This window comes from Humulus lupulus, chromosome 2 (genome assembly GCF_963169125.1).
Source record: "Humulus lupulus chromosome 2, drHumLupu1.1, whole genome shotgun sequence".
Classification (NCBI taxonomy): Eukaryota; Viridiplantae; Streptophyta; class Magnoliopsida; order Rosales; family Cannabaceae; genus Humulus; species Humulus lupulus.
Genome location: NC_084794.1, coordinates 290,005,046 through 290,077,134, shown reverse-complemented (window position 1 = coordinate 290,077,134; position 72,089 = coordinate 290,005,046). Strand labels below are relative to the sequence as shown.

Below are 72,089 nucleotides of genomic sequence, written 5' to 3'. Positions count from 1 at the left end.
TTGGAACGGAGCCAACCCTACGAAATCCGTGAAGTCCTTGAAAAAAGACTCCAAGGGCAACAGTGCTCCCGCCCTCATGTGCTCCTGGCTCCATGCCGTGTATTTCACCTTGGCGTCGCAGCCCCCAGGGGCGAAGCAGCTTCGTTCGTGGTCGGACGGAGCCCGACACTTTAAAGAACCTGACAAGCTGAGGCCATGGAGGGACAAGATGTCAGTTATCTGACTAGTCGAGGTAACCAAGCTCCAGTAGTGCTCGGCCTCGAACATTTCTTTCCTCGGCTGTGAGGAAGAAGGTTCCCCCATTAGTGAAAATTGGAGCTCCCCTGGATGGTATGCGATAGTGACCTTTAGTGCAGGGTCGAGGGGAATCGGCCTAGGTCCTGAATTGGATTCTGGATAAAGGGCCTCCCGAAGAATTTTCCTCTTCTTCTCAATAACCTCGTCTATCTGGCGGTGATAATGAGCTCGAATATCCTCCTGCTCGTGCGCAAGCTCGTACTCCCTTATCCGACGTTGATTCCGGGCGAACAACGATTCTGGGGTCGGGGTTTTTGGCTCGTAAGGGATTTCCAGCAATGACCCCCACTGTCTTTCCAGATTCTGTGACATCTAGCGAGAAAGAAAAAATGGTGAGGGCCATGCATGCAAGAGTTGCGAGCTCGAAAAGACGAGCTCGGGGTTTAGGAACAAAACAAGCTATATATTAAGACCCTTATTAAAGAGTCAGGACGTGCGTTCCACGAGAAAAGAAGGAGAGTGGATAATTTTTTGAATATCCCGAAAATCAAGGGAAAAAAGAGTGGCGGTTAACCGGGAAAGGCAGCCTTAGGTTTCGTGCATTAGCCAAGGCCAAAGTTTTTTACCCGAAATCTTGGTGTACAAGAAACGTCTCTTAAAATTTTAAAACCCAGGAAACAGGAATCTTACTCAAACATCAAAACTGGGTATGAACCAGTGATGTAAATTCTGTGTTGGAAATCTAAAAGTCATAAGAGCCTATCGGATAGAAATCTCCTATCGTATTATGCTAAGAATGTAAGCTAGTACATACGAAGACACAACAAGAATAGCATGAACAAAAACTGACAAAATGGAAAACAAAGATTGCATACTTACACAATAATGGCGATTTCAGAGAGATCGTTGAACGAAGGAGAGGTTGCAAATAAGAACTCACGGACTCGAACAAACCAGGATTTCTTTGTTTCTTTGGCTGAGAAAACATGCACAGGATAGAAGCTTTATAGGAAGGTCTCTGGCTTCATTTTTTCTTCTTTTCTTGCTTCTGGTGAACGAAAATAAAAAGAAGATGATGAGTGGGGTGTCGTATATATAGATTGAAAAAGGAGGATTAATCTGGGGCGTTGAATGAAATCCTTGCTAGATCCAACGGATGGGGATCAATTAAGAGATGGCGCCGAAAAGGTGGCAGACGAATGATCGTGGGCATGTTCCCAAGGTACTCAAGTGCCAAAAATGAGCAATACCCAGCTGACGCGTGTTCATTTTCAAAACTGTATGACGGTACGGTTCCCGAAGAAAGTAGTTCAAAAGTTTCCTTCTCTTAGGATTCGAACAAATACTTTTGAGGGGGCAAGATGTTATACCCAGATTTCGAGCCATGATAAATGTAACCTCGAAAGCTGGATTCGCAGTGAATGAACTCGTACAGTTTGAAGTATGCTCCAAGATTAAATATCGAGCCTGCAAAACTGAGAATACCTCGATTGTGGTGACCTCGAAATATTTACGATCTCGTAAGGTAGCTTCCGAGACGTATCTATCTTCAGGAATGACCTCGGATCAGGGGTTCCGAGCCTGACACGCATACGATCTCGAAAGACATGTGATCTCGGGAGATGTCATTAGCTCGAACGATGGTGTGAGATCTGGGAGAATAAAGCCTCGGAGATATACGATAATAACTTTGAATATCTACAAGTGTTATCCACAAGAGACGCAGTCTACATTTATCACTGTAAATCCCGTAGAATCGTGGGATATTATTTGATTAGTTATACGCCCCTGGTCTTCAGGGGACGTTTCCTTTTATATCTGATTATAGGCATTTAAAGCCATTTATTTTATTTACACAAAAAGAGTAACTGCCCAAAATATGTGGGACAGTATTCTGCAAACCTTCTCTATAAATAGAGAGGTCATGCACCATTGTAAAGGACCGAAAGGCTGAACCTTGAGAGAAAACTCTGAAGAACTCATGCTTAAGAATTTTGAGAGATAATCTTGAGTTTAATAACAGAGACTCGTGGACTAGGCAGATTTAACTGCTGAACCACGTAAAAATCGTGTGTTTGTGTTGTCATATTTTAATTGGCCATTATCAGTTACTGTTTACGTGCTCTCCTTTCACTGTTGATGAAAAACAGCGTCAACACTTGTGTGCCTGGCCCTCACCATTTTCTTTCTTGCTAGATGTCACAGAATTTTGAAAAATGGTGGGGGTCAGTGCTCGCAACTCCTTATTCTCTGATGACTCCAAGCCTTGAATTTCCCTCTACTCAGAACCAGTGGCTAATTCGTGAGCATAAAGTAAGCTGTAAGAAACAAGACATTCGACCTCACTTCCGACATCAAATCGACCAAGTTGAGGAAAGGAAAAGCAAAAAACTTCGGGTCACAATCTATCCAGACCCAAACCCCAAACTTCGACCGGTCCCTCTCGACCCCAAGCTCAAAGTAACTATTGCCTTCAAGCAGGGTGATCTCATTTTCTCACTGATGGAGACATCAAATCGCCCGTCCACCTCGCAACAAGTTGCCATTCCTACTTCGAGGGAGGAATGTTTCGAGGCCGAGCATTATTGGAGCTTAGTGTCTTCATTAGGACGAATCTCCGACATCCTGACTCGTCATGGCCTAGGATTATCAGGCTCGTTGAGGTGCCGAGCTCCTACCTCCAACAAGCAAAGTTGCTTCGCTGCGGGCGATGGCCGCCCTAACAATAAACTTAAACTCATGGCCTGGAGTCAGGAGCATATGAAGGCAGGGGCTTTATTTCCCTTGAAGTCCTTTTTCAAGGACTTTCTGGATTTTTTTGGGCTCGCGCCCTTCCAACTCCAGACCAATTCATACAGGGACTTGTCAGCCCTGAGGCCGCTGTACCACGAACTGAAGTGGGAAGGACCTTCGCCAAGGGAGATCCTATATCTCTTCTTCCTGAAAAGCAACCCCTCCCGAGCTCGGGGAGGAGATGGCTTCTGTTACTTGTCGAGCTATCCCAAGGAGAAGAAGATCTTTGAGGACATACCCAACCATCCCCCCAACTTCAAACTGGCCTTCTTTTTGACATACGGACTGGCTCCCTCAAGGTTTTTTTTCATTAAGACAAATCCGTCAGTATATGACCCCTTTTCCTTTCATGCTCGTCTCAACGTTTAGGCACGACCTAATTATAGTGTATTTGACTCTTCAGCCAATTATCATTGCCCTACCCCAACAGATGCAATGAAGGAGCACAAGGAAGTTCTGCTCCAGCTGCCATGTGGTAGGCACTCCCTGTCTTATCTTCTTCATGAAGATAAGCTTCGAGCCTGTGGTCTTCTGGAGCAGGGCCAGTCAATGGACGACACCGCTTACCGGAAGTACACCATGTGGGAGCATGTACCACTCCCTACTGACAAGCTTCCTCCGAGGCAGAGGTCAACAAGCTTGAAAGCACGATCCCCAGCTCATCTTCACCAGAGTCCGTGTTCGGGGAATGATGCCACCGACGAGGCTTCGAGCTCGAGTAACAGAGGTAAAGTCATACTTAGCTCGGCCTTGTGGTCGCCTTCCCTTCTAAAATATAGACCTGACACCCTAATTCTATTCCTGGATTATAGGGTTAACTTCCATGTATGGTCTTAGGTAGATGATAGGGTCCATAGGTTCGATAGGTGGCTGAGGAAATACCAAACAATGTGTTGTCTGAATGAAGTTTGGGATGGGATAGTCGTCCAATACGGAACAAACGATTATAGGGACCTTTCTAGGTTAACTTCCACATATAGGGATGGGACTCCCCCAACCTCTTTTGAAGCTAGGGGGATTACCTGGTCACCGAGCACGTCAGAGGAGATTTCAAGTTAGTGTTCTTGTCATTTGTCTATTTGTTTCCATCAACTATTTGCTTCACATTTACTTTAGCATTTTAAGCTCGTTTTCTAATGTGATTTGATTATGTATGCACTATGGACTCTGACCTCAAAACCATGCTCAACAACTGCTCAATGGCCAAGCAAAGCAAGCGCCTGAGGGCGGCACATAAAGCTGGTCGACCTGCTAAGGTCCCCAAAAGGACCGCGGTGACTCCTCCTCCTTCGGACCTCCAAGGTCCAAGTCAAGTTGCGACCTCCGACTCCCAGGTCGGGTTGATCTGATAATGGCATAATGTTTTTGGAGATTTGAGAAAGTATATGATTAAAAACAACATCATGTTAACAATTTCAATATCACACACACCACATAAACATCCGATAACATAAAAAACATGATAGAAAAATAAGACGAAGATGTTAGAATATAAAGATCAATTAATTTAAAATAAAAAATTTAAAGATTAATATATATTAATAATTGAATAAAAACATGAGAGAATTGTGTTATCATTAACACGTAAATCAATCAAATTTGGAGATATGAATTGGAATTCATTGAAAATTGAAATTGAAACAGTTTAGAGAGAAGAAGAGAGAAAAAAAAAAAGAAATTATTGTAGAGGAAAATATGAGATTAATAGAGAATGTTTAGAATATATATGAGATTCACAAAGAGACATTTATATATATTTAAATAATAATATCTTATAAATATCTCATTTAAATTAAAAAAATTACATTTATTATTATTATAACGTGTATGATAATTTATTAGTGTAACTACATTTTAAAAAAATAATAATTAATATGGTAAATAGGAAATAGGAGAAAACGCACCAACAAAACTTGTGAAGAGTATTTAATTTTCAATATTTATAGATATTTAAATAGTTTTTTCATTTTTAATATCATTAACTAATAATTTTATAGATATTTGGATAGTGTAGATATTTTCATTTTTTAATTATTAACTAATAATCATAATTTTGAAAAAGAAGAATTAAAAAATGTGAAAATTTTAGAAAATAGAAAGAGTAATTTGTTTTTTTTTTAAAAAATTAATTAATATGGTAAATAGAAAATAGGAGAAAGTGTACCTAAACAAACGTGTGAAGAATTTTTAATTTTATATATTTATAGATATTTAGATAGTAACTACTAATATTTCAATAGTATGATTTTTTTATATATAAATTTAAAAAATAATTATATATATATATATTAGTCCTTGTGATTTACCAATAAATAATTACATAAATTTCTGTTAGATATTTAATAAATGATTCTAATCAATTTGATAATAATAGTTTAATATTTATAACAATTTGATATTTGAAATTAATTATAATAAATATATTTTTAGAAATAAGATTATCATTCATAATTATATTAAAAATTCTTGTATACATATATAATTTATACTAATATCTAACTAAATTTAAACTAATATTTAAAATTATTAATAATAATAAATATTTATTTAGAAATAAAACTATCATACGTAATTATATTAAAAACTCTTGTATACATATATAATTTATACTAATGTGTAACTAAATTTAAACTAATGTGTAACTAATTTTTAAAAAGTAAACATGTTAATGTAGATTGTGTCATGTTTATTTATTTTTTTAAAAATAACAAAAATAAATTATATGAGATATTTATATATAATATTATTAATTTAAATAAATAATTTATAAATATTTTATTGAAATTTAAACTAATATGCAAATAAAATGAATAAAAAAATTAAATTAAAGGAGAAAATAGAAAGAGTATTTCGAAGAGATTTTAGAGTGTCACATCATCTCCTTGAAGCTCTCTTTTATATATATATTTATATCTCTTCTATATAATAAGTGTGTAGATAATAGAAATTATTGGTTTTAACGGTTTTTTTATTTTTTTTAATGTTAACTTTAACAGAATATTATAATATTTAACAGAATATTCTTGTATTTAACGGGAGTTTGTAAACACTTAAACTTAAATAAAATAAAATTAAAAATTAAAAAAGGATATTTTTCATATATTTTACAATGATAATTATTTTAAAATAATAAATAATTAAACAAATTAAAATATGATATTTTTGAGATATTTTACAATGATAATTATTTAAAAATAATAAAATCATACGTTTTATAACTTAAATAAAATTTAATTAAACTTAAACTCACTTATTAGAATAATATCATATTAAACATATAATATAATTTATTGTGAATTAGCAAAAATTGTTTTTTTTAAAAACTAGCAATAAACTTAAATTTAGAATACACATATAATATTTAATATTAAATTAAATATATGATATATAATCTCTTGTTATCACTCCAAAATTCAAAAACTATAACAAACATAAACTTAAACAAAAATAAATAAATTATTTAATTAAAATATAATATTTATTTCAAAATTTATATGACATTAATAAAAATAATTAATAAATTCTATAAATAAAACTAAGCAAACGTGCATATTACCTGTTGCTTGTATCTAGTATAGATAGATATCCCCACATAACTTATACTATTAAATAAAATAAAATTGCATTGGTAAAATAATAATAAAAATAGTATCAATAACTTTCCCATAAATATTGCTTGATAAAATAAAATTACTTATAATAAATAATAAAAAAAATAACTGTAAATAATTATCTCTTAAAATTTAGATAATTATATCATAAATAACTAATTTAAATAATTATAAAAATAAACGTAAAAACCGAAAAAGTACCTAATCATAAATATATAGTTTTCATATACTTAACATACATACTATATATAAATTAAAAATTTGTTGCAACTGTGGAGAAAAAACCACCCCAGTTATTCCATATCCTAATTGTCAATACATTTACAAAGACTGAGCCAATAATCATTTTGTGATTATCTTCTTATCATTTTAAAACCACCTCATCACGTCATAATACCAAAATATTGTGTATATATATGTACAGAAAAGAGCTGACAAATAATATATTCTTGCGTACATTTCAAAATATTGATTACTGCCAAATACAGGAAAGATGGAGCTGTTTGAGAAAAAAGCTATGTCATTGATTTCCCTACTACTACTGATTATGATTTCATCATCAGCAATTGAAGCACAAGCGAGAGCGAATCTTCCATCTACAAAAAATGAAAACAATGAGAATTTTAGCGGTGATGAAAAAATTGGAGGCGTATTCGTATATAAAACGACGGTTCAAATCTTCAACAATTTGGACAATCAAAACCAACTTACAGTTCATTGTAAGTCCGCTGATGATGATTTAGGTGTTCATGTTGTGGCCAACAATCAAGATTACGAGTTTAAATTCCGAATCAATTTTGCGGGTACTACTTTGTATTTTTGTGGTCTTACCTGGGTTGGTGGAACAGGATCGTATGACATTTTTAGAGCAAGCAGAGATTCATTCAGATGCGCCTCAAAGTGTGTTTGGAGGGCTCAAAATGATGGAATTTATGGCTTCAAAGAGGGTTCAAATCAAACGACTGCTGATATTATTTACAAATGGTCTTAACAACTCCACCTTATGTGATTGATTCTTGCATCACCAATTCTACACAATATATAAATATTTATGCCTTCAATAAAATAAATGCATTTATTCCACTAAAGTATATTTCATTGTCTCTTCTTATGTAAAATTTTCTAGTGGAGTATATTTCAATAAATATGTTTCTTTCACTATGAAAATCGATTTTCAACCTTTTAGATTTATTCTAACTATATATATAACTTTTATTATCCATATAAATACTACTATATATATCAATCTCCGAAAACATTAAAGAAAACTTTTCATATATTGTGGTGCAATATATATATATATATACTAGTGAATGATTCGTGCCTAAGGCACGAGCAACCCGTTAACATTGTTACTCTTTCTCTAGCGTTTTGCTTCTTGCCCAAAAACTAAAAGTGATTTAAAAATAAATAGGTGAAGAAATATATTTTTGTTTTGAATTCTTGTAGGTGAAGAAATTAAATAATAATATAAACAAATAGTTCATAATTAATATTTTTTTTCTTTTGGCTTGGAAATTGAATTGATTGTGTTATTATTATTATTATTATTATCTATTTTGCCACTCCTTAGATTCTATAACAATTTTTCTTTGTTTAATAAATTGATATTTTGTGAGAAGATAACTTAGTTGTAAACTAATATTTTTCTAAATATTTAATTAAACTATTTACAACATCACAAACTATAGCGACCCAACTATTCTAGACATTGGACCATTAATAACTACTATACTAATCTTAAGAAAACGTACATATGAAATAACCATAATTTTATTAAAAAACTGTAAAGTAAAGGTTAAATACATAAAATTAAAATTCATTTAGGATATGAGATCCCATTGTTTTGAAAATAAAACAAAACATAACTTAAATAAATTGGTTATAAAATTTAGTGCAGAAAAATAATACATAGAAATCATAACTAAAAGACTAAAAAAAAAACTTCATCCTCTAATCGAACGCTCAGTCCATCGATTCCATCCTGCCTCAATACACATCCCCAAGCTGCCAAGAATCTTTCCGCCGCCATAACTATTTTCCTACACATATAAAACATAAAGGAATGAGCCTAATGCCCAGCAAGGAAAATCTACTACAAGCATGAAACATAATCATCCACATAACTATAAGCTATAAACATATAACATATATCTATAAAGACGTACATCATATAAGACTATACTATTAATGGCCATTAAAACATGTGATAAACCATTTATGTCCCCTTTCTAATATCTGAGGTAGGTTAGATCACATGGTAGGTTTATGATAACCCATCTACGTCCCCTGTCTAATATCTGAGGTAGGGTAAATCATAACCATGAAACATAAGAAAACATAACATAACATAACATACTATAGCATAACTTATCATAACATATCAACATAACATATAAGCATATAAAACTATCCTATTTTCCTTACCAATATACTGGGATGATGAGAACAAAGTCGGAATTTTGGAACACTCCTAAAATCCATTAATATAGAGGTGAGTATTCTAAAAGAAAGAGATGAATGAACTAAAAACCACCGAGAATATTCTTACCGATAAGAAACCTCAAGTTCGAAGAACTTAGATGTCTAACCAAGGATAGAGAAGACTGAGTTAGGACTATAAAACTAATGAAACAATATTGAAAGGAACTAAGAATAGGAATAGCTTGAATGTTTCTATGACCGAACTATACCTCGAAACCGAAATACACTATAACCTTACTTCCCAAGTGTTTATTAAGCTTATGACCCCAACCCAAATGTTTATGACTCTATAGTCTCACTAGCACCTGGAAGGCTCTGATTAATTCTTGAAGAATGAATGAAAAGGCTTGGTGCTAGGTCCTATTTATAGAGTTCTAGGAATAAAAATCTTCTTTTTGGCTTTGAATAAAAATAATGAATTTAATTGAAAATATTTGAATATCCTTCAGCCAAAGGCTTAGGACTTGGTCAAATTGTTAGGAGAGATTTAAGGAGTCAAAGCTTGATTTTTAAAACAAAAATAATAAAAACAAATAGAATCCTAACTTCTAACCCCCTAAATCTCGTAACTCTAAACTTACCTACAGTAAAATCAACATATCTCGAGCTGTAGGAATCTGATTTAAAATCTCTTTATACTATTAGAAATATAATTCAATTATCTACAACTTTCTAGAAATACTATTTTTCAAAATTCATAACATAACTGGGTCAAAAATAGGTCAGAAGTTACAGTACCCTAAAGTTACGAAAAATCTATTTAATTATCTAAATAACAACCTAATCCACAAATAAATAAAATTGTGATAAATGTCATGCTCCTAACAGATTCTGGTGAAGACTAAGTCTTATATTTCCCTTATTTTATCATTAAAATTATAATTCCTTAATAATCATGCATATGACAATTATCATATTCTTATAGGCTCTATCTAAACCTTAGGAATAACCATACTCATGACAAGTGTCATATTCTTATTAGCTCTATCTAAACTTTAGGTTATAATAATTATCATATTAATAACCAGCAATATTAATCAAACCTTATGTTATAATTAATATTCTTAAACTATAGGTTAAACTTATAAAATCCATAACTATTGCTAGGAGTTTCCAACTAAGTCTTGGCTTGAACCAAAATCCACAGTAATGAACATACTATAACTAATACTAGCTATTACTACTACTACTAAAACTACTATCTAACTAGCTAAGTAAAATAGTCCTATCATTACAGATAGTACGAGGCGTACCAATCAAAATCGAGGACGTAGAACTAAAAGATGACCTAATAGAGCTGGAAATCAAAGACTTCGACATGATATTAGACATGGATGGGCTAGCAAAGCATGGCATAACCATTGATAGCAGACGTAAGCAAGTGATGTTTGAGACTCCTAGCTAGTATTAGTTATAGTATGTTCATTACTGTGGATTTTGGTTCAAGCCGGGACTTAGTTGGAAACTCCTAGCAATAGTTATGGATTTTATAAGTTTAACCTATAGTTTAAGAATATTAATTATAACATAAGGTTTGATTAATATTGCTGGTTATTAATATGATAATTATTATAACCTAAAGTTTAGATAGAGCTAATAAGAATATGACACTTGTCATGAGCATGCTTATTCCTAAGGTTTAGATAAAGCCTATAGGAATATGACAATTGTCATATGCATGATTATTAAGGAATTATTATTTTAATGATAAAATAAGGGAAATATAAGACTTAGTCTTCACCAGAATCTGTTAGGAGCATGACATTTATCACAATTTTATTTATTTGTGGATTAGGTTGTTATTTAGATAATTAAATAGATTTTTCGTAACTTTAGGGTACTGTAACTTCCGACCTATTTTTGACCCAGTTATGTTATGAATTTTGAAAAAAAAGTATTTCTAGAAAGTTGTAGATAATTGAATTAGATTTCTAACGGTATAAAGAGAGTTTAAATCGGAGTCATACAGCTCGAGATATATTGATTTTACTGTATGTAAGTTTAGAGTAACGAGATTTAGGGGGTTAGAAGTTAGGATTCTATTTGTTTTTATTATTTTTGTTTTAAAAATCAAGCTTTGACTCCTTAAATCTCTCGTAACAATTTGACCAAGTCCTAAGCCTTTGGCTGAAGGATATTCAAATATTTTCAATTAAATTCATTATTTTTATTCAAAGCCAAAAAGAAGATTTTTATTCCTAGAACTCTATAAATAGGACCTAGCACCAAGCCTTTTCATTTATTCTTCAAGCATTAATCAGAACCTTCCAGGTGCTAGTGAGACAATAGAGTGATAAACATTTGGGTTGGGGTTATAAGCTTAATAAACACTTAGGAAGTAAGGTTATAGTGTATTTCAGTTTCGAGGTATAGTTCGGTCATAGAAGCATTCAAGGTATTCCTATTCTTAGTTCCTTTCAGTATTGTTTCATTAGTTTTATAGTCCTAACTCAGTCTTCTCTATCCTTTGTTAGGCATCTAAGTTCTTCAAACTTGAGGTTTCTTGTCGGTAAGAATATTCTCGGTGGTTTTTAGTTCTGTTACACCCATATTTCGAGCCTTGAGAATTGTGATCTCGAAAGCTGGATTCGTCAGGTGTGAGCTCGCAATATCTAGAATACATGTTCGCAACCTAGGCGCCGAATCTTCATAGTTGGTGGCAACCTCGAAGTCATTATAAGCTCGAAAGACAAACATCGGAAGGCGTCCATTTTCGGGTGACCTTGGATCAAGAGGTCCGAGCCTGACATGAGTGTGAGCTCAAAACATGGTGGTCTTGGTGATATTTTCCTAACTTCGAGCTGGTCTTGGAGAAAATAATATAACTCATAAGTTACTAAGAGACCTAGACTGGCATGATGCTGATTGTTGATCTCGAACAGCTTAATAGGTCACTTGATGAGACGCAGTCTACATTTATATGCCCCCTGGTCTTCAGTGGACGTTTCCTGGTATATAGGAGTTACTGGCTTTAAAGCCATTAAATTTATTAATATACAGAATAACTTCCTGAAACGTGTGGGATAGTATTATGAGATTTCCTCTATAAATAGAGAGGTCATGTACCATTGTAAGGGATCAAAATTTTGTGATCATGAGAGAACCTCTGGAGAATTCATTCTTGAAGAATTTCTAGAGATTTCTTAAGTCTTAATAAAAAGGACTCGTGGACTAGGCAGAGTTAACTGCTGAACCACGTAAAAACTCTCTTTGTTTTATTGTGTTATTCTTGCCATAATTATTTACTATTTACGTGCTCTGCATTTTAAGTTGACGAAAAGCGGCGTCAACAGTTTGGTGCTTTCATTGAGAGCCTTGAGCAGTACGATTCCTGAACAGTTATGGCCACAAATGATCAAAACGTTCCTGAAGAAAACTATCCAATACGCCCTGGGAAGCAACCAATGGTAAATCCAGAGACTGAAGAGAGAAGCGAGTCCTCTGATTCTAAGGGACCTTTAGCCCCAAGGGATGAGGACATGTACTATAATCCTGAACGGTATGTCCCCATTGTGGAACTTGAAAACCGACAGATGAAAAAACAGTTGGCCGAAGCCAACAAGCGAAATGAGGAGTTGGCTAGGTTAGTCGCAGAAGCTCAGGCGGCTCAGCCCCCACCTCCACGTGAGAACCAAGCACCACCTCTGAGGGACGTGCATGTTCCTCCCCGCAGGCCTCGTGGGAGACCCCGAAAAAATGCTGCCACAAGGAGACCAAAACAGCCTCCGACACCAGCAGAGCAATCCGCTCCCTCGAGACCCTGAAGAAGTACTCAGGCTAGGGCTCTGGTTAATTCAACTGCGGAGGTACCAGCGGGAACTGAGAATAACCGAGCCCCTACAGAGGCTTGGACTCAAATCCCCGGTAATACGCAGAATGTTACCGACCCAACACGGGCGAACTCAGGACCGTCTAGCCCTCAAAATGGGTGGCAGCCACCGTCACCCGTATGATTCCCTCCATCGCCTATAAGATACCCTTCACCGCCTCGCAGAAATGCTTAACCAGTTTGAGATGATGAGGAAAGACATGCGGGAAAAAGGCAAGGTAGTAGAGAAGCCTTCAGAGAATGGAGATGTGCCCAGCATACAAGAAGTCAAATGTCCCGGTCTCGCACTGTAGAGATGAGGCAGCATGAAAGAAACCCTTCTCGGAATAATCATGCAATGAGCCTTACCAATGAAGACTCACGGAATACTAAGTGAGTCAGTATGCATGACCAAGGTCGAAAGAATACTGGGAACCACAGAAACCGCTCCGACTTGTGGGAACACTTGAATCAGAATTGAGGTAATGCTAACCCATCGAACCCGGACTTAAGAGATAGCCTAACTGGGCGTAAAGATTCCATGCGAAGGCGGGAGCTTGAAATTGTGATCAAAGATAGCCAATTTCAGGCAAGAGCCCTTGTGGACCCGGTTCAAGAAAGAATAGATCAATTGGAAAAGGCCTTTAGGCTTTTAAAAAATGAGTGAGGTCGGAGTCGAGATGAGGATTCTAACGAGGAGCTCGAACCGTTCACTCCTCATATTTCCAACACTCTGTTTCCTCAAGGGTTTCAGATGCCTCATGTTCCACCTTTTGAGGGAAAGTCTGACCCACACAGCCATCTAAGTACATTCAATACCATAATGAGTGCAAGTAATGTGGGTTACGAGCTCAGATGCATGTTATTTCTAGCATCACTAACGAGACCAGCAAAAAGATGGTTCGAGAAATATAAAATACATTTGATCACTTCTTGGGATCAGCTGTCAAAGGATTTCAAGAAGCAGTTCAGAACCATGATCGGGGTGACACCCGAGGCATCAACTCTGACCAACGTTCGACAACAACCAGGTGAGACGTTGAAAAGTTACCTTACGAGGTTTAATTTGGAAGTTTCCCGAGCACAAAATGTGGACGACAGTGGTCATTTAATGGCTGTACAAGCTGGAGTAATGCCAGGAGGTCCACTCTGGGACGATATGCAGAGAAAACCACTGAGGTCCTTAACCAAGCTTAATAAGCGAGCTCAGAGGTTCGTCAATGTAAAGGAGGTGAGGTCGACACTAAATATGTCTTCTCAGCCCATGACTACAACGATAAACGTAAACTCTACCTTAACCTCCGTGGACCCACCAGTTTCAAAGCCTACGGCGAAAAACCCTTCCAAAATAAAAAAGAACGAAAGAAGTAACCCCGAGGCCGAAGGGGGAAAGAAGAAGAAGGGGGAGAGGTATTTCTCCGTGTACAAAGTGTACACCGAGCTCAACGAGTCTCGAGAGACTATATACTTAGCTAATGAGAACCAGGTCCCTTTCAGGCGTCCAGATCCCATGAGAAATCAGAAGTCCAAGAGGGGCTCCAGCAAGTACTGTCGTTTTCACCGAGACACTGGACACACTACTGATGAGTGCAGGCAATTGAAGGACGAGATTGAAGGACTGATCTCGAGAGGTTATTTCCAATAGTATGTCAAAAACCAACATAATCAGGCTTCTACTAGCCAGAGGGCAGCTGCGCCACAGCCTACCCAAAACAATAATTCCCGAGCAAGAGAAGAAGATAAGACCCCTCCGATTGAAGGAGAAGATGTAATAACCGTCTTGGGCAGGCCTCATCTCACAGGAACGGGCAGGAATGCCCAAAAGCGATATGTGAACGAGCTAAAAACTGGGGATGGGTCTCCTTATGAACCCAAACCTAGAGCTCCAAAAGCCAAAAGATGATTTCTCAACCAATAACCTTTACCAAGGATGACGCGTCCCATGTTCAGTTTCCTCACCATGACCCACTGGTCATCACTCTCCAGCTAGCGAATAAGAGAGTTCACCGAGTTCTCATAGACAATGGGAGCTCAGTGAACATTCTCTATAAGGCCACCTTGGAGAAAATGGGACTCACTCTTCGCGACCTGAAAGCATGTGCAACAACGCTGTATGGTTTTTCAGGAGAAGGGACTGCCTGCATGGGGTCCATCGAACTCCCCGTGACCTTGGGAGACTACCCAGTCTCAACAACCAGCTTGATGGAGTTTGTATTAGTAGACCTGCCTTCGGCCTACAACATGCTGCTCGGGAGACCTGCCCTGGTAGGGCTGGGGGCAGTCTCGTCTATAAGGCATCTGGCCATTAAGTTTCTGACTCCTAGTGGCATCGAGACGTTGAAGGGAGATTAGTTAGCTGGAAGGGAATGCTACAGCATTTCCTTGAGAGGAAAGAAAAAGACGAGCGCACATGCACTCATCATTATTCAAAATAAAGATGGGACGATCTTGGAGATAGATGAAGAAATCGACCCAAGGGTGGAGGAGAAAGTTGATCTCGAACCATTAGAAGGGCTCGAAGAGTCCGATCCCTCAAAAATGGTAAAGGTTGGGAAATATCTCCAGGAAGAAACCAAATAGGAACTAATTTTCTTTTTGAAGAGAAACCAGGATGTCTTCGCGTGGTCACATTCGAACACGGTAGGAATAAATCTGAACATAGTGAGCCACGCACTAAATATCAATAAAAGCTTCCCACCGAAGCAACAAAAGCGAAGACAACTGGAAGATGATAGAAAAAAGGCACTGAAAGAGGAAGTCGACAGGTTAAAAGAAAACTGATTCATAAGGGATGATTTTTACCCAGACTGGGTAGCCAATCCGGTACTGGTCCCAAAGCCTAATGGGACGTGGTGAACCTGCATTGACTATTCAGACCTCAACAAGGCTTGTCCAAAGGACTGCTTTCCCTTACAAAGGATTGACCAGCTTGTGGATGCCACGGCAGGGCATGGACTGATGTCATTCATGATGCCTATTCTAGATATAACCAGATTGCTATGCATGCCCCTGACCAGGAACATACGAGTTTTATAACGGACAAAGGACTATATTGTTATAATGTCATGCCATTCGGGCTCAAAAATGCTGGGGCCATATACCAGCGGCTAGTGAACATGATGTTTTCGGAGAAAATAGGAAACAACATGGAAGTTTATGTTGATGACATGTTAGTCAAGTCTCAACTTAACGATAACCATGTTGATGAACTCGAAGAGTGCTTTGCCGTGCTCCGGAAATATAACATGAAGCTAAACCCTCAGAAATGCTCCTTTGAGGTATCGTCAGGAAAATTCCTGGGTTTCATTGTAAACGCTTGAGGAATATAAGCTAACCTAGACCAGATCCAGGCCCTGATCGATATGCCCTCACCTCGAAAACACAAAGATGTCCAGAGTTTGACCGACAGAATGGCGGCGCTAAGTAGGTTTATCTCGAAATCTACAAACTACTGTCTCCCGTTTTTCAACTTGTTGAGGGGAGGCAAGAAATTCGAATGGACGGAAGAATGCGAGTTGGCCTTCCAGGAGCTTAAAAAACACCTTGTAAAACCCCCTGTCTTATCAAAACCTATTACGGGAGAAGTGTTATATTTATACCTTGCCACTACCGAGCACGCCATCAGTGCGGTGCTCGTACGAGAGGAAGAAAAGGTGCAAAGGCCCATATATTACGTCAGTAAAAGGTTACTGGGGGCAGAGTCGAGATATCCCTTGATGGAAAAACTAGCTCTCAGCTTAATTCACTCATCTCAGAAACTTCAACCTTACTTTCAAGCGCACCCCATCCATGTACTAACTGATCAACCACTAAGACAAGTCTTGTCTAAGCCAGAAGCTTCAGGCCGACTTCTTAAATGGGCAGTTGAACTCGGACAATTTGAGATCACCTACCATCCAAGGATGACCATTAGGGCACAAGCCTTGGCAGACTTTATAGTGGAATGTACTGGCATGATTAATGATGAAGTTATAACCCCAGCCCACGAGCTGTGGAAACTTTACGTTGATGGGTCATCTAATGAAAATGGATCGGGCGCAGGACTAATTTTGATCACTCCTGCAGGAAGTAGATTTCATTCTGCCTTGAGATTTGACTTCAACGCATCTAATAACGAGGCCAAATATGAGGCTTTACTGGCGAGGCTTCGCATAGCCAAGGAGCTCAAAGCTAAGGCAATACATTGTTACAGCGACTTCCAGCTGGTGGTTAACCAAATTTTGGGTGAATACCAAGCTCGTGGCAAAAAAATGACAGTTTACTTAGAAAAATCAAGGTCAGCATTGGAACACTTCGAGTTTTACACAATCGAGCAGGTCCCGCGAGAGCAAAACTCGAATGCAGACGCCCTGGCCAGGCTCGCTACCTCTACCGAGAGCGATGAGCTGAACATCGTACCGATTGAACATCTCTTGGTACCTAGTATTAACGAGGCCGAGCAGGTTGATGTGTGTATGATCGATTCCGAGCCTACCTAGATGACTCCAATAGTTGAATATCTCGAGAACGGCGTCCTTCCGAAAAATCGGAACCAGGCTCGAAAGTTGATGTATCAAATCCCTCGTTACACCATTATGGATGGAGGGGTGTATAGAAGGGGATATTCCATGCCATTACTTCGGTGTGTGACTCCACCCGAAGCAAAGAAAATCATTGAAGAAATTCACGAAGGGTTCTGCGAAGACCATACTGGGGGGCATAGCCTGTCCAAGAAAATCATGCGCCAAGGTTATTTCTGGCCTACCATCAAGCCAAATTCTTTTGAGTACGTAAAGAAGTGTGATAAGTGCCAACAATTTGCCATGATTCCTCGAGCTCCACCGTCCGAGCTGACTATGATGACCTCCCCATGGCCATTTGCGGTATGGGGGATCGACCTCATAGGCTCTCTCCCAACTGGAAAGGGCGGAGTGAAGTACGAAGTGGCTGCCGTAGACTACTTCACGAAGTGGACAGAAGCAGAACTGTTAGCAACTATAACCTCCAAGAAAGTCCTTGACTTCATAGTGAAGAACATCGTATGTCGATATAGGATGCCAAGGAAAATTGTATCCGACAATGGAACTCAGTTCGACAGCGATTTGTTCACCAACTTTTGCGGAAAATAAACGGAATAATATAGATTTTTTCATTAGTAGCCCATCCCCAGGAGAATGGCCAGGTCGAAGCTGTAAACAAAACTATAAAGAGTTCGTTGAAGAAAAAGTTGGAAGAAGCAAAAGGACGATGGCCCGAAGAATTGCCCCAAGTCCTATGGGGATATAGGACTATGGTCCGAACATCGACAGGACATACCCCGTTCTCTCTGGCATATGGTTGCAAGCCTATGATGCCAGTTGAGCTCAAAATTCCCACAATTCGAGCACTTGCTTACGATCAAGCCTCGAACCATACCCATCTCGAAGAAACTCTTCACCTGATCGAAGAGCGAAGGAATGAAGCTCAGCTAAAAATTGCTGCATACCAGCAGCGAGCTACCAGGTATTTCAACAAGAGGGTTCGGGATCGAAAATTTGGTGTGGGAGACTTAGTGTTGAGGCGTGGATTCTTGGCAATGTGAGATCCAGCAGCTGGTATGCTCGGGCCAAACTGGGAAGGACCTTACCAAATAGAGTCAGTCATCCGACCCAGTGTTTACAAGTTGGCGAGACTGGATGGGAGTCTAATACCGCGAGCATGGAATGGTGAACACCTACGGCCTTACTATCAATAGTATAGGAAGGATGTTGCCTGTAACCAAGCTCGTTTATTTGTACTATTTTGTCTACTTTTGGATTTTATCAAATAAAGACCTATTTCTTTCAATATGTTATGTTTTTTTTTTTTTTTTTGCAATCTCTCTTAATTTAATAACCTATGGTCACACTCATAGGATATTAAGGGGGCATCATTGGTATATATACCATCAGCTTGAAAAATAAAATAACATATACGAAATACATGCAAGTGTCTGGAGATAACCAAATGCGCGAGTTAGGATAGTTTGGATATAACCAAATTATCAAAAACATACAAGTATTTGGACATAACCAAATACGCGAGCTGAGAAAGTTCAGACATCACCAAATTATCAAAAGATAAAAATGTTTGGATGTAACCAAATATGCAAACTGCATTAAAAAATTAAGTGTATGGATTACTAACCTGACACGACCCTAACAGGTTTGGAACAAACCAGCTAAAATTAATTGGCAGTAAGTTGGAGCATAACCCACTTCGGATAAGGCGAGATCAAGGCTGGAGTATCTTACAAAACAATAGTTTCGACCTCATAACTTTGGAGAGATAACCGAGGACGAGAAAAAGTAACTAAAAAGTAAGATATAACTAAACCGTTTACATTACACACCATATAAGCACTTACAGGTGCATGGTTAAAGTAATATCCGACCTTGACAAATAACAAGATCGGAAGCGGATAATTCGAGCAAACTGTGCATGAATGCATTGAATTTCGAACCTAAATCCAAATTATGTTTGTGCGAATAAACAAGCATATACGACTCTTTAATATAAAATGTGAAAGATATTTCAAACCAAGAAATGTAAAGCATATATATTTAAATGAAAGTCAAATAGTAGGAAAAAATGTATCAGCCCTGCGGGCATAAATTAAAACAATTATAAAAATAAAGGGACGCAGCCCCGAAGTAAGATCTATGAAGGAGCAGCCCCCTTAGCCCTCTCAGCATCAGTAGTGCTAGACTCTCTAGGACGAATAGCATGACTATCCTCCTGAGCTCCCTGAGCAGCCTCACGAGCAGCCTCCTTCGCCTCAAGCCGAGCATGCCATTTGGCCACGAATCCCTCCTCGAAAGAGCCAAGGAAACTGGTGTCGAGATCGGCGTTGCTAGCCTAGATCCTATACATGGCTAGGTCAACCGCCTTGTCCTTTTTCTCTTTAAACTCGGCGAGGAGACGAGCCTTTTCATTCTCTATGATCTCGAAAGTGGCAGCCTTCTCTTCCTCAAGCTTGGCATTGGCCTTCTCCAGCTCTGCAAGCCGAGTATTCGTCTTTTCAAGCTTGGTGGTCATAGCCTCGACCTCAGCCTTCGTACCCTTGAGATCATCAGCCATATTAAGCTGAAGATTCTTTGCCTCTTGAGCTAAAGACATGCTCAAGTGCACCTCATTGGTCAGCTTGTAATTAAGCTGAGCTAAGACAACAAGAGCCTGGCACACAAGAAAATTGAATTAGAATTTAAGAAAAGGCACATAAACAATTAAAAGTAAGTTGTAAAAAGTTACCGAAAGATCAATACTATTCTCATAAAGAGTATTGCAGTCCCGAGCTTTATTCACAAAATCCCAATGCTCAGCGTCAAAACCGCCAAGGCTCTGACCCACCCGAGATAGGATGTCCGAGCCAAGTACAACACCGTGGGTGCCAGCCGCGTTGTCAATCACGAACTCATCAACATGAGGTCGGATCGACAACATATGTAGCTTGGAAGTTGAAGGCTTCTTCGGAGGTGGGTCGAGTACTGGATGGGTTGTGGCCAGAGGAAGGGCGGAAAAGGTGGCTGAGATGGATGCACCGACCCTGGACAGTCGAGTCTTCGGCTGTGCTTACCATAGTCGCGGCTTGTGGGGTCTTCTCAGTACGTTTAAGGATTTTGGAGGGTCGGTCTGACTTTCGCGAGCCTCGCGGGCGCTTACTCCTTTGAGCCCCCTCGCCACTGGCAAGCATGACGTCAAGGTCAGAATCCATGTCACCTGCATGATAACAATTAAAATTTAGCATGGGACTAACAGACAAAGAATAAAAAGACAAGTGAAGAAAACCTAACTGGAACTCTCCTCGAGCTTGAGCTCGGCGACCAAGAAATTCCCCCATCTTTAGAAGAGGCGGGGGGAGTACCTTCCCTATAGGTGGACGTCAACCTCGAAAGGTCCTTATAGTCATTGGTCCCATATTGGACGGCTATTCCGTTCCATACCTCGTTCAGGCTATACATTGTGTCGTATTTCCCGAGCCAGCTATCGAACCTATGGACCCGTTCATCTACCCAAGACCACACATAAAAATGGTTTTGGTCGTCCTCACACAATACTAACCTATCAGGCTTATGCTTTAATAGAGAGGGGGACCACATTTTCGAGCTTAGGATGACTGTACCTTGTTCATCCGAGCCCGAGCTCGAGGCCTCGTCGTTGGCCTCGTTCCTTGATTGTGGACTCCTTCGGCAAACCGGAGGTGGAGGGCTCACCTCTCTCCTTGGGGGGAGGACACCCGTAGGCAAGGGTACAAGCTCCCAGCGGTCATATTTTTTATTGGACCAATCCGAGGTGGACTGATCCTTTACCAAAAGTCCACAAGCTTGGAGCTTGTCTTCATGCTAAAGGTATGAGAGGGATCTCCTGTCGTAATGGAGCTGGAGCAGAGTTTTTCTATGCTCCCTCATCTTGTCAGTGGGAGCAGGGCGATGGTAGTTGGCTAGAAAATTAAACGAATTTTGACTAAGTATAGGCCTATAAACAAAAGTCTAAGCACATAATAGAAGGAGGTTGAAATACTTACGAATCCGTCTGAATGAGTAGTATCATGATGGAGCTAGGCCATCTGTCCATAAGGAGGCCTTTCTGAAGTCAGGAGGATGATTGGGAAGATCCTCAAACATCTTTTTCTCCTTGGGGTAGCTCGAAAGGTAATAGAAGCCATCTCCTCCCCGAGCTCGGGAGGGATTGCTTCTTAGACAGAAGAGGTACAGGATCACCTCCGGTGACAGTCCTTTCCACTTCAGCTCGTGGTATAGCGACCTCAGGGCAGACAGAACCCTGTAAGAATTGGTGTTGAGTTGGAAAGGGGCCAACCCAACAAAGTCTGTGAAGTCTTTGAAGAAAGACTTCAAAGGCAGTAGCGCTCCTGCCTTCATATGCTCTTGGCTCCAAGCCGCATATCTTAGCTTGTTGTCAGTATTTCCATCTCCTGGAGCGTGACAGCTTCGCTCGTGGGAGGTCGAGGCTCAATACCTTAACGAGCCTGATAGTTCTATGCCATGAAAGGCCAGGATATCTGTTATCTGGCCTAACGACGTGATCGAGCTCCAATAATGCTCAGCCTCGAAAAATTCCCTCCTCGGCTGGGAGGTAGAAGGCTCCCCCATCAGTGAAAATTGCAGGTCACCTGGGTTGAGGGCAACTGTCACTCTAAGTTTGGGGTCGAGAGGAATCGGTTTGGGCTCGGTGTCAGGGTCTGGATGAAGGGCGACCCTTAGTTTCTTTCTTTTTCCTTCCTCGATCTCTTCTATCTAACGTCGGAAGTGATCTCGAGTGTCCTCTTGCTCACACCTCAGCTCGTGTTCGAGGATCACACGCTGGTTCCGGGCAAACAACGACTCTGGACTCGGAGGTTTTGGCGAGTACGGGACGGCAAGCAACAACCCCCACCGTCTTTCCAGATTCTGTGACATCTAGCAATAAAGAAAAAATGGTGAGGGCCATGCAAGCAAGGAATTAAGAATAACGAGCTTGGTGAATCAAGCTCGAAAGTGCTTGGGTACGAGATGAGTTTGATCCTGAGGACCTAATTAGTGTCATGATGTGTATTTCATGAAAAAGGGAAGGAAGTGGATTTGATTTTTGAAAATCCCGAAATATCAAGGAAAAAAGGTGGCGGTTACTCAAAAATGGTATTTTTGAGTATCGTGCATTTTTTAAAACCAAGATTTTGTACTCAATATCTTGGTGTGCAAGATACGTCTTCCAAAATTTGAAAATCCAGAAAAAAAATAGACGATGTTTGGGTCTTTCTACATATAAAATGGATTTAGAACCAGTAATGGGAGAACCTGAACCTAATATCTATCGATCAAAGCGTCCTAGTACATCAAAGTAAAAAATGAACCAGTGCATTCCCAGAAACTAAAGAACAGCAAAGCCAGAAACTGATGTAAAAAAAAAAAAAGAGAAGTACAAAGATAAGATCAGATACTTACGCAATGAAGATGGATATTGCAGAGAAATAGTTTATTGAAGAAGAGGCTGCAGGTATAGTCTCATGGTCTCGAACAGGCTAATGGTCCTTTGCTTCTTTGGCTATGAAAACATGCAAAAGCCAAAGCTTTCTGGGCTGACCTCTGGTTTTTCTCTCCTCTTTTTTCCCTGATAAATGTAAAAGTAAGAAGAAGAAGATGACTGGAGCCTTATATATAGACTATCAGAAGTGGTAAAAAGGGATTAATCCGAGCCATTGGCCAGGATCCTTATCAAATCCGACAGCCAGGGATAAATGACAAGATGGTGCCGAAAAGGTGGCAGGTGAATGATCGTGGGTAGATTTCCAAGGTACTCGAGTACCTTGAATGAGCAATACCCAACTGACGCGTGTCCATACTCGAGTATGTGTGACAGTGCAGTTCCCGAAGAAAGTAGTTCAAAAGTTTCCTTCTCATAGGATTCGAACAAATACTTTTAAGGGGGCAAAATGTTACACCCAGATTTCGAGCCTTAAGAATTGTGATCACGAAAGCTGGATTCGTTAGGTGTGAGCTCGCAATATCTAGAATACATGTTCGCAACCTAGGTTTCGAATCTTCATAGTTGGTGGCAACCTCGAAGATGGGTAACCTTGAAGTCGTTATAAGCTCGAACAATAGACATCGGAAGGCGTCCATTTTCAGGTGACCTCGGATCAAGAGGTCCGAGCCTGACATGAGTGTGAGCTCGAAACAAGGTGGTCTAGGTGATATTTTCCTAACTTCGAGCTGGTCTTGGAGAAAATAATATAACTCGTAAGTTACTCAGAGATCTAGACTGGCATGATGCTGATGATGCTGATTGCTGATCTCGAACAACTTAATAGATCACTTGAAGAGACGCAGTCTATATTTATTGTTGTAACTTCCCTACAATAAAAGGATATTTATTAGTCAGTTATACGCCCCCTGGTCTTCAGGGGACGTTTCTTGGTATATAGGAGTTACTGGTTTTAAAGTCATTAAATTTATTAATATACAAAATAACTTCCTGAAACGTGTGGGATAGTATTATGAGATTTCCTCTATAAATAGAGAGGTCATGTACCATTGTAAGGGATCGAAATTTTGTGATCTTGAGAGAACCTTTGGAGAATTCATTCTTGAAGAATTTCCAGAGATTTCCTAAGTCTTAATAAAAAGGACTCGTGGACTAGGCAGAGTTAACTGCTGAACAACGTAAAAACTCTCTTTGTTTTATTGTGTTATTCTTGCCATAATTATTTACTGTTTACGTGCTCTACATTTTAAGTTGACGAAAAGCGACGTCAACAAGTTCATTCATCTATTTCTTTTAAAATACTCACCTCTATATTAATGGTTTTTAGGAGTGTTCCAAAATTCCGACTTTGTTCTCATCATCCCAGTATATTGGTAAGGAAAATAGGATAGTTTTATATGCTTATATGTTATGTTGATATGTTATGATAAGTTATGCTATAGTATGTTATGTTATGTTTTCTTATGTTTCATGGTTATGATTTACCCTACCTCAGATATTAGACAGGGGACGTAGATGGGTTATCATAAACCTACCATGTGATCTAACCTACCTCAGATATTAGAAAGGGGACGTAGATGGTTTATCACATTTTTTAATGGACATTAATAGTATAGTCTTATATGATGTACGTCTTTATAGATATATGTTATATGTTTATAGCTTATAGTTATGTGTATGATTATATTTCATGCTTGTAGTAGATTTTCCTTGCTAGGCATTAGGCTCATTCCTTTATGTTTTATATGTGCAGGAAATAGTTATGGCGGCGGAAAGATTCTTGGCAGCTTGGGGATGTGTATTAAGGCAGGATGGAATCGATGGATTGAGCGTTCAATTAGAGGATAAAGTTTTTTTAGTCTTTTAGTTATGATTTCTATGTATTATTTTTCCGCACTAAATTTTGTAACCAATTTATTTAAGTTATGTTTTGTTTTATTTTCAAAACAATGGGATCCCATATCCTAAATGAATGTTTATGTATTTAACCTTTACTTTACAGTTTTTTAATAAAGTTATGGTTATTTCATTTGTACGTTTTCTTAAGATTAGTATAGTAGTTATTAATGGTCCAAGGTCTAGAATAGTTGGGTCGTTACACAAACAGTTTATTAATTTGGAAGAAATAAAAACGCCATTCTCCCATTAAAAAAAAAATTAATGACTACCTTGCAAATCAATAAATTATAGATATAATTATTCTTAAAAACTCCAATAAGGTGTAAGGGAAAAATTAAATGAGAATATTCAATAGAAAAGAAAACTAACACACTTATTACATTAACTAGTTTTTTTTTAATGAAAAACTAACTATATACATTGGAAAAACTTCATAATAATATATTGGAAAGGAAACACCAAGTAAAATATCAAAAGAAAACTAACACACTTATCACACCGATCTAGTATGTAAATAACATATTTCAAATTAATTTAGATATATGTCACATAACAGTGTATAAACATACAATGACTCTTTAGCTAAAATCTTAATTAGTGAAAATATTATTTTTTAATGTTTTTGTAAAAAATATATTTTATTTGATAATTTTACAAAGTTAATAATACACATACAACAACATACATATCCAACAAAAGTTAATACACATACATAGTTTTAATAATGTAACAACAATTAAATTAAAAAAAAAAAAACAATAACAGATAAATAAAATGAATGATCACATTTGTCTTAAAAAATAATCATAAAATACTATTTCTTCTTTATTATTTTAAAAATTATACAATAAAGTTGTAATATATTTGTTTATAATTAATATGAAACTAATATATTTTTTTTTTGTACAAATAGTATAATTTTATTTACAATAATCTTAAACAAAATAATGTTTGGTGGATATCTTTTTATAATTTTGTTGTAATGTGATACTTTTAAAAATATAAAATATGATAGTAAAAAATTAAATAACATATATCATTTCATAATGTTAATATGTTTTTTTTTTTAAATATGACATAAAGAGTACATATTTTATTTATTAAATTTAAAAAGAAAATATTATAAAAAAAATAATACGATATTTTGAAAAATATATAATATGATATTAAATAATTAAGTAATATATATCATATTATAATGTTAATATTTATTTAAATGATGAAAAGACAACACATTTTAATTACTTAATTCTAAAAAATACTATTAAAATATAAACCTCAATACAAAATAAAAGAAAAAAGGGAATAAAAATAATAATGAAAAATATAAATAGTCAAGTAAATTTTACTGAGTAATTAATTTAAGAAAAAACAAAAGTATACAATGATAGTATAAAAAAACTACATGGTGGATGATGGTTCTCCAGAAGAAAAAAAAAACTTGGCAAAACAAAAAAAAGGTAACAAAAAATATAACAAGTAAATAACATTAATAATAAAAGATAAGTGTCAAATATTTATTTATTTAGTAAAAAGACAAAATAATGTAATACATAGTGTGTAGACATGTGATGAATTTTAGGATTAAAGAAATATAAAAAAAATTGAAAGGAAAAAATAAAATAAGAATAAAACAAAAAAGAAGGATGACCAAGGTGATTCGTGCATATATATATATATATATATAGTAGAGATGTAGTAGTCTCTCATGCAATAAATTTTTATCAATAATTAATATTGACACAAATATTTTTCATTTTATAAAAATTTCGTCCTTGCTTCATTCCCTCGTTCAACAAACAAGTTCTAGAAATTAGCATAAATAGTAACTTTAACCCGTGTCATTATTTATTTATTTAGCCTTATTGTTATTATGATGAGTATAATAATAATAATAATAATAATAATAATAATAATATGGTATGAGTTTTATTTTTATGAGTTATTATTATATTATTATTATTATTTAAGTAGATTAAATAATAGTAATTATAAGCAATTATGAAATGACTATAATGTCCCTATTTTTAGGATTTGTTGATGGATATTTTGAGGACATTTTATGATAAATAATATCCCAAATATCTGATTAAAATTCCTGATATAAACATATATTACTTATTTTAATCGTTTATTTTTTTTAAATAAAAGAAAATCCCTAATTTTGTGGGAATTGGAGGAAGAAGCGTTCAAATATCAACCAATTCATATTTTACTCATTTATTTATAGCTATAGCACGACCAAGAGGGTTTCTGAGTGAGAGAAATTGTGGGAAGCAAGCAAAGAGAGAGAAAGGATAATTTTGGGTTTGGGAAGCTTAGGAAAAATCTGGGTTGTTTTGATCATTTTAGATGCATTTTTTATGATCTAAGGAAGGTTTTTGATGTGACAAAAGGACCTAGAAGTGTTGTTTTCGAAACCCATCATTTTCACCATTAAAGTTAAGGTTCTTGGAGGATTTCAGATTTGAGAGTGTTTAGACAAATTCTGGGTGCATGGAGGCATGTGTACAAGCTTAAGGGACTCCAAGGATTAATTTGGACGTAAAGAATCGGGGCTTAAAATTTCTCCATTTTTGGCGATACACAAGACTTGGATAAGAAGACTTTGGAACAAGGGGTTACAGACATCTTCTTGGGCTAGGGTTTATTGTTTTGAAGTTCTTGACACAAGGGGATCATTTTCCAAGCAAGAGAAGGGTTGGAATGCAGCAAAACTCAACCCTAGAGTCGCCGGCGCTGGAGAGGAAGACTGTTGGGGTTTTATGCCCTAATTAAAACCCAAATTCTTTGTAATCTCATTTTATTATCAATAAAAGAATAGAAATCATTTTTTGACTTGGTTAATCACTTTGCTCACATGTTTTAGTTTCATGATTATTTGTTTAATATAAACTTCTATTAAATCCCCAGCATATAGCCAATCTTATTTATAGTGACGTAATCACAGCGGAATATAAATATGATTATATGTTCAAAATAAGTTAGTCCTAAGATTAGTCAGTGACAGATCCCTTCACTATACGAGGTTGTTAGGGTAAAATGGGGGATTTGCTCTCTTGTTATGTGAGTGAGTTAATAAATCAATAATAAAAAAAATCCTGTTGCTATCTTGAGGGCCTCAAACATAATTTGTTTTGAAGTTCTTTTTGGTAGTTCTAAGTCACATTGATTTCACCTTTACCTTAAGATGATATATCCATTAGCATCTAAATGAATTACTCATGTGTTAGTGTGAATAATAAAAGGACATATTTCCATACAAATACAATTATACTGAAAATGTTTGCTGCGCAAAGCGATCTTATGATAGTTTGATGACATTGGGTCTCAGGGCATATATATCAAATGCAACGAACAGATAAATACAAATAAAACAAATCCTATCAAATTAAATTTGAATTTCGTCAACAAAGGCCTGTGGTTGAAAAACTTTTGAGTGAATAAGTTATCAGAAATAAAATTTTTTACTACAATATTCTTGTTCCTTCAGGTTTACTTGTCCATCTTGTATTTGCGAATACCAGCAAGTTTCAGAATAATACTTTGGGGGAAGTTGTGGAACATCACAATATTGCTAATGATCTCAAATTTCCACAATTTATTGTGTATAAACCTCATAATGTAGGAGTTATTGAGATTGGTTATATTGTGCTTTTTCAGCTGTCTTGTAATGACCCACTAATCTAGACTATTTGGACCATTAACGAAACTATACATAAAACTTACATTTTTACGAAAATACCATAATTTTATTGAGTAACTTGTAAAATAAGAGTTACTTACAAATAAATAGAATACTAAGAAGGATATGGGATCCCATTGTCTTTAAAAACAAAACATGATTTAAAATAAAAGACATTACATAAATGGTGCGGAAAATACAAGTAAAAAGACATAAAACAGAAACTACATCCTCGAATCGAATAACGCTCGGCCCCTTGACTCCATTCACCATCGATACACATCCTCTAAGCGTCACGAATCTTACCGCCTCTAAAGCTTATTTTCCTGCACATAAAACAAAAAGGAATGAGCCTAATGCCCAGCAAGGAAAAATCTAACACATAGTCATACACATAAATTTCATAAGAAACATAAAGACTTAACATAATACATATAACATACACTTATTATAATGGCCATTATTACTTGGGGTCCCATAGACTAAACAAGCATATGCCTATGGGATTAGTGGGGTCCTACTAGCTAAGCAGGTCATATGCCCATAACCCATTTGGGGTCTTGTTAGTCATATGTGTCATATGCCCAAGCCTACAAACATACATGCATACATATCATAACACATTTAACAATATAAAACATAAGATAACATAAGCATATAACATATTGATTCTAGCCTATTTTCCTTACCAAAGTTACCGAGATGTGTGGACTGAGTTGGGACTATTTGGAACACTCCTAAAACCATAAGAAAGAGTGAGTCTAAAGAAGAAAGAAGATGAAATGAAAGGGATGGAAAGACTAAACCATTTGAGAAACATGCTTACCGAAACTTATGTGCTCAAGAACTTAAATTCCCTAACCAAAATGAAGATTAAGGTTAGAGATTGAGTAGAAGACTATGAGAAAGAAAATAACATAATACAGAAATGAACTAAGAGATTTGGTTACCTCAAAGACTTGAAAGACCAATCTACTCCTCAACCGAAATACTATAGAACCTCACTTCCCAAAGTGTTTGATAAGCTTATGATGTTTAAGCTTATGATTTTCCCAAACCAGGTGTTTACACTCTCACACTCACTTAACACTAGCAGCTTCTGAACTTAGAGCAAAAGGTGAATAATGGCTGGGTACTAGGTCCTATTTATAGAGTTTGGGAATGAAAGTATCTTGATTTTACTTGAATAAAAATAATGGCTTTTTAGGTGAAAATCATTTGAATAATTGTTCAGCAGAGGCTGAAGACTCGTTCAAAAGATGCTGGACTTTTGAAGAAGTTTGAATGGCTGAAAGGAAAAGAATTCAAAAGAGTTTGAATTCATGTTGGAGGAGGCGATATATCGCCCCCTGTAGGCGATATATCGCCTGGGCCAGTATGCCCGAGGCGACCGTGCATCGTCTCGTGTTTTCCGTATATACGTGCTGCGATATATCGCCCCCTATAGCTGCGATATATCGGCATACGCTGAATATTTAAACACGAAATTACACATTTTTAGCTAAGTTTGAATGGAGTAAACAGCCTTGACTAAGCCTTCAACGTATTCAAAGCTGCTGACTGACCCTATAACATTCAAACTTTACTCCTTATTAAATTTAATCCTCAAAAATACTTAATCCTTAATCACCATTCATAACATGTGCTTAAAATCCTATTGGTTGATATCTAAACCTTATAGTATAATAAATATAATCCTTAATTATCAGTCATATAATCAAACCTTAGGTTATACTTAATATTCTTAAACTATAGGTTAAACTTAGAAAATCTATAAGTACTACTATGAGTGTCCAAATAATTCCCGGTCTGAACCAAAAATCCACAGTAACAAAGATAATACTAAACATACTATAATACTACTGAACAATTAGCTAAGTAAAGTTCTTGGACTCTACATGTCTTCATCGTGTTTCAATGATTTCTAGGATGCTATTAGTTCATAATTTCAGTTGGTACTTGTAGCTCTTTGGTTTAACTTGAACTTCTTTCTCTCATTATTCAGGGTCAAATTATAACTACTATTGGGTTTTGATGGACCCAAAACGGATATGTTTTAAATATTTATAACTCGCAAGCGCACGAATCGTATATGGAATATAGTGTTCGTGTAAGCATGAGATTGAACCCAAAGGAGTTGTCTAAAATTGAAAAGAAAACTATTTTAAACCAAAATTAATAAATTTTAACCTAGCCCCAAAGATTGATGAGAATTTGTAACAATAAAAATAAAATAAAAGATAATAATAAGGCAATATATAAACATAAATTAATAATTGTAAACAAGATGGTAAAATAAGATTATTAAGGATTAGAATCTACAAAATATAAGTTTAATAATATTTATAAGTACATTGATTCCCAAGTTTTAGTGATTGTTAAAATAAATCAAACTATCATTTTCTAAATAGATTTATAATTTTAAGCACAAATTATTTCTAAAAAGATAAGATTTTTCTTCACTTTTCAAAATTATAATTTCAAAGCATTTAGTGTAAATCAATCTAATGAAATAACAAATAAATCAATGAACATTATTTATAAGGCAAAACATAATATTTTTGTTCTAAGCATGGATGTGTACAATTTAATGACACATCTTACACAAAGAATATTATGTTTTTGCACTAATGAAGAAAAAAGTGTAAATATGTTCTAACAATCCAAAATACATGATATTTAAGATGAAAGAAGATATTTGAAGAAGAAAATTCCATAAACTTTGTTGCACAAAATGGGAAATCAACATACAAAATAAATACTATCTAGTTACATATTATTTCATCATCACCTTAATAATCTTAAAAAGATTAGAAACGCATAACTAGAATAGCAAATACAAACTAAAAATTACAAACATAAATAGGAAAATTTGGAGGATGAACCCCCAAATTTTTCCCCTAAAAATACATAGAAAATAACCAAAAAAAAAGAAGAAGATGAAGAGAATGAAGAGGTTTTGAAATGTGTAGAATTTTGTGAAGTGTAACCTCCCCCCAAAAATGGACACAAACTCCTTTATTTATAGCAAAAAAAAAGTGTTTAAAATAATCAATTTAAATTAAATAAATTGATTAAATCAAATTTGAAATGATGAATAATATGACATATAGGGGTAAATTTGTAGGAGTGATGATGAGTTTGGGTAAAAATGTATAGAAAGTGGGGTAAAAATGTGGTATTTTTGGCAAAGGGAACAATGGTACAAAAGTAGGCCTTTGTTGGGCTCAAGGAAAAAAATGGCGTGCATGGGGTGGCTGCTTTATGGCAGGGAAGCAAGCTGAGGCGTGATGCTGAGGAAGGGAACCATGGGTGGAGTGTGTGCTGAGCAGTTGGGCCTGATGAGGCTGGGCTTGATGTTGGCGGGCTAGACTTTGGGTGCAGCTGTGTGAAGAGGGACCAGGTGGGCTAGGTGTGAGGAGGCAAGAGCTAAATGGCTGGGTGAAGGTGGCAGTTGAGACAACTTTGCTCATGCAGCTAGGAGACAAGGATGCACGTGGAGATGGCTGAATCCTTGAGCTGGGTGCTTCAGTGAGACCTGCTTGGGGGAGTCATGCTATTGGGCCTAGGCTAGGAGATGGGCCCAGGTGGCTAAAAGTGGGCCGGCTGGGTAGAGGATGGCAAGAGGAAAAATGCCACAATTCATGTTATTTTCTTTCAATTTTGCCACTTTTTTTCCCTTCTTTTCTTTACTTTTCAAAGCCAAAAAAAATACAACTTACTCCTTACAAAATAAACATAAATTAAATCAAATTCAAATATTTTCAATTATAAAATAAATTATATTAGTTCATTGAAAAAATTAAAACTTAACTTAATTTAAACATTTAAGCTCAAAATTGCATCTTTTTACTCCCAACTTAACAATATTAATTTTAAATAATTAAACTATAACATTTTATAATAATAGAACTATAAAAACACACAAAAGTATATAAAATCATGATAAGACTAATAAATTCAAAATTACTTACAAACTCAAGAATTAAGCAACAATTAGCACATAAAAAGTGGTAAAATAACTCTATTTTGTAGAGTTATCACACCTCCAAACTTAATATTTTTCTAGTCATCGAGCAAAAGAAAAATTAAAAAAACACACATTTTTTTAATTGGTGATATCAAATGTTTTCGTCAAAAATTATATAATGGAAATAGTTTAAAGAAAATCACAAATAAAAGTAAAACTTATGTTATTAATTAAAAAGTTAAATTGTTTTCAAAATAAATATTTAACAAAAACATCAAATCATGTGAACATTAGACAAGCTTATGCAAACAAAAATAAATTAAATCTCAAGAGTTGATCAAGCAAATTCTAGGATTTTTCAAATTTTTTTTAGAGATTTAAAGAATTTAATGTTTAAATAAACTATATCAAAATATCACAAATTCGAATAGAATAGAAAAGTGACATATTATGAAAAATATATATTTAAACAAAACTACTTTGAAATTAAAAGTAAAGCTTAATAATTATTTATATTTTTCTAAGAACTAATAACAATTTCAATCAAAATTCTTATAATTAGAAAATGAAAATCACCAATATATTTTTTTCAAACAAAACAAAGAATATATATATATATATTTTAACATTATATAACAAATGAAAATGACATAAAAACAAAAAAAGAAAAAACAAACAAAGAAAATAATTTTTTTTTTGGGTTTTACAACAAATGAAAAAAATGCATAAACACAAATAAAAACACATAAACACGAAGAAAAATACATACACATTACCCCCAAACTTAAATGAAACATTGTCCTCAATGTTTAATAAAATAGAAAAAATTAAGAACTACTCCCTTTGATGAATGCTTCCTTGATTTGGCTCTTTTGTTTTCTTCTCTTCTTTTCTTTTTGGGCAAGAAGTTACCTTCAAGCTTTTTGGAATTTGAAAAACATGAAACAAAAAACACACAACAACAAGTGAAATATAAAATGAAACATTAAAGTATGGGTTGCCTCCCACAAAGCGCTTTAGTTTATAGTCTTTAGCTCGACTATAATTTTTTTTGTAACCTACACCCAATCGATGGTGTAAAATTTCATTAGTAGGGTGAGTTATGACTTTGATGCAAATGCCATAAATAATAATTGATAACATCACACCTACAAGAAAATTAGAAATATACAATTTTAATGGAATATCAATAAAATAAGAAAATCGCATATCTATATTAGACTCCTTTTCATTTTGAGTGAATATACAAATTTGTTCAATTATGGGCTCTTGAAATGTAATTATATCTTTTTCATGTTCCTTATGAGCCTCGAAAAATTATCTCATCCAACTCTTTGGTTTTATTAGGGGATTGGATGCATATTACAAGTTCTTCAATAGCTTCATTTTCCTTTTCATTTTCAATTTGACTATTTGGATTGAGAATGGGTTGGTTGGGGTAAACTTATTGTTTCGACTCTATAACTATTGCAAGGTGTCCTATTATTGTCTCAATTTTTGAGATCGACTGAGACTGGGCTAGTAAAATTTGGTAGGTTGATTGCAAGAATTGTTGTAGGGTATCCTCTAAAGATTGGCTTGTTTCTTGTTGAATGGGATATGATAGGTCGGATTGGGCATGACTTTGATTATGCATGTTGAATTCATGCCCTATTGGAGACTGGGTATGATTCCATGAAAAATTTGGATTATAGGTGGGGGCAAAATGGATATCAAAAGATTCATGCATATCATATATATCATTATTTTCTCCATAATTTAAATTTGAGTGCTCATAATAGTTGTACTCAGAATTCCAACTATACTTAAAATGATCCATATGGGAAAAACTTGATGACAAACTAAATATTTTTTTTGTAAGATGACAATTAAGAAAAAAATAACAAGAAAATAAATTTAAGAAAATAAAAACAATGTTAAGATATTAAACACTTACCCGATAATATGATAAAAGACAAAGAAGAATAAGATAAAATTAAGTAAGATTATCAAAAATTAGGCAAGAGTAGGGAGGCATAGCATGCCATCAACCATAACAAAGATAAGGTAAAAATTAGGAGGCACAAGTGCCATCAACTAAAACATAAGATAAAAGACTAGGAAGCAAAATTTCCATCAACTAGTAACTAGCAAAAATAAAAAATAAAAATAACAACAAGATAAATTACAACAAACTTATAACAAAATAAGGAGGCACAAGTGCCATCAACTATAAAAATTAAAAAGATAGATAGGAGGCACAAGTGCCGTCAACTAAAAAAAATACAATAAATATAAATATATAAGTAAGTTTTTTTATGGGTGGTAGAACCGTCCCAAATTTTCTTTTTATCTTTTTTTTAGTTTTTATAGATATATATTTTTTAGTTTTTTTTAAGTGCAAAAAATTAAAATAACTAGTAGAAGAATTCACTAACCTTGAGATAAATTTCGTTTCTTTTCTCTTGCAACTCCCCGGCAATGGCGCCAAAAACTTGATGGACCCAAAACAGGTATGTTTTAAATATTTATAACTCGCAAGCGTATGAATCATATATGGAATATAGTGTTTGTGTAAGCACGAGATCGAACCCAAAGGATTTGTCTAAAATTGAAAAGAAAACTATTTTAAACCAAAATTAATAAATTTTAACCTAGCCCCAAAGATTGATGAGAATTTGTAACAATAAAAATAAAATAAAAGATAATAATAAAGAAATTAAAGGCAATATATAAACATAAATTAATAATTGTACACAAGATGGTAAAATAAGATTATTAAGGATTAGAATCTACAAAATATAAGTTTAATAATATTTATAAGTACATTGATTCCCAAGTTTTAGTGATGGTTAAAATAAATCAAACTATCATTTTCTAAATAGATTTATAATTTTAAGCACAAATTATTTCTAAAAGGATAAAATTTTTCTTCACTTTTCAAAATTATAATTTCAAAGCATTTAGTGTAAATCAATCTAATGAAATAACAAATAAATCAATTAACATTATTTATAAGTCAAAACATAATATTTTTGTTCTAAGCATGGATGTGTACAATTTAATGACACATCTTACACAAAGAATATTATGTTTTTTGCAAAAATGAAGAACAAAGTGTATATTATCTAACAATCTAAAATATGAGATATTAAAGATGAAAGACATATATGAAGAAGAAAAATCCATAAACTTGTTGCATTACAAGGGAAATCAACATACAACATAAACATTACCTAGTTACAAGTTGCTTCATCATGGTCTTAATAATCTTATGAAAAAGATTAGAAGCACATAACTAGAGTAAAAATTACAAAATAAATGACATACATACTTGCAAAATGCTCTTGAAAAACCCAAAATGGAAGAGAGAATGGTAGAGAGAAATGGGAGAAAAGAAGATGGTAACCAAAAATTAAGCACCCTAAAATGGTCTTGAAACTCCATATTTATAGCCAAAACAAGATTATTAAAATAATCAATTTAAATTAATTAAATTGATTAATTTAATTAAATAAATAAATATGGTATGTAGAGGTAAATTATAGGGTGTAATAATGATGTTGTGGTAAAAAATGTGTAGAAAAATGGGTAAAAAGTGGCATTTTGAGCATAGGGGACACATGGTACACTTAGGCAATTTTAGGCTAAAAATGACAAAATGCAGCTATTAGGCTGCTGGTGGCAGGCGGCTGGCATGCGTGTGGACTTGTGGGCTAGGCCGAGTGGTGGGATGGCAGGGAGGAGACTGTCTTGGATTGGGCCCAACTGGGCTTTGGGGCTGGCTGATGAATTGGGCCACGGCTGGCCTTGTTGGAGCTTCAGGCGGTGATGAAGCTGCATGGCCATGGCTGGGGAGAAGTAAATGGATGCTGAGGAGAAGACTTTGGTGGGCAGCTGGCTTGTGACTTTGTTGGGCGTTGATGGCCACGGCTGGAGACAACAAGGGGAGACTGAAAATGGGCCTGGGCTGAGGCATTGGCCCATTTGAAAATGCCAAATTTCTTGTTATTTTCTTTCAAAACTACCACCTTTCTTTTGATTTCCTTGCTTTTCAAGAGCCACAAATGAAATAATTTTCCTACAAAATAAATTATAAACTAAATTAAAATTAAATATTTTCATTAATAAAATATACCATATAACTCCCAACATTAATTAAAATTTAATTTACATAACATTTCATTTCAATAAAATCATATTTTTAACATTCAAACTAACAATACTAATTTTAACTAATTCAATTACAACATAACACAATAAAATATCTATAAAAACATATAAAAATCTAGAAAATTACAATAAGACTAATAAATGCAAAATTACTTAAAAACTTAATAAATCAATTAAGAACTCAAGTACTAAGCAACAATTAGCACATAAAAAGTGGTAAAATAACTCTATTATGTAGAGTTATCAATGTTGCAATTAGAACGATTTGTTATGACTTTCACAAGTTTTAAGATATTTATTTCTTTCAATGGATCACAATTGTGTATTGCACGTTTAGAAAACAGGCTTTATATTCTGCGACCTAGCGAACCCCTCGCTCTTAATAATGATTTATTCAAAGTAGCTAAACCTAGGACCAATAAACGTCAAAAGACTCATAACAATAATATGACGTATTTATGGCACTTGAGACTAGGTCACATTGGCTATGATAGGATTCAAAGACTTATAAAGGATGGACCTTTGAGGGAACTCACCTTAGGTGAATTACCTGTCAGTGAATCTTGTCTAGAAGGCAAACTGACCAAGCGTCCATTCTCTGCAAAGGGTGATAGGGCCAAAGAACCACTTGGTCTTGTGCATTCAGATGTTTGTGGACCTTTGAATGTACAAGCCAGGGGTGGTTTTAAGTATTTCATCACTTTCATTGATGATTACTCTAGATACTCATGTCTTTACCTAATGCATAGGAAATCAGAAACATTTTCAAAGTTTCAAGAATTTCTAGCAATGGCTCAGAACCAATTAGGTAAAACGTTAAAGATCTTGCGATCTGACAAGGGTGGAGAATATTTGGATATGCAGTTCCAAGATTATTTAACTGAACTTAGGATTTTATCAAAACTTACTACCCCAGGTACTCCGCAACAAAATGGTGTAGTGGAACACCGGAACAGAACTTTATTGGAAATTGTTAGATGCATGCTTAGTTACTCAACTCTACTAACTTCGTTCTGGGGACATGCAATTGAAACTGCGAATGACATTCTCAATGTTGTGCCGTCAAAAATCAATCCCCAAAACACCTTCAGAATGCTGGAATGGTCGTGAACCTAGTTTACGCCATTATAGAATCTAAGGGTGTCCCGCTCACGTCCTGAGGAAAAAGGAGGGAAAGCTAGAACTGCAAACTGAGGTTTGCATGTTTGTTGGCTATCCTAAAGGTACTCAGGGTGGAATTTTCTATAGTCATTCAGAAAAGAAATTGTTTACTTCTACAAATGCTACTTTTCTAGAAAATGACTATGTCCAGAACTTTAAACCTCTCAGCAAAGTAGTTTTAGAGGAGATGGTTAAAGAATTGACTCCAACAATTGTTCCATCGTCATCAATGCAAGTTGATGATGAAATTCCCACTCTTCATGTCCAACCGACGCAAGTCGATTTAAATGAAGAAAGTACCACTGTTCCTGAGCAAATAGTCACAGAGCCTCGTCATAGTGGGAGGGTTTCTAGGAACCCAGTTCGCTATGGTTTGGATGGTGAAACCAATATGGTTATTGGTGACACTAGTGATGAGGATCCGTTGTATTTCAAACAGGCAATGGCTAGCCCTGAAAAGGAAATGTGGCTCGAAGCCATGAAATAAGCACTACACCAAACACCCATTACCATAACACATCATTATAATAGAATTTAAAAAGAGTAATTGTAAGTGAAAAAAAATTTCAGGCGGTAACTTAAAATAAAGTACCGCCAAATGACTTAACTTTTTTCAACCCATGTACCCATTTCCCCTATACCCATTTCCTCAATCATTCTTCGGTCTTTCCCTTCCTGGTCTCTCGGTCCCTTCAATCTTCAATCGTTCTTTAGTCTTTCCGTTCTTGGTCCGTTCCTGGTCTATCTCTCTCGGTTTCCCGTAGACCTATCTCTCTCGGTCTCTCGGTGTTTCCCGTAGCTTGCTCTTGTAGGTCAGCCCTCTTGCATGTCTTCCCGTAGCTTGTTTTGTTTTTGTTATTACAGTGTGGGTTTTGTGTAGATTGTTGCTCTGTTTTATCGAACATTTGTTTCTAATCTACATTTCTAATCTGCATTTCTTCAGTCTTGCAGGTCCCGTAGCTTGCTCTTGCAGGTCAGCCCTCTCTTTGTACCAAGTTCTCCTTTGCTCTATCAATGGAGGAGCCTCTTTTATTGGCATTTCTAATTAGTTAGAATAATCAAATGTCTACTCTTTTAGAATTTGAAAAGTGACTTGTTTAGAAACATCTATTTCTATTTTGCGTATTGCCTTGAATGATGGTTTAATGCCATTTTGATTTGTTTGACAAAGATAATGTGAAATATTTTAATCATGCAGCTGATGGATGATTTTTAAATATATATCGACAAACAATTTGCGTAGTGTGAAGTATTCATTTCATTCATCACTATGAATTATTCGGACACTTTTTCTTGCTTTACAGTTATTTGTTCATACAAATTAAAGTATAACTTATTCAACAGATATCATAGAACCTCCTTAGCTCTCTTAATATCTTCCTGAACTTTAATTCATATCATAAATGATCTTACAAATTTCTTTTACTATGTTTGATCCAGATTTTAGAAAATGACAATAATGTGGATGGAAAGCACGCCACCTTTCCTTCCCAAATATTGGAAGATTTCTAACTGCTAGACCAAGAATAGTATAATAATTTATTAATGAGTTTAGGGACTTGTGATAATACAATTTAAACTTCAAGAGAAATTTAATTTTAGAAGTAATTTGTGTCTACCAGTTTGATATATAAGAGTATGAAATTATGTTTATTCAAATCCAAGGTAGAACTTTTTATTAGCTGGATAAAGAGCAATCCAAATTTATAGTACCAGTTTCTACAATAAATCAATAAAAATTTATTAGACATGCTGTATAATTTGATGTTCTCAAAAGTATGTTTGACATTGTAAGTGTTTCCCTATATTGAATCTATCAACTAATTATATTTATATTGTAGGTGAAGTTTCTCAAATATGGTTGATATTTTCCTATTTAATTTTGCATCAGATTTTGCTTTATAATTTATCCTTTTTAATTCCATTGTGTTCATAATGGTGGTAATGATATGTTGCTTTACAGATGACGTTATAGTCACTGGGGTCTTAACTGCAAGGTGGTCGCCTGACTTAAAAAGATGTTCACTGCGACCTTGATCCTGTGTTGATTGCTAATCATGTGATGTAAATGTAATAGCTCTGTTTGAAAGAAGAAACATTTTTCATTGTTGAGATGGTTGTTGTTCCATTGGAGTCATACATGGTACTAAAGAGAGGTAGTTCTTTTAATTTCATAAACTCTGCTTAGCCTTGGTGAACCTTGATCCCATCTTTCTTATGATGCATGGGATTTCACTTATGCAGCTAGTTGATGTTTCGAAGGGATAGAAAATGATTTGGTGGTAACTCTTTTAAGGGATGCTAAAGTAGTATCAGATAGATTGAAATAACTACCGATACTGAAAAGAGGCTCAAAACTTGTTACAAACTTACAAATATATTTCTATATTAAAATAATGCGAATAGGTTTTTGGAAAAAACCATAAAGTAGAAAACAGTTTTGTATTTCAACTTATCTAAGTATCAAAATTGGTTAGAAATTTTTTTCTTTCTTTCTTTCTGTTTTTTGGAGTGAAGCTTTGGTTACTATATGCACTTGACATACTTTTTATACACATATTTAGGAGAACAAATGAGCTGAAATCGGATATTACTATTCCTCATGATGTCATTATGAAATTCAATCAATTTTGGAACGAGTTTAAGGATACCCCTTTGAAAGGTAAGGCATCGTTGATTACTATATATCATTTTATAAATGAGTGTTCTTCTATCAATTCTTCAGCATCAATCAATTAGAGATCTTCATTAAAAAAGAAAATATTGGAAACTAGGCCCCCTTATATGTAAGACTGTTATGACTTCAATATTTTTTAATGAAAATTATTCAGAAAGAAATGCAATATTACAAGGTGTTTGTCCACAAATTTTTGGACTCTTCACTATAAAGCTTGCAGGTACATAGCTTTCTCATATAAATTCATGATTTGTTTATCTTAAGTTAAAGATTTTGAATGACTGTTAAACATTCACTAGCAGCACCTTCTCTTTTTTCAACTTAGTTGCATTAACACTTATTGGAGGTGTGCAACATGTTGATGCTTCTGGAACCAAGGTACGAGGAGAGTCTCATTTACTTTTGGTTGGAGACCCAGGTACCTTTTCGATTTTCATTGCATACTTATAGGGTTCATTACTTAAATAAAATTCTATAAATTAAAGACTACTGCATTTATGCTATGCTTCAGTTGAAGAAGCTTTCTTTTCTTCAAAATTCTGATAGGAAATTAACAATCACTTAAATCTAGAAAAATAAGAACACCATTGTATTTTGTCTAACTGATTCATGATATTTTATGAATGTCTAAAGCCTGTAACCTATATGAATTTTCCTGTACAATACAATTAGGGTTATTACAAACAATTTATCCATAGTATTGTATTGAGTGGTCCTTTAATGCAAATAATGGGTAGGATAACTAATGTAAATAGTCTAAGGGTGGGAAAATATAAATTTTAGAGAGAAATTTTGAGAGCAAGAAAGTATAGAAGAAAGCTCCAGGACTGGACTTGAATAGTTTAAAACTTTAGGGTTTTATTTTCTCAATAGAAGACATTTCTTTGCTGGTTGGATCCATGGACAAATGCAATATTTGCCAAACCATGTTAAATATTGGTATTGATGCTTTTGATATGTTCTTGTGCTCTTGATGTGTTTATTGGGTGTTATTCTAAAGGTTATTAGTATAAGAGGTATTTTCTCCCTTATAACAATTTAGATATGGATTGCACACCATTTTATAACTTGTCTTTTCGGGTAACACATGAATTAGCTACATTAATTATAACTACAGAAAATTAGAATTAATGAAATTTTCCTTGAAAAATAGAAAACTGCCCAACCATTATTAATTTTTCTAATAAAAATAGTTTTTCAAAGCTGAAAATTCTTCTCTAGTCCTTGTTAATTTATTCTTGTTTGGCTTGAGTAATGTAGTTGTAGAGTCCAAGAACTTTACTTAGCTAGTTAGAAAGTAGTATTATAGTATTTATAGTATTATCTTTATGACTGTGGATTTTTGGTTCAGACCGGGAATTATTTGGACACTCATAGTAGTAATTGTAGATTTTGTAAGTTTAACCTATAGTTTAAGAATATTAATGTTAACCTAAGGTTTGATTTATATGGCTGATATTAAGGATAATATTTATTATACTATAAGGTTTAGATAAGAACCAATAGGATTTTAAGCACATGTTATGAATGGGTGATTAGGGATTAAGTATTTTTGAGGATTAAATTTAATAAGGGTAAGGTTTGAATGCTCTAAGGTCAGTCAGCAGCTTTGAATACGTTTAAGGGCCTAGTCAAGGCTGTTTACTCCATTCAAACTTAGCTAAAAATGTGTAATTTCGTGTTTAAATAATCAGCGTGCGCCGATATATCGCAGCTGTAGGGGACGATATATCGCAGCACATAGATACGAAAAACACGAGACGATGCACGACAGCCTCGGGCATACTGGCCCAGGCGATATATTGCCTCCTTCAGCATATTTTGAAACATTTTGAATTTGTTTTCCATTCAGCCATTCAACCTCTTGATAAGTCCAGCACCTTTTTGAACGAGTCTTCAGCCTCTGCTGAACGATTATTCAAATTATTTTCACCTAAAAAGCTATTATTTTTATTCAAGTAAAATTAAGATCCTTTCATTCCTAAACTCTATAAAAAGGACCTAGTACCCAGCCATTATTCACCTTTTACTCTAAGTTCAGAGGCTGCAAGTGCTAGGAGAGTGTGAGAGTTAAACATTTGGGTGGGGAAATCATAAGCTTATCAAACACTTGGGGAAGTAAGGTTTTATAGTATTTCGGTTTGAGGTGTAGATTGGTTATACAAGTCTTCAAGGTAACCCAAAACTCTAGTTAAATTCTGTACTTTTCGTTTAAGTTCTCATAGTCTTCTACTCAGCCTCTAACCTTAATTTTTATTTTGGTTACGAATAACGGAGGGAATAGGCCAGGCTACGTGGAATACCCGCCATGTGCTAAGTGTCAGAAGAAGCATCCTGGAGAATGCCGCGCCAACACCAAGGAGTGTTTCAACTGTGGTCAAGAAGGGCATCGTAAAAGAGATTGTCCTCAGCAAAAGCCAGAAGGGAAGAAGGACGAAAAGATGGTTCCTTCTAGGGTTTTTGCTTTAACCCAAGGAGAGGCTGATGCTAGCAACAAGGTGGTCACAGGTCAGGTTTCTATCCTCAATAACTTATGTTATGCATTATGTGATTCGGGAGCCACTCATTCGTATATCTCGTTAGGAATGATAGAAAAACTAGGCAAACCTTGTGAAAGATTTAGAACTAGGTTTGTAACCGAGTTGCCTTCGGGCAAAGTAGTTCTATCATCACGAATAGTACGAGGCGTACCGATCAAGATTGAGGACATAGAACTAGAAGGAGACCTGATAGAGCTAGTGATCAAGGACTTTGACGTAATACTAGGCATGGATTGGCTAGCACGGCATGGCGCAACGATCGACGGCAAACGCAAGAAAGTGATGTTTGAGACTCCTGACGGCCAGAGACGATGCTTCATGGGACAAGCTTCAGGATTGCGCACCCCGTTATTATCATCTCTCAAAGCTCAACTGATGATGGAGAAAGGATGTCAAGCATTCCTAGCCAGCATCACGAATGTGGAGAGGGAGACACCACTTAAGGTTGGAGACGTCCGTGTTATACAAGAATTTCCAGAGGTATTTCCCGATGACTTGCCAGGATTGCCGCCAACTCGAGAAATAGACTTCACGATAGAATTAGTACCAGGCACCGAGCCTATCTCTAAGGCACCATACCGAATGGCACCTACGGAACTCAAGGAGTTAAAGATGCAGCTACAAGAACTCCTAGACTTGGGTTTTATTAGGCCAAGCCATTCACCATGGGGCGCTCCGGTACTATTCGTGAAGAAGAAGGACGGAAGTATGCGGATGTGCATAGACTATCGTGAGCTGAACAAAGTAACGATTAAGAACAAGTACCTGCTACCTCGGATCGACGATTTGTTTGATCAACTCCGAGGCACGACGGTATTTTCAAAAGATCGATTTACGGTCAGGATATCATCAGCTCAAGGTAAAGGGAGAAGATATTCCTAAGACAGCCTTTAGGACTCGTTATGGACATTACGAGTTCTTGGTTATGTCTTTTGGTCTAACTAACGCACCAGCCGCGTTTATGGACTTAATGAATAGGGTCTTCAAAGAATACTTGGATAAATTCGTCGTTGTGTTCATCGACGATATCTTAGTATACTCCAAGAATGAAGTAGAGCACGAGGAACATTTGAGGATGATTTTGACGCGATTGAAGGAGCATCAACTCTACGCAAAGTTCAAGAAATGCGAGTTTTGGCTTTCGCAAGTGGCGTTCCTTGGGCACATTATATCAAAAGATGGAGTTGCAGTAGATCCATCAAAGGTAGAGGCCGTGAAGGATTGGCCCACACCAAAGAATGCATCAGAAGTAAGAAGCTTCTTAGGGCTAGCAGGTTATTATAGGAAGTTTGTAGAGGGTTTTTCTAAGATAGCCACTCCGCTCACCAACCTGACTCGGAAGCAACAAAAGTTTAACTGGAATGATAAGTGTGAAGAAAGCTTACAGTCGCTTAAGGATAAGCTTTTCTCAACACCAGTACTCAGTGTACCAACACCCAACGATAAGTTCGTTGTCTACTGCGATGCATCGAAGCAAGGATTGGGTTGCGTACTAATGCAAAATGACAAGGTGATAGCCTATGCCTCACGACAGCTAAAGGAGTACGAACAGCGCTATCCAACTCACGATATGGAGTTGGCAGCGGTGGTCTTTGCGTTAAAAATCTGGCGCCATTATCTTTACGGAGAACGGTGCGAGATTTATACGGACCACAAGAGTTTAAAGTACTTCTTTACTCAGAAGGAGCTCAACATGAGGCAGCGCAGGTGGTTGGAGTTAGTAAAGGATTACGACTGCGAAATCCTATACCACCTGGGAAAGGCGAACGTAGTTGCCGATGCACTTAGCAGGAAAAGTTATGGGAATTTAGCAGCTTTAGCCGGAATAGAAAAGTCGCTACAGCAGGAGCTGATCAGTGCTGGAATAGAAGTAGTTATAGGCAAGCTGGCTAACTTGTCTATCCAATCGAATCTGCTAGAGGACATACGGATTTGTGAGAGACATGATGACACGCTAGCAGCACATATGGATGCAGTCAGAGAAGGCAAGACTACAGATTTCTCAATATCTAGCAAAGGCTTATTGAGATATAAGGATCGGGTATGCGTGCCAAATGATCAAAGTATTAAGAAGACGATCCTAGAAGAAGCGCACAGTACCCCGTACTCAATTCATCCAGGGTCTACCAAGATGACTCATGACATCAACGCAATCTATTGGTGGCCAGGGATGAAGAAGGACATAGCAGAGTTTGTGTCTAAGTGTCTTGTATGCCAGCAAGTGAAAGCGGAGCATCAGCAGCCTGCAGATTTATTGCAACTGCTTAGCGTGCCAGAATGGAAGTGGGACGACATAGCCATGGACTTCGTGACGGGTCTGCCAAAGACGAATAAGCAGCATGATTCCTCTTGGATAGTAATAGATAGACTAACCAAGTCGGCTCATTTCCTGCCTGTTAAGACTTCATACACGGGAGACCAATACGCAGACATCTACATCTAAGAGATAGTACGGTTGCATGGAATCCCCAAGACGATAGTATCAGATAGAGGGTCGGTTTTTACATCAAGATTTTGGGGAAGCTTACAGCAAGCTATGGGTACTAAGTTAAGCCTTAGTACAAGTTTTCATCCTCAAACAGATGGGCAGTCCGAGCGTACGATTCATATTTTAGAGGATATGCTACGCGTGTGAGTACTTGATTTCGGAGGATCATGGAATAAGTACCTGCCGCTGATCGAATTCTCGTACAACAACAGCTACCAGTCGACGATCGGGATGACACCTTATGAGTTGTTGTATGGAAGAAGGTGCCGATCACCGTCGCACTGGGACGAAGTAGGAGAAAGGCAGCTTCTAGGGCCCGAAGCTGTTAGACAAGCTCAAGAAGAAGTAGCGCTTATTAGACAGCGTATGCTTGTTGCTCAAAGCCGTCAGAAAAGCTATGCGGATGCCAAGCAACGCGATGTGGAATTCCAAGTCGGAGATCAAGTCTTCCTGAAGATATCTCCTCTGAAAGGTGTCAAGCGGTTTGGGAAGAAAGGCAAGCTTAGTCCCCGATTCATAGGTCCTTTTGAGATATTGGACAAAGTGGGACCAGTTGCGTATAGACTAGCCCTACCGCCATCACTAGCCGATAGTTACAACGTGTTCCACATTTCGATACTATGCAAATATGTGTCAGACCCATCTCACGTCCTCAAGTACGATACAATAGCACTCCAGAAAGACTTAATTTACGAGGAACGACCGGTTAGCGTCCTAGATAGGGGGATGAAGCAATTACGGTCCAAGAGCTTTCCTATAGTCAAAGTCCTATGGAGTAATAGTTCTGAACGAGAGGCAACATGGGAGTTGGAGGAGGACATGCAAGGCAGGTATCTGGAATTATTTGGTAAGTAAATTTCGAGGAAAAAATTCTTTTTAGTAGGGAAGAATTGTAGAGTCCAAGAACTTTACTTAGATAGTTAGATAGTAGTATTATAGTATTTATAGTATTATCTTTATGACCGTGGATTTTTAGTTCAGACCGGGAATTATTTGGACACTCATAGTAGTACTTGTAGATTTTCTAAGTTTAACCTATAGTTTAATAATATTAATGTTAACCTAAGGTTTGATTTATATGGCTGATATTAAGGATAATACTTATTATACTAAAAGGTTTAGATAAGAACCAATAGGATTTTAAGCACATGTTATGAATGGGTGATTAGGGATTAAGTATTTTTGAGGATTAAATTTAATAAGGGTAAGGTTTGAATGCTCTGAGGTCAGTCAGCAGCTTTGAATACGTTTAAGGGCTTAGTCAAGGCTGTTTACTCCATTCAAACTTAGCTAAAAATGTGTAATTTCGTGTTTAAATAATCAGCGTGCGCCGATATATCGTAGCTGTAGGGGACGATATATCGCAGCACATAGATACGGAAAACACGAGACGATGCACGACAGCCTCGGGCATACTGGCCCAGGCGATATATCGCCTACAGGGGGCGATATATCGCCTCCTTCAGCATATTTTGAAACATTTTGAATTTGTTTTCCATTCAGCCATTCAACCTCTTGATAAGTCCAGCACCTTTTTGAACGAGTCTTCAGCCTCTACTGAACAATTATTCAAATTATTTTCACCTAAAAAGCTATTATTTTTATTCAAGTAAAATTAAGATCCTTTCATTCCTAAACTCTATAAAAAGGACCTAGTACCCAGCCATTATTCACCTTTTACTCTAAGTTCAGAGGCTACAAGTGCTAGGAGAGTGTGAGAGTTAAACACTTGGGTGGGGAAATCATAAGCTTGGTCATCATAAGCTTATCAAACACTTGGGGAAGTAAGGTTTTATAGTATTTCAGTTTGAGGTGTAGATTGGTCTTACAAGTCTTCAAGGTAACCCCAAACTCTAGTTCAATTCTGTACTTTTCTTTTAAGTTCTCGTAGTCTTCTACTCAGCCTCTAACCTTAATTTTTATTTTGGTTAGGAAATCTAAGTTCTTAAGCAAGAACGTTTTGGTAAGAATGTTTCTCAAAGGTTTAGTCCTTCCATTCCTTTCATTTCTTTTTCTTCAAATCTACTCACCCTGTTATATATGGTTTTAGGAGTGTTCCAAAAGTCCCAACTCTGTCCTCACATCCCGGTAACTTTGGTAAGGAAAATAGGATAGAATCTATATGTTTTATGCTTATGTTATCTTATGTTTTATGTTATGAAATATGTTATATAATATGTTATGAATATGTATGTTTGTAGGCTTGGGCATATGACCCATATGACTAACAAGACCCCAAATAGATTATGGGCATATGACCTACTTAACTAGTAGGACCCCACTAATCTCATGGGCATATGACTTGTTCAGTCTATGGGACCCCAAGTAATAATGGCCATTATAGTATGTGTAAAGTGTTATGTTAAGTTTTTATGTTTCTTATGAAATTATGTATATGAACTATGTGTTAGATTTTCCTTGCTGGGCATTAGGCTCATTCCTTTTTGTTTATATGTGCATGAAAATAGCTATAGTGGCAGGAAAGATTCGTGGATGCTTGGGAGAATGTGTATCGGTGGTGAATGGAGTCAAGGAGTCGAGAGTTCGATTTTTCGAGGATGTAGTCTTGTTTTATGGTTTTACATGTATTTTTCCGCACTTATTATGTAACTCCTTTTATTTTAAATTATGTTTTGTTTTTAAGACAATGGGATCCCATACCCTACTTATTTTATGAAAGTGACTCTTATACTTACAAGTTTCCAATAAAGTTATGGTATTTTCGCAAATGTAAGTTTTATTAAGGATTTATATGTATAGTTTCATTAATGGTCCAAAAGTCTAGAGTAGTGTGTCATTACAGCAGCTCAGTTTAATTGTTTGTTGCTTTACCCTTCCCTTGGGGTTCCTGGTCCTTTTATTTTGCTCATTATATAGGTGGGAGTTATCTTATTATTTCAATATACCCAAATATATATATTTATATTACTATCATTGGTGAACAACTACTAATGAGTTCAGATTCTTTTTTTGAATCTGTATGTAATCATTAAAGCATTATACTGAAAAAGTTTCATGTATATGTATATATGTAGTAATTTTTTTTAAGGCTTTTCTGTAGAGTCCAAGAACTTTACTTAGCTAATAATTAGTAGTATTATAGTGTGTATAGTATTATCTTTGTTACAGTGGATTTTTGGTTCAGACCGGGAATTATTTGGACACTCATAGTAGTACTTATAGATTTTCTAAGTTTAACCTATAGTTTAAGAATATTAAGTATAACCTAAGGTTTGATTATATGACAGAGAATTAAGGATTATATTTATTATACTATAAGGTTTAGATATCAACTAATAGGATTTTAAGCACATGTTATGAATGGGTAATTAAGGATTAAGTATTTTTGAGGATTAAATTAAATAAGGGTAAAGTTTGAATGTTATAGGGCCAGTCAGCAGCTTTGAATACGTTGAAGGCTTAGTCAAGGCTGTTTACTCCATTCAAACTTAGCTAAAAATGTGTAATTTCGTGTTTAAATATTCAGCGTGTGCCGATATATCGCAGCTATAGGGGGCGATATATCGCAGCACGTAGATACGGAAAACACGAGACGATGCACGGTTGCCTCAGGCATACTGGCCTAGGCGATATATCGCCTACAGGGGGCGATATATCGCCTCCTCCAGCATAAATTCAAACATTTTTGAATTCTTTTCCTTTCAGCCATTCAAACTTCTTCAAAAGTCCAGCATCTTTTGAACGAGTCTTCAGCCTCTGCTGAACGATTATTCAAATGATTTTCACCTAAAAAGCCATTATGTTTATTCAAGTAAAATCAAGATACTTTCATTCCCAAACTCTATAAATAGGACATAGTACCCAGACATTATTCACCTTTTGCTCTAAGTTCAGAAGCTGCTAGTGTTAAGTGAGTGTGAGAGTGTAAACACCTGGTTTGGGAAAATCATAAGCTTAAACATCATAAGCTTATCAAACACTTTGGGAAGTGAGGTTCTATAGTATTTCTGTTGTGGTTAGAGTGGTCTTGCAAGTCTTTGAGGTAAACCCGAAACTCTATTTCATTTGTTTCATGTTATTTTCTTTCTCAAAGCCTTCTACTCAGTCCCCTAACCTCATTCTTATTTTGGTTAGGGAATCCAAGTTCTTAAGCACATAAGTTGTGGTAAGCATATTTCTCAATGGTTTAGTCTTCCTATTCATTTTCATTTCTTCTTCTTCATAAGACTCACTCTTTCTCATATGGTTTTAGGAGTGTTCCAAAAGTCCCAACTCAGTCCATCATATCCTGGTATCTTTGGTAAGGAAAATAGGATAGAATCTATATGTGTATTGCTTATGTGTTATGTTATGAAATATGATATGTTATGAATATGTTATGTATGTGTATGTTTGTAGGCTTGGGCTTATGCCCTATTTGACTAACGAGACCCCAAAAAGATTATGGGCATATGCCTACTTAGCTAGTAGGACCCCACTAATCTCATGGGCATAAGCTTGTTTAGTCTATGGGACCCCAAGTAATAATGGCCATTATAATAAGTGTATGTATTAAGTGTTATGATATGTCTTTACGTTTATTATGAAATTTATGTTTATGACTATGTGTTAGATTTTCCTAGCTGGGCATTAGGCTCATTCCTTTATGTTTTATGTGCAGGAAAATAGCTTTAGAGGCGGTAAGATTCGTGACGCTTAGAGGATGTGTATCGATGGTGAATGGAGTCAAGGGGCCGAGCGTTATTCGATTCGAGGATGTAGTCTTATTTTATCTTTTATGGTTTTATATGTATTTTCCGCATTTCTTATGTAATTCTTTTCATTTAAATCATGTTTTGTTTTTAAAGACAATGGGATCCCATATCCTTTTTAGTATTTATTTGTAAGTAACTCTTATTTTACAAGTTACTCAATAAAATTATGGTATTTTCGTAAAAATGTAAGTTTATGTATAGTTTCGTTAATGGTCCAAAAAGTCTAGAGTAGTGGGTCATTACATTTTCTCAGGTACCGGGAAATCTCAGTTCTTGAAATTTGTTGCAAAGTTAAGTAACAGATCTGTTGTCACTACTGGCTTAGGAAGCACTAGTGCTGGACTCACTGTCACTACAGTCAAGGATGGAGGTATGTTTCTCATTTCTCCATCCTAAACTTGTATCCATGGAGTAAGGAATCTGACAGAAGTTGTGATTAGTTTGCGTTAACTTTTTGCATGGTTTGCCACCACCTTGCACATCCTAGTCCTGTTCCCCATCTCATTGTCTCTGCTCTTACTTTTCTCTCTGTATCTCCCCTTTTGCTCACACTTCAAGTCAGTAACTCTCTCAATGATTGAGAACATCTTTGTTTTGATAACCAAATCTTTCATCATAAAACTCCAATTCTTGCTTCCATGGGGCTAAATAATCTGATCAGATGGTTGTGACATGAAAGTAGTGATATTCTGTCTTCATCTTTTGCTAAATTTGGGTTCTTGTAAGCTTGTACCCTGTGTTCACAATTAATATTTTAGAAAGCATGTTAAAATAAAGGTGGTTTAGTCTGTCTTTGATAGAATGTTTTTGTATTTTCGTGACAAGTTGTTTTAGTTCCTTGGCTTCAAATTGTACCTATACTACATCTTTGTTCTTTATATGTTTCTGGAATTCTCCTTGTAACAATCAGCTATTATATCATATTTAAATATTGTAAGACATTAATGGTAATATTTCGATTAAATAATTTTACTATATGCAGGAGAATGGATGTTGGAAGCTGGGGCCCTAGTTTTAGCAGATGGAGGACTTTGCTGCATAGATGAATTTGATAGGTATTTGAGATGCCCCTAAGGTTTCTAATGAAACTACTCTTTCTAGCTTGCAATTATCTAAACCTAGCAAACATGATGTGCATCATGATATTATTCCTACTTGTATATACTAGATTTCTTTTCTCAATCTCTTCATCTTTTTTCTTGTTAGAATTGCTTGTAGTATCATTGATATGATATTCTATTTCTTATTAAAGAGATAAAAGCATTAAGGAAAAATTGAAGATGAATGGACATACAACTCAAAAAATGCAATTAACATTCTCTAGAAACACTTCAATATAATATGCATGAATATATTTTTTGATTTTATGTCAATACATAGAGAAGCCATTTGTTCACATGGTTTCTAAAGCATCGACATTAAGAAATCCTAACTTATTTTTTTAATCTTTTCATGGAATCTATTACGATGTTTCTGCTTGTTAATAAAATATTGTATGAATTAAATCAATAATTATATCATCATTGAATTTTTAATTTCGCTTGCTTAATGTGTTTTTTTCCTTTTTTGTAATTAAACATGTTTTAGTATTTTTACTAGTTACAGAATAGGAAATTGCTTGGATTGTATCATCCTCAGTCAATCTAAATGATATTTTCAAAACCATTATACAAAAAAGAATATATAATTTGATGATTTTATTTTAATCTTTTCATAAGTTTCATCTGTTTTTTTGTTCGTGTGAAAATATCAAGTTTAATATCACTTTCTTTAACAGCATGAGAGAACATGATAGAGCAACCATACATGAAGCAATGGAACATCAAACTATATGTGTTGCCAAGGTAACATTCTTTGATGATCTACGAGTACTGGTGTTTTTGGAAAATTTGTTTTGAAGTTGATAATTAATTCTACTTTAACTGAAACTGCAGCCTATGATAGTGTTTTAGCTTGGTTACAATCATAACAGAAGTTTATGAAAGTCTCATTTGTGGGAGTGGAGGGGAAGTAAAATAGGGCTTCTAATTGTGTTCTCCCCTGATTTGATCTCTGATACGGTCTCCTATTGTTCCCTAGCCCTCTCTAATATGCAGGGTTGACAATTCAGTGTTTTGAATATTTGCATGATGGGTTATTTTGGTTTGCCGAGATAGAAGGTTCCTATAATTTATTATCAAATTACTAATTTTTATATTTGCTCATTTACTTAAGTTGTATCTTTACGTGCTCTTAACAACCCAGTTCATAAATTACATTTCATCATTATTATTAATTGCTGACGTAGTGCTTGAAGTTGTACTTTCATTATTTTCTTGTTGAATTTCATGTGATTCTCTTACCATGTTCGTGTCAGCTCATTCTAATACTTGTCCCAATACTTTCCTTTAATTCTCCCTTTATTTTCAGGCTGGTCTTGTGACAACTCTAAGTACAAGGACCATCATTTTTGGCGCAACAACTCCAAAGGGACATTATGATCCTGCTCAATGTATTATTTTGATTATGTATTTACTAATTTTGTTAAATTACTAAATATGAATTTTCCCCCATTGTAGATAACCTTGGTACTTTCTAATGTAATATTTTCAATGAATATCATTTTCTGTTGTGTTAGTCTTTTGTTAGTTATGTTCAAATCTCTTTCTACTGATGATATCTTTATGTCTTTTTTGTTAGCTCTATCTATCAATAATGCACTCTCTGGTCCCTTATTGAGTAGATTTGATATAGTCCTTGTCCTTCTAGTTACAAAAAATCCTGAATGGGATGAGGTTGTGTCATCTCACATTCTTTTTGAGGTATTCCACTCATTAATACCACCCTGTTGTTTTCTGTAAAGCCATTTCATGACTCTACATTGTGATTTTTGTGTGATTACTTTTACAGGGAGAACCTGAAAAAGATGCGACTGCCGAGGACTTGTCAAAAATCTGGCCCTTTCCTTTGATTCTGAGGTAAAATGACATACAATGAACACTGTTTTATGTACTTTCATTTCTTAGAGGTACAAGATTAACATTTGAAGGAATTTATTTCTCTGTCATGCTCGCTTAGGTATTTTAAATATTCCTCGTAAACAAGAAAGCTTGTGAAATAGGTAAATAAATTTTGACTAATGAAACTTTGAGTTTCTGATCCATAGAAGAAAGACTCTTCAAGACCAAATAATGTTCTAACTAAAGTTTCAGACTCTTTATACTAATTTATATGCAGGGGTCATTGAATGAGATTCTCCTTAAAGACCCAAAATCTGGAACTACAGACAACGCTGATGAGGACGCCTTGACAAAATTGTTTGGTAACCCAAAATCTGGTCGTTTAATCGGACAAGGAAGAGGCGTAACAAGGTCAAAGCTAACTATTGTTAATATGTGTAAGATCTCCAAGTTAGAAGAAGAGCAACATAATATGAAGCTCAAAAGGAAGTGGTAAAGGTCATCAAAAGTTAATACAAAATAATATGTACCTTTAATCTTAATTTATAGGAATGCTGATCTAGACTAAACCCAACTTTGGGTCTTTCTTTTTTTTTTTTAAGGGGAATCCAACTTTGGGTCTGCTTTACACTAAACACGTATAGAAAGCATCCACTGAACAGTTTAAACAGTAAGAAAAATAGTAAGAAAAATCTCTTCAGATTCTAAAAACAGTAAGAAAAATAGAAAGCCCAATATTTCAATGCAATATCACTCTTGTAAAGTTTAAACCCATCCACTGAACAGTTAAGCCTTATTCCGATTGGTCATATTCCAACTTTAATTTTTGGTTGTTTGAGCTTGCTTGCCATGTTGTTTAGTTTGTTAGTTTATCACACATGCTTGTTTAATATCTATTGACAAATTTTAATTTTGTATTAATCTTTTAAGTATTGATTATATTCTTTAGGTTAAGGACCGAATTGGCAAGGAGCATTGCAAAGGTAATTTGCAAGAGGTACGGAATTTATTCTTTTAACTCTTATTATTAATATCTTTAAAATGTTATAGGAGTTTGAATATCTTAAATATTCATCCATAGAGAAGTAGGTTCTGAGATTAAAATTGTGTGCTACGGTGATAACGGAAGGTTGAAAACTTGTGTGTATTAGAGAAGTAGGTTCTGGAAAATTTGTTTGTGTGCTGCGGTGATATAAGGAAGAAAATTTATTGTGTGTTGTTTGAATTTTTTGACTTGTTATTGATAGATGGTTAGGTAAGCTTTTATATGTATAAATTAGATTTTTCATTATATGTATAGATTAAATTTTTCATTTAGTCATATTGTTTTCATTATTTCCATATGTATAGATTAGATTTAAATGCCACAACCCAAGCTAAAATCTTGTCTTTGATCCAAACCCAATTAGTTAGTGGCTACCATTTTAGAATCTGATTTTTAAATTAAAAACAACACTAGAATCTCTTGAACTAGCCTTTTATGCACACTTAACAAAAGTAAGTTAAGAAAACAGAAGTTACAAGACCTTTTATTTGGTAATTGATTTCAACAAGCTTCCTTCAAAGTGTTCAATTATAATGATCTTGCACAAATAGTTCCACTCTTAGAGTCTCAGTATACATAAAGCCTGTCAAAACAAAGTGAGCCATACTAACCATAATAAACCATACACATTAACACCATTTTGCAAAAGAAAAAAATTGGGCTGAGTTCAATTTATAATTTATCATGTGTAATTATTTTAAGAATTCTGTTACTCCTTCTACAACTAATACATCAATGACTCATAGCTGGTAAATTATCTCTATTAATTTTTTAAAGCTTAACACTAAATCCATTAAACCAGATTACTTATTTCAGTTATTTTAGGTTAATTTATAAAGTACAAACTCTTACATTATAGAATGCTTAAAATCACTTCTTTCATGTTGTGGAAATTATGTGTGTAAATACATAAGAATTTACAAAAAATACTCTCATTGATACAAATAATGTAGGCTTATAATTTCGCAAACATACTTAGATATACATAATACAGTCTGTAAAAACAAATTGAGCAATGAATAAGAATATCAACCATAACAAACCATAGACAGTAAAAAAACATTATAATTCTGTTAAGAGGTGATAATTATCTGATTGAGATAATATTGCTCAAATTAAAAGACAAACTATACATATACCAAAACCCTTTTCCTTAAAAAAGTAAAATGTCTACATGTGCTGAAGCTTTAATGAAAAAATCACACCTACTTTTGAAAATATAGGCACTCTAAAAGTTAGGGTATTGGACCTTTTTTAAATTTTCTGTTAAATAAAACAGTGAGTTACTAAAATATTACCCCTTTAATATCTAATTAATCGTAATAATCATTTGGTGTGCTAAAGTAAATTTTACCATTACCAATATAAATTTGTAGCTTTCTTAGTTAAATACTTAGAAAAGTCCTCATATATTTCTCTAAGTATAAACTTTATAAGTCCTAAGTTATAAGTGGATTACTTTGAAAATTATAATTGGAAAACTACATCTCCAAAAATTCTCAAACTTCACAGAATTAACCTTGGCTATATCAAGAAGTCTCTTGTAAAATTTTACACAAAAATAATTATTTTTACTTAGTAACATTTATTTTAAAAAATCTTACTTTAAGGTTGTCTAGGAATAGGTCAATCTTTTTAACAAATTTTGAGACTTTATAAAATCTATTTGGTTTATTAATTTGGTCCAAAAATTTTTAGGACCATAATAGGCTGTGTAAAAAACACTTACACCAAAAATAAAATCATTTTAGGGATTTTTACTTGGTAAAACGGATACTCAAAGTTGGCTATCCAGAAACTATGGTAAATTCTCATAAATTTTTATCAAATTTTGAAATTTCATATCTCACAGCTCTTTTAAAATTCTCCTTTGAAATTTTGCCATTTGATTCTTAAATATTAAAATAATGTATTCTCCAAAAAATCATCCAAAAATGCAATGATTTTTCCACCGAAATAATTGTCCAAAATCAGCCATTTACCTCATTTTTTAAATGCTTACCCCAGACTACACACAAATTTTGCAAAGGCTATCGCTTGGTCAATTCAAAACCTTCTTGCACGTTTTTACACATTATGAACATCTATAAATCCTAAAATGCAAGATAAAATACAAGAAAATTCATAATTAGTTTGACCCATAACTCATTTAACCCACTAGAAGTCAGCTCCTAACCATTTTCTTACAAAATCAAGATTTTTACATATGGAATGTTGGATTCCATTATTAACAATCATGTAAATTCTTATGCATGTACAATCAGCCATTAATTAAACATCAACATAGTTTCAATGATCAATTAAAGCACAACTAATAATCAAAACATGGCAGCTTGAACAAGAATGCAATTAGCATATTAAGCTTCAATCTTGCTATTAAAGAGTTATCCCTTCCAATTTGGGTGGCTAGACGTAGAACTTATGATCCTATGACTATTAAAATCCAAGAATTTTATAAAAATAAAAATTTGATCGTTCTGTTTTACAGCTCAGTAAGTCATAATATTCTCAAAAACAGACTTAATGAATCAATAAACAGAACAAACTAAGAGCACCATAAGGCATTTAAACGAGCTCAAAAGATGGTAAACTTGCTTAAAATTTCTTAAGGGTAATCAGGGAATCCGCATCTTAATAACTTCAGTATATTTTTTCTTCTTATATATATTTCCTTTTATTCTAGGTTGTATTTATCAAGAGAGGTTGCCTTATCAATAATCAAAACATAGCAAATGTAACTCTCTTATTTGGACAGGTTTCAAAGTTAGACTGAAACCAAATAAATTTAGGATGTTTATAACTAAGTTAGAGTTAACAAATAAAACCACTAACTAAATGAATCAATAGCACTAAGAAGAAACAGAAGAAAGGTTAGTCATAATATACCACAGATAGTACCTAGTCTCAATAGCACCATAAACTAGCAACCTGTCTTTCCAAACATGTACAAGAATCCCAAAACACAACACTCAGCACAAACACTCAACATTTTGCTACTTTTCCCAGGTCCCCATCCAAACAACTAATAAAATAGAGAGGATAACTCCAAAAAAATTATAATTTTAATCTCATATAATGGCATGGAAGCCAGCTACTAATATATTCAAGAAAAATTATTTATTTTTAGGCTTTAAATGATCTTCCTATATATATTGACAATAATAAATAAATGAGGACCACTTGTTAATTTAAAACTCATTATAGCAACAGTGTATTCCATCTTGTATTACAATTTATTACTGACAAGTCTAAAAAGAGAACTGTTTCAATTTTTTCTATCACCTCTAATATAGTAAAAACTAAAAATTTGTTGGAGTACAAAAAAATAAAATGAAAGTTTAGTAATGTTAAACTATTCCAAAATTTTCATCTATCGAAACCCAGCCAGATTTCAAAATTCAAATACAATGGCAACTACCATACTTTTGCTTTTCAATTACTTTTTACAACTAAGTATAAGGTACAATAGTAACATTACCACCTTTCATATGCTGCACAAACTAACGAGCCAGGCATATATTGGAAAATTATCCATGAACTTAATTGTTGTCTTCTAGAAAGCATGATCTGATAAATGTTTAAGCAATATGATCCAAATATTTTAAGCAATTCATTCCTCTCCGGCCTTAGAATGATTCTTCTTCAGTCGCCTCCTCCCCATGTTGCTTGCCCTAATTAACAGCCAAAGTTTTAATGTTTTATGACCCATGAAACAGTACTTATTAATCATGTCAGAAACATATTTCAGTACTCCTAAATACTCGATGAAAAGAAAGAATCAGACTAGTACAAAATGCTATTTCGAACCAGAAGGTATTTTAAACGATTTGAGTAATGAAACCAGGGATTCAAGTAGTTTTACATTGTGCAAGTATGCAAGAAGGAACATGAGCACTTACCAGTATTGATTGTGGAATATCACATCATCAGTTGGTACTTTTTTCCCATCATTATTTCGGTTCCAGTGATAGAATACGTGGATTCTGTTTTTATAATTGCTAGTTTAGTTTATTGTCCTATCTATAAATAGGCCAACAGTGCTTTTGACCAGGGGGGAGCAAGGCCCCACTTAAATTTTTTATTAATAATTTACAAGTAAACTTTAGTTAAAAAATATGTTTTGTCCCCATAAAAATTTATTTTTTTCAACAATATTTTATAATTATTTTTATTCTGCCTATTATAATTTATATTTCCTAGTTTACCCCTACTACAAAGAGAAATTTGCTCTGCCACTGTTTTTGACACTAGTAAGAAATGAATGAATTGCTTAATTCTTCCTCTCTTGATTCTCTTTAAATGTTCACCTTCTCTGTTATTATTCTATTTCTCTCTAAAGTTCTATTTTATTTTCTGTCTTAATTCTCTCTCTAAATCTAAAATAACCCTGTTCTTCTAGAAATGTTTACCACTTATTCTGAACACAACTCACCATACACGGTTATACAATCAAACTGAGAACTAATAATGATCTATAAACCACAAATCTGGAATCAATTATAAATTTATATCCATTAACAATCAGAAAAGGTACGAGACCATAAAGAAATCCCAAACACTCTACAGGGAACTAGAAAAAATTTGTAAATTGGAATTAAGTAATTAACTCCACTCTAGAATCTTCAGCAAAAGTGATCATTTAACTCTGAACAAGCAACTCTGCCCCTGAATGAAATTCAATAAAGCTTTAAACTTCAATAACCCAAATATACTGAAATTCAACCAAGGCATGTTTTCTTTTAAAAGCATGTGTGTGAATGACCTTGTCATGACCCTGATATTACAACCGCAAATAATGTGATTGTCTTACCCACTACAACAATTTTCACTTTTAATGACTCTCTATAATGACTTACACCAATGGTGTAAGTCATTAAAAGTATTCAGGGATATTTAAAGTCTAATGGTGTAAGTCATTAAAAGTTCTTGTCGATGACTACCAAGGTAAGTCATTAAAAGTGGTGGGAGACGTTATTTGTTATAAATTAAAAAGTCAAAAAAATAATAATTAAATCTGACAATGGGAGCCCTCTAACGTCTCCCTTGGGTAGATGTGTACACATCCAACGTCTCCCCTGGGAAGACGTGTACACATCCAACGTCTCCCCTGGGAAGACGTGTACACATCCAACGTCTTCCCAAGGGAGACGTTGGAAGTGTACACGTCTTCCCAGGGGAGACGTTGGATGTGTACACGTCTACCCAGGGAAGACGTTGGAAGCCTCCCCTATATATCACCTTCCCCGAGCCATCACCAACCAGAAGAAACCAGAGGCGATTTCTGGGCATTTCCTTGGCGATTTTGGGCGATTTTTCTTCCGTTTTCCTCCTCCGAAAATTGATTTGAGGTAAGTTTTTAAGTTTAATTCATGTTTAATAGTTAGGATAATGTACTATTATTTATTTTCTTTAACTATAATAGGTTAATATTGTGATTTTAGGGTATTTTGTGGGTTGCGATTTTGGGTATTGTGGGTAATTTTGGGCGAAATTGATACCGATTTTGGCCGATTTTCTCCTCCAAAAACTAATTTTAGGTATGTTTGTTCATTTTAATTAATGTATAATAGTTATGATTATATATTTTTATTTATTTTCTTTAATTATAATGGGTTAATATTGAGATTTTAGGGTATTGTGGGTTGCGGTTTTGGGTAATATTTGCTTGATTTGAAGAAGATTTGAGATATGATTTCATTATTAAAACAATGCATTATAGTTAGAATGATAGAAATAATTATTTTTGTGTATTTTTTTTATGATTTGTGAGTTTATTATAAATATTTTTTAAAAGTTTGAAAAATGATTTTAATGAAGATTTGAGATACACAATTGAGATTTAATAGTTATACCATGTTATTTACTATTTTTTTATTTTTTTTTTTTACAATTTAATTCGAAAATTGTAGATTTTTTTTAATTAAATTTTTAGGTTGATTAAGTATATATATGTGTCTAAAATAAGGAAAATAATTTAATTTTAATTTACATACTAAATTGCATGTATAGAAATAAGTAATTCAAGTATATATGTTTATGATTTTTTTTATTTATATTATTATATTATTCAAAAATTATATATTTGTATTTATATTTTAATTATTTTATTAACATTGAAGTAGGTTGATTATATATATTATGTTTTATTTATTAATTAATTAATTCAATTTTGTTGGTTGTGAATTTAATAGCAAAGTGCATTGCAAAGTGAAGTAAATTTTCTAGCTAGGACTATTAATTGCAAGAGGTACGTACATTATCTTATCTCTCGTTTTAGTATTATTAAATTTTTGTTAGAGGAGTTTGAATATCTTAAATATTCATCCATAGTGAAGTAGGTTCTGAGATTAAAATTGTGTGTTGCGGTGATAACAGAAGGTTGAGAACTGTGTGTTTTAGTGAAGTAGGTTCTGGAAAAATTGTTTGTGTGCTGTGGAGCTATAAGGAAGAAACTTATTGTGTGCTGTTTGAATTGTTTGACTTGTTGTTAACAGATGGTTAGATCAATATTATAGGGGAAATGCTGTCCGATTTTGTCTAGAATTATGTATTCTATTATTATATTTGAATTGTGTTGTGCTTATTTGATTGGATTTGATAAGATTGACTGATGGCTAGGTTACTAATATAGAAGAAATGCTGCCCAATTTTTCATACGCTCGGCCATATGCTTATGTAGTTTTTATTGTTTAATTTTTCATAGACATAGGAGAAGATATGGATAGAAAATGGATGTCAGCGAATAGGTTATCCGTGGAATATAAAAACGGGGTCGATTTATTCTTAAGATTTTGTTCGGAGAATGTGAAAGACCTAAAATTTACTCGTTGCCCATGTATTAAGTGTGGAAATGTAAGGAAAATGGATCTTAGTAAGATCAAACAACACTTATTTTTCAATGGAATCGACAAAAGTTACACGGTTTGGTATATGCATGGGGAGAGAATGCATGTCGCGCCAACTCCACCAAGTAGACCCAATGAAGTAAGGAGGAATATAGTAGAGGAGAATTGTGATGCATTAGATGATATGATTGATGACGCACATTATGGATCCGGAGTAGACCCAGATAAGTTTGAGACACTACTTAGTGATGCTGAGAAACCGATTTACCCCGGTTGTAAAAAATTTACAAAGTTATCCGCACTCCTTAGGTTGTACAATTTGAAAGCTAAACACGGTTGGAGTGATAAAGGGATGACTGATCTACTTTGTTTTTTGAATGATTTGTTGCCGGAGTGTAATGAAATGCCAACTTTAATTATACTTGTGCAACCGAAAGTAAGTAACTACGACTTTAATTATACTTGAATTTTACTGATATTTTTTTATATTAATTGCTTGATATTTTATTTAAATATTAGTCTCCGCATCAACCAGACAATGTGGCATGTGGATATTATGTGATGAGAATGTTCAAGGATTACATTGAACATTCACGACCTGGACGTTACTTGAAGAAAGAGGTATGTATATAAATTTATACAAAGTTAATAATTTATTTATTATTAAAGTATATATAATCAAATAATTGATTAACTAATATATTTTACTTTGTATTTTTTGTAGCTAAACACTACGCCATATACACAAGCACAGATTAATGAAATGCGACAACACTGGGCGAACCATATGCTACCGATAATTCAAAGTCATCGTCCCACATATTAGGTTTTTGTCATTTACTTTTACTTTTTCTTTCTTACTATGTGTTTAGCTAGCTAGTGTAATATTTGTTAATTTTGTATGTTTAACAACAAATATTACAATTTTGTATATTTAGCTAGCAAAAACATATTAGATATACACATTTCGGTTTTATTAATGAAAATTCAAATTTTAAATTTGTATATAATTTAGATTTTTTAATTAATATATTTAATTCTATTTCAAAAAAAATTAATATATTTAATTCTATTAATTAATATACTGAAAATAATTATTTAATTTTTAAAAAATAAATACAAAAACCTATGACGTCTCCCATGGGGAGACTTTGTAGACATCCAACGTCTGGGAGACGTCATAGGTTGTACACGTACACCCTATGACGTCTCCCAGGGGGAGACGTTGGATGTCTACAAAGTCTCCCCATGGGAGACGTCATAGGGTCACTTTAGATGGCCCCTGCAACAACGTCTTCCCTAGGGGGAGACATCAAATGTCTACAATGTCTCCCCCATATAGCCATTAAATGCCTATTTTGTTGTAGTGACCTAACAGTTGTTAAACCCAGACAAAAAACAAGATTTTAGTAAGAGAACAACATCAAATGCAAATTCATTGGAGATGGATAAAAGTTGGATCCATCTTAACAGGTTAGTAACGAAAATCATATAGTTTATTTTGGATATAAGTTTAAGTGTTAGTGCTTGATTATTGACGTATGCTCTAAAATTGTAGAGTAACGGTGGAATATGAGCAAAAAGCTAGAGAGTTTGCACTTATAAATCTTAGTTTTCTTTTCTTCCAATAAAACTTATCTTGGTTTTATATTTAGGTTGGTGGTAAAGTGACACCAAGCGAAGGACAGTCTCGCAATGTACCGCAGTCAAACAATATTCAGTCCCCTAAGGTAAATTATAAAAGTTGTTATTGTTTTAAATTTTCATTTTAGAAGAACAATTACAGAAACTAATATATTGTCTTTAAAATAAATTTGGTAGAGTATTGCACTAGAAAAAAGACATAACTTTACAGAAGGGAAGAATGCTTGCTACTTGCTTGACTGGACAGATGCAATTGTTGCTGAAGGTCGTTGGGATTCTAGTGATCCAAATATAACTGTACATGGAAAGCCTCTTGGACCAGACTTTATGCGAGTATGGGTTGATGTTGCTATTATACCAGAGTCTTACTTATTTCGTCCTAATCATGTGATGCTTACAATACAAGAAGCAGTTGGTTCCACAATTGCATGGCCTTCTAAAAAAGTTATTCCAAGAGGTACATTTTCATACTCAAAAAATAACTAATGTCTTATAATTTAGTGTTTGGTTTCTTTGTTTGCTTTGGTGTAGTTGTGAATCTATTATTTTGTATGTGGTGTCCTTTCTTGGATATAATTTCCATAGCATTTTTCTAGAAGTAATTTGTGATGCTAGATAATAACAATAAAATATTTCTTTGTTTATTTTGCAGATATGACAAGCCAAGTATAAAAGGATACTTAAGACTCCTTGAAAGTAGTAACTTTTAGACTCCTTGAATACTTAAAGAATATTTTGTTGTTGATGACAGTGTTGAATGTTTTAAACTAAATTGTGGATTGTTAATTCAATGTAGAATGTTCTTACTTTTTGTTATTTGAAAATCAAGTTCATTTGATGATGCTAGTATATATTAGAAAGCTAATTTTAATTATATAAAAAAAATTAAAATATAATAGAATAAATTAGTGTAATATAAATAAAATATATAATGAGAATTTAAATATATCTAAATATAACAATAATACGAAAATTGAGTTATAATATATATTACAACAACACTTTTTATGCAAAGAATTATGTTATGCAAACTTCATTATATAACACAAAAAATGTGTTATACTAAAGTGTAGTATAGCACAAAAAATGTGTTATACTAAAGTGTAGTATAACACAAAAAATGTGTTATAGTATCGACTATAAATAACATAATTCAACACTTATCTATATATTAAAATAACATAGAAATTGTGTTATCGTTGACAGTACAATAACACATCTGTATAACACTGATAAAGTGTTATGTAAAGTACCCTGACCTACGATAACATAGTCTATCTTAACACATCAGAAAGTGTTATCGTAGGTTTTGATAACACATTTTTGGTGTTTTTAAAAGCATTTTTTCTTGTAGTGAGGAAATGAAGTCCATGTACTCAAATTCCGTTTGGGATCTTGTGGAAGCACCTAGTGACATTAGGGCCATTGGGTGTGGATCTACAAGAAGAAACGAGGTGTTGATGGAAATATCGAGACTTATAAAGCTCAATTAGTGGAAAAGGATTATACCCAAAGAGAAGACGTGGACTATGAGGAAACTTTTAGTCTGGTAGCCATGCTCAAATCCATTCGCATCCCCTATCCATAGCAGCCACTCTCGACTATGAAAATTGGAAAATGGACGTCAAGACAGCTTTTCTTAATGGAAAGATTGATGAAGTCATTTATATGGATCAGCCAGAAGGATTTAAAGTATCTGGACAAGAAGGAAAAGTTTGCAAGTTGAATAGGTCCATCTATGGACTTAAACAAGCTTCTCGTTCCTAGAATCTTAGGTTTGATGAAATAATCAAAACCTATGGCTTTGAACAAAATATTGATGAGCCCTGTGTTTACCAACTGAAGGCAAATCAAATAGTGGTATTCCTGGTTCTTTATGTAGATGATATCTTACTCATTGGAAACAATGTTAAGAAATTATCAGATGTGAAGAATTGGCTGAGCACTCAATTCCAGATGAAGGATTTGGGTGAAGCAAGTTATGTTCTAGGTATATATCTAGATCATTAAGGATAGAAAGAACAGACTCTTATCTCTATCTCAAGCAATTTACATAGATAAAGTGCTTGAACGTTTCTCAATGATAAATTCCAAGAGAGGGCATCTACCGTCCCGCCATGGAATTCATCTTTCAAAGAAGCAGTCTTCCCAAACTCCTGAAGAGGAAGATGCAATGAGAAAAGTTCCTTACGCATCTGCAGTTGGAAGTCTGATGTATGCCATGTTGTGTACTAGACCAAACATATCCTATGCATTGGGAGTAGTGAGCAGGTATCAGTCAAACCCAGGACCAGAACATTGGATAGCAGTTAAGCATATCCTGAAGTATTTGAGACAGACTAGGGATTATATGTTAGTCTACAAGAGTGGTGTTATGAACCCTAGCCTACACCGATTCAGATTTTCAGATTGATGTCGATGATAGGAAGTCTACTTCTGGAATGGTGTTTACTCTTGGGGGTGGAGCTGTGATTTGGAGAAGCGTAAAGCAGTCTGCAATCTCAGATTCCACCATGGAGGCTGAGTACATAACCGCGTCAGAAGCAGCTAGGGAAATAGTCTGGCTAAAGAAGTTCTATTCGGATATTGGTTTTATTCCAGAAATGGATAAATCGCTTGTGTTGTTTTGTGACAATACAGGAGCGATAGCCAACTCGAAAGAACCTCGAAGTCACAAGAGGAGTAAGCATATAGAAAGGAAGTATCACATTATTCGAGAATATGTGGCCAGGGGAGATGTGGAGGTTATGAAGATTGCAGCTGAAGACAATCTTGTGGATCTGATTATAAAGACACTACCAGAAGCTACATTTGATAAGCATATCAAGGAAATGGGATTAGTAGAATTAAGGCATTAGTTTCAATTAGTGCAAGTGCAAGTTTGTTGGGGTTTTATGCCTTAATTAAAATTCTTTATAATCTCATTTTATTATCAATAAAATAATAGAAAATCATTTTTTTGACTTGGTTAATCACTTTTCTCACATGTTTTATTTTCGTGATTATTTGTTTAATATAAACTTCTATTAAATCTCGAGCATATAGCTAATCTTATTTATAGTGACGTAATCACAGTGGAATATAAATATGATTATATGTTCAAAATAAGTTAGTCCTAAGATTAGTCAGTTCACCAGATTTACACTGACTTGCCAATCTACTATATGATCTACTTACACATTATAGTGTTATGTTCTTTCCAGAACATTAGCAACGTAGATAAGATCAAATGTATTTGTTACATCGAACAGAACCGATATTGACAGTTGATAAGATAAGTAAACATACCGTTATTATCAATTCTAGTCATATCATATAGTTGACCATAGGTCAAATCAATCTCAATTCTGAGTGGTTAGTATTCACACTGATTGTATTATTTGAGTTCTTTGACTTGTTCGTTACCATCTTACCCTACGGACTAGCCCATACTTACATCTTGGGAACTCAGTAGTATAATTGAGTGGGAGTGGTAATCATAGATATAAACATCTATAGCTTCTGATGAAGAAGTGAAACAATGGTTTCCTTTTAGTTTGGTTCAAGGTGTTAAATGATAGAGATCTCATTTCAATAATTAAATTAGTTGACTGAAATATCATTTACAAGGAACTGAGTGTTTTAAGGATAAAATACAATGAGGGGTAAAACAGTATTTTAGTCATATCTCATTGTAGACCGTCTATAGAGGATTGAGTGACAATTATGGTTGTAACAATGGATAATTAATAGTTTATCTATATTTTTTATAGAGTGTTCTATGAATTCAAGAGTGCAATTCCGAGTCTATAGTGGAGTCACGAAGAATTAATAAGTTAGTAAATTCATTTGTTAGATTTATGGTAACTTATTGGAGCTTGATTTCATATGCCCATGGTCCCCATTGTACTTTGGATAAAATCATCTAGTTAGTCTCAATTAATTGATTTAATTATCAAAGTTGACCAGGTCAATTTTAGATAGTTTCACAGAGTTGTGTAATTTTTAGAAGAAAAGAGAAATTATGGCAGATTTATTAATTAAGATAAATTGGTATCTAAATTAATAAATAAGTTTAAATCAAGGTTCAAATTATAAATAATTAATTTGATAAAGGATTTAAATAATTATTTAATTAATTAAATCAATAGAAAATAATACAGGTCTTGATTTTAAGACCAATGGGCTTATAATCAAATAGGAAATTTCACAGGCCTAAAGCCCGTGATAATTTCGACCTAGGGCTTTCAAATTGCTATTATTTTATTAAATTTTTAATTAAATTAAATGGCCTAATTGAGTCTATAAAAAAAGTGCATAAAGAGAAGTCAAAACATAAGTTTAATCACTGATTTTCTGATAGTTTTAGATTCTCTCTAAACACAAGTCCTTTTCTAAGCCTCTTTGATTATTTTCTCTTCTTCTTCTCTGTATCTATCTCATGTGTTGAGAATTTCCCACACTAGTCTAGGTGATTCTAAGGATACATTGGAAAGCTATGAAGAAAATAGAAGATTGGTTCCGTTTCTTGATAATACTCTGCGACAGAGAGGATGCAAGAGTTAGAGAAACTGAAGGAGGACTCTTTAATTCCGTTGCATATACTGTAAGTATTCTATTCTTTGTTTCTCTTTGAATTCAATTTTAGAAACATGTTTTAGGATATCTCGTATTAATTTCTTTAATATTAGATATAATTGAAAATAAATAAAGATCCTGTAAAAGCTAATTTAACAAAGACAACTTTGACGATAGCTCCAAGGAACCCGATCTAGGCATTTCCAGAGATTTCTTTTTAAATTTTTTTTTCTTGTTTTAGATTCTGCATGATAATTTAGAGTGTTTGGTGAATTTTGGTATTTTTTTTTTATAAGTCCTTGATTTATTATGAATTATTTAATTTTTCTAAGGAAATAATTATGAAAAATACTTAAACTGTTCAGAAAATTCTAAGATAATTTTATATGATCTAGGATTGATACCAAACTGTTCTGTATGTTTAGATTGAAGGTTTAAACATTTTTGTAATTTTTTAAAATTTATTTGTTTATTTATTAAATAAATTATTGAAAAAACCTAGGCTAATGTAAATGGCTTAGAATAATTATTATAAGCTTGTTTAATGGTTAGAAGCTATTCTGTGAAATTTGGGATAATTCTTATGTTACACCCATGAGGAATTATGATCTCGAAATCTAGGCTCGTCAGGCGTGAGTTCGAAATATGCACAGTCCTCATATGATTCTCCAGTCAGACAGTTTCGTTATAAAGAATGATCTCATGAGCTCGTGCAGCATGTAGCCTCGAGATGCTTCGAGCTTATAAAGAAAGCTCAAAAACGGTAAAGGATTCAACACTTGTATTTATTTCCTGGTGTATCTCTTGCCCTCAGATCAGATGATTTGAGGTTGAGAGGCATAAGCTTGAATGTGATGACCTCAGCAATGATCACTCGTTGGGAGCTTAGACGAAGCAAAACAACGAGCTCGTGGTAGACAAATAGTCTCGACGACGTAATGAACCCTATATCTAAGGTTATCAATTACGTGTGAATATATTGTTGTAAAATCCATACATTTAAGGGGTATTATTTAATTAGTTATTCAATCCCACATTTTATGGGATATTATCTCACATGTAAAAGATAATGCATTAAGTTGCATTATATCATTTAATTTACAGAATATCTGCTCGAAATACGAGGGAACGAATTCTGAAACCTCCTCTATAAATAGAGGAGGATAACTCATTTGGAAAGGACCGAAATATTGTAATTTGGAGAAAAAGCTCTAGGCAACTATTCTCTCACTACAACAAAATAAACATTTAATGACTACATGGGGGAGACATTATAGACATTTAATATCTCCCCCTAGGGGAGATGTTGTTGCAGGAGCCATCTAAAGTGGCCCTATAAAGACTCCCATGGGAAGACTTTATAGACATTTAACGTCTCCCCCTGGGAGTCATCATAGGGTGTACGTGTACGTCCAATGATGACTCCTAGGGGGAGACGTTAAATGTCTACAAAGTCTCCCAATGAGAGACGTTGTAAGTACCTATGACGTCTCCCATTGGGAGACTTTGTAGACATTCAACGTCTCCCCTTGAGAGTCATCATAGGTTTTTGTATTTTTTTTTTTAAAAATTAAATAATTATTTTCACTATATTAATTAATAGAATTAAATATATTAATTTTTTAAATAGAATTAAATATATTATTTTTTAAAAATATATTTAAATATATTAATTTAAAAATCTAAATTATATGCAAATTTAAATTGTGAATTTTTATTAATAAAATAGAAATGTGTATATAATATATTTTTGCTAGCTAAATATACACAAATGTAATATTTGTTGTTAAACATACAAAATTAACAAATATTACTCTAGCTAGGTAGACATATAGTAAGAAATAAAAAGTAAAAAAAACCTAATATGTGGGACGATGACTTTGAATTATCGGTAGCATATGGTTCGCCCAGTGTTGTCGCATTTCATTAATCTGTGCCGGTGTATATGGCGTAGAGTTTAGCTACAAAAAAATACAAAGTAAAATATATTAGTTAATTATTATTTAATTATATATACTTTAATAATAAATAAATTGTTAACTTTGTATAAATATATATACATACCTCTTTCTTCAAGTAACGTCCAGGTCGTGGATGTTCAATGTAATCCTTCAACATCCCCTTCACATAATATCCAAATGACACATTGTCTGGTTGGTGTGGATACTAATATTTAAATAAAAATACTTAATATAAAGAATATTAGTAAAATTCAACTATAGATTTTCAAAATAATTGAAGTTATAGTTAGTTACTTTAGGTTGCACAATTTCTATATTATTTGGAATCTCTAAATGTTTTGGTAGACTGGTCAGAAAAAGGTTGACCCCGTTTTTATATTCCACGGATAACCTATTCACTGACATCCATTTTCTATCCATATCATCTCCTATATCTATGAAAAATTAAACCAAAAAAAAAAAAAAAACTAAATAAGCATACAAAACATTGGGCAGCATTTCCCCTATATTAGTAACCTAACCATCTGTCAATCTAATCAAATCTAATCGAATAAGCACAACACAACACAAATATAATAATAGAATAATAAAATACATAATTCTGGACAAAATCGAGCAACATTTCCCCTATAATAGTGATCTAACCATCTGTGAACAACAAGTCAAAAAATTCAAACAACACACAATAAGTTTCTTCCTTATAGCTCTGAAGCACACAAACAAATTTTCCAGAACCTACTTCACTAAAACACACAGTTCTCAACCTTCTGTTATCACCGAAACACACAATTTTAATCTCAGAACCTACTTCACTAAGGATGAATATTTAAGATATTTAAACCCCTCTAACAAAAGTTTAATAATACTAAAACAAGAGAGAAGATAATATATGTACCACTTGCAATTAATAGTCCTTGCTAGCAAATTTACTTCACTTTGCAAAGAGCGCACTTTGCTATTAAATTCACAACCTACAAAACTAAATTAATTAATAAATAAAATATTACTAAACAAACTTCACTAAATAATTAAATTAACAATAACTTATTATTGAAATTTTAGAAACTTAAAAACCTCAAATGTGAGTTTGAAATAAAAAATTTGAGGCAAAAATCTCTGTTAAAACCACAACTTAAAATTTTAGATTAATTAATTAATAAAAGATTACTAAATCAATAAAATAACATAACTATATGTGAATAACCTACTTAAATTTTAATAAAGATTACAAATATATATAATTTTCTAATTAAATAATAATATAAATTAAAAAAATTATAAAGATTATTAACTTGAATTACTATTTTGTATGTAAAATTAAAATTACATTATTTTTCTTATTTTAGATAATTATTAAATACATTTTAGCAAAACATATTTACATATATACTTAACAAACATTAAAAATTAATTAAAAATGTATAATTTTCGGATTAAATAGTAATAAAAATTTTTAAATAGTAAATAATGTGGTATCATCTTAAAATTAAACAATATAGTATCTCAAATATACATAAAAATTATTTTTCATACTTTAAACTAATCTTTCTAATTAAACCCACAAATCATATAAAAAAATGCACAAAAATAATTTTTTCTACCATTCTAACTATAATACATTGTTTAATCTTGAAATCCTACCTAAAATATGCTTTAAATCCACTTTGTTGAGCCAAAAACCGCAACTCATAAACCCTAAAATCCCAATATCAATTCCTTAATAACTAGAGACAATGAGTATGAAAATTATCCTAACTATTATACAACACTTATAAATAATAAAAACTTACCTCAAATGAGATTTTATAGCCTAAAATAAGTCAAAATCGTCAAAAAATGGCCCTGAAATCGCCCTTCTCCGCCTCTGGTTTGTGCGCTCGGGGAAGAAGAAAGAAAGGCTGAATATATATATTAGGCCAAACATTTAATGTCTCACCTGGGAAGACGTGTCAGACATCTAACGTCTCCCCTGCAGAGACGTCCTATGTGGCACGTCTCCCCAGGGGAGACGCTAGATGTCTGACACGTCTTCCCAGGGGAGACGTCGAATGCTCTTACATGTCTGATATTTTCTAAATAAATAATTTTATATTCATATTTTTAAATTAACGTCTCCCACCACTTTTAATGACTTACCTTGGTAGTCATCAACAAGAACTTTTAATGACTTACACCATTAGACTTTAAATATCCCTGAATACTTTTAATGACTTACACCATTGGTGTAAGTCATTATAAAGAGTCATTAAAAGTGAAAATTGTTGTAGTGTCTGAAAGTTTCAAAAAAACTCCAAGAAACTAATAATATAGACTCGTGGACTAGGTCGATTTTTAATTGTTGAACAACATAAAAAATATATGGTGTTCATCCTTTTATTTCTTTTCCTTTGGTATATATTTGTTTAATTGCTCACCTTTTCAAGTTGATAAAAAACGATGTCAACAGTTTGGTGCTTTCATTGAGAGCCATTAAACAGTGTGTGATGTACAATCCTGCACCAAGACGGTGAACTGGAGTTGTAATCAACGATAACCAGCTCCATCTAGTTTAGGCCAGGCCTCTTATAGATCTAGTCCAAGAGAGGATTGAGCAGTTGGAAAGAGTGTTCAGGCTCTTACAGAATGAACGTAGTTTGGAATGGGATGAGGAGTTTGATGAGGAGCTCGAACCCTTTGCTCCTCATATCTCTAACACCCTATTTCTTCAAGGATTTAGAATTCCTCATGTCCCGTCGTTCGATGGAAATTCATATCCATATAACCATTTGAGCACATTCAACACAATTATGCAAGCCAACAATGTGGGCTACGAGCTCAAGTGTATGCTGTTCCCAGCCTCTCTCACGGGACTAGCAAAAAACTGGTTTGAAAAATACAAGAGACATTCGATTGCCTCCTAG

General features: G+C 34.3%; 1 long non-coding RNA gene and 1 pseudogene across 2 annotated transcripts; both read left to right on the top strand.

Annotated features, from left to right (window-relative positions):
• Positions 1-36,105: 36,105 nt before the first annotated feature.
• LOC133815666 (probable DNA helicase MCM9) lies at positions 36,106-53,159 on the top strand (annotated as a pseudogene).
• A 936-nt stretch (positions 53,160-54,095) lies between these two features.
• On the top strand, positions 54,096-62,906 carry LOC133816785 (uncharacterized). 2 transcript variants are annotated; one of them, XR_009885463.1, is made up of 3 exons: positions 54,096-54,134; positions 62,683-62,757; positions 62,849-62,906. It is a non-coding gene; the product is annotated as an uncharacterized LOC133816785 (long non-coding RNA). The 2 variants fall into 2 exon arrangements; XR_009885464.1 differs by lacking the exons at positions 62,683-62,757; positions 62,849-62,906 and adding exons at positions 62,406-62,500; positions 62,586-62,628.
• Positions 62,907-72,089: the final 9,183 nt, after the last annotated feature.